Source organism: Hesperophylax consimilis, chromosome 15, assembly GCF_061612785.1.
Source record: "Hesperophylax consimilis isolate HC1 chromosome 15, BYU_Hcon_1.0, whole genome shotgun sequence".
In the NCBI taxonomy this organism is placed as follows: domain Eukaryota; kingdom Metazoa; phylum Arthropoda; class Insecta; order Trichoptera; family Limnephilidae; genus Hesperophylax; species Hesperophylax consimilis.
In genome coordinates this window covers 4,869,476-4,941,564 of record NC_142850.1, presented here as the reverse complement: position 1 = coordinate 4,941,564, position 72,089 = coordinate 4,869,476, and the positions used below count along the sequence as shown (strand labels likewise).

The 72,089-nt window shown below is 35.9% G+C and overlaps 1 protein-coding gene and 1 long non-coding RNA gene across 4 annotated transcripts; both read right to left on the bottom strand.

The window, feature by feature from the left end:
- Positions 1-7,079: 7,079 nt before the first annotated feature.
- LOC149417205 (defensin-A-like) lies at positions 7,080-8,972 on the bottom strand. Its single transcript, XM_089639943.1, has 2 exons — positions 8,764-8,972; positions 7,080-7,348 (listed from the first exon to the last, which is right to left on the bottom strand). Exons 1-2 carry the CDS (start codon positions 8,885-8,887, stop codon positions 7,218-7,220), a joined length of 255 nt encoding a protein of 84 aa, XP_089496069.1. The 5' UTR covers positions 8,888-8,972; the 3' UTR covers positions 7,080-7,217.
- Positions 8,973-41,748: 32,776 nt separating this feature from the next.
- LOC149417204 (uncharacterized) lies at positions 41,749-53,533 on the bottom strand. Of its 3 annotated transcripts, none has more exons than XR_016303234.1 (2): positions 53,323-53,533; positions 41,749-42,018 (listed from the first exon to the last, which is right to left on the bottom strand). It is a non-coding gene; the product is annotated as an uncharacterized LOC149417204 (long non-coding RNA). The 3 variants fall into 3 exon arrangements; XR_016303236.1 differs by lacking the exon at positions 53,323-53,533 and adding an exon at positions 42,367-42,567; XR_016303235.1 differs by lacking the exon at positions 41,749-42,018 and adding an exon at positions 52,664-52,972.
- Positions 53,534-72,089: the final 18,556 nt, after the last annotated feature.

Here is a 72,089-nt window from a genome sequence, read left to right as displayed (position 1 = left end):
CAGTGAACATGGGTCTTGAAGGGACTCATGTAGGTGGGAGGAAACAGAGAGACTGGCAAGTAGTCGAGCTGTTGAACTCAAGAGCGTGTCGTAGAAGCGACCCATTCTTAATAGTGACAAATGTCAACTGTTTACATATTTGGTGTGTTTCCTGACTATGCACTGACCGTTTCTGCACGAAGAGTCAAGGGGTTTTTTCAGGTATTTTGGGGCTCCAGACCAAAGGTGGCTGCCAAATTCAACAATAACATCTGAAAAACTGAAAATATAGCTAATTTTTTTGAATGTGTCCGTCATTTCCATGTTCAAATATCTAATATAAATTTTTAATCCGTTATCAACCCAGAAAACAAAATTATATTATTTTGATGGACGCTTCCTTCATCCTTCTATTTACATAAGTATTTTTTACGATGAGCCTCCATTAAAAACAATCATCACATTTTGTATGAAATTGCGTAACTCATGTGTCGCATTTCAAATACTTATCAGTTATTTTTTCAATTATTTGCTTGTGTCTTTACTTATGATCTGCTAATTATGGAAACGTTTAACAGTGTATTGCTGTCAAGTTTCAAAGATAACAACAATTATTTATTTGTTCACACAAAAATATCATAAAACGGTAACTGTGTATACAAGACATACCAACATAATTTATAAACACGGCATAAACTAAGGTAGATAATTTTTTTGAACGTGCTGCAAAATCTTATTAAAGGCAACAAGTAAAAACATAGTTATGTGTATCCTAGAAAGATGTCAAAGCGATGGAAATTGCATGATATGAAAGAAAAAAATTAAAGCTATCAATTTTTATAAAGTCTTCCTTGGTCGAGGGGTGAGTCTCTTAACTAACAAGACGGAGGTCTCAGGTTCAAATTCTGGCGTGCGCAAATCAATTTTATTTGATTAATTTGTGTTGTTACACAAATTATTAACTTAAAATGTTTTTTTAAATATTTTTTTAACTTTTAACTTTTTTTGGCGATTTTTAACTTTTTAGCGTCATTTTTGTCATGAGATTTGAATGACATTTTTTTTTTTTTTTTTTAAGAAAGAAAAACATTCCCAGGTTACGAATAACCCAACAATGTTTGAAAATCTCCTACTACCACCACAGAAAGCCTAAAATGTTGCTTGTGTTGTGATGGAGGACTTAGCCAGCCGAGGAATCGAACACGCGACGCTCGGGTGAGACCCAAGCGCTATGCCCACTCAACCACTGACCGGCATATTTAAACTATTTCGTTTTTGTCACTGAAAATATAATTTACATTGCAAAACCAGATTAGCCCAAAGCCATAATAATTTTATTGCCCCTAAAATGTACAACTCACTATTAATAACCTTTGAAGAGACCCTGTTGCGTCAAAACATTAACTATTGTAAAAAATATATCAAATCTTTGCTAATATTCACTGAAATAGTTTGTCTTAGCCCGTCGTCCCACGCGTCGATAAGTAATCGACATAAATCTATTGTTGCAAGATCCTGCACAGAAAATTGGGTTCGCTATAATAATAATTATGATTGGATTATTTGTATGGTGCCGTTTTCGTGAGAAAATCACCCCAAGGGCGCTTAACAACTTAGTTTGTACATTAAATGTATATTATAATTATAATTTATTACTAGTGGCTTATATATAAGATTAATGTCAAGTGATTTACAACTAGTAACTTAAAACTATACATATTTTTATGACCGAGTGGGTACATACTAAATACCGCTATAATATGACTTACAACTACCGCTTATAATACAGATTTACGGCTAGCATACATATTTACGTTTACAAATACAAATTGTTATAATTTCTGCCCGTTGTGTCAGTGGTAAGGTATAAAATATTACAAACATAGTTGGGTAATCAATAAGAAAAATTCCCGGGACTGAGCAAAGAAATACTACTGAAAAAATGGGGTCATTATTCTAATACGACAATTTGAAAAGGTGAGTCTTTAGTTTTGCTTTGCTCACATGAGATCTTTCGCAAATGTGAAGGGAGTTTGTTGCGAGCTGTTGGGCTTGCTACAACAAAAGCCCGGCTTCCAAAATTGGTATTGGGATTGCGCATAGGTACTGAGAGTCTACCCATGGCTGTCAAAGATGCTGATCGAATGGTTCCTCGCCTAATATTAACATCGCTTGGAATGCACAGTTTGAATATCACAAAAGAGTTTGAATTGGATTCTCTCAGGGCACTTAAGCCAATGAAGGTTCCGCAGATGTTGCGAGAGTGGCGGCTAATGACTTTTGAGTTGGTTCAGTTTGGTCGTGCAACGCACGGATTTCCTGAAAATCTTCATTAAAGAAATCCACAGACATAGGAATTAATAGACGAGAAGATAATGGCGAGGGGTAAAATCAACTGTTGAAGAACGAAGGGGGTTAAGCTGACTGTGATTCGTCAATAAATCAATCTGACAGTAAATAGGCATCTCGCATTATAATATCACCATTTAGTTCTTAAAAGTAAAATCTGCCTTTGAATAAATAGACATTTTTACATGGGAGCGCAAATTACTCGCCACGTTATGAACAAATTTGCGAAGTCCAAATTCGGCAAAAAAATTCGGTTCCATTTTCAGAGTCGAATATTTCGTTTAAGTATTTAGTTAAGACACTTTTATAAATGTTCATAATTTACTTCCCAGCAACCAACGTGCTTTGTGTTTCGCGTCCAGACGTTTCTCGATGTGATAGTAACAACTGATTCATATTATACGATGTGAATATGCTTAAAATAAAGTAAAATAATGCTTATATATGGAATGTAATACGACAATTGGGTTTATTCTCTTTTTCACATCTATTTTTACAAGTTTTCATAGTACAAGTCAACATTTTGCCGTGTTATTTCGTAAAATGAACCGATGATGCCTCGACCATAGTTCGCACAAGAATGATGACGTCACGTTTTCAAATTTCACTTGAGGCCATATGCGAGCCCAGCCGGCTCAATGGAACCGGTATGGGGAGTGGGGATAATACGCTTTTAATCACTTAGGGCAGGTCTACTAATATTCATATGTCTATGAAGAAATCGAATTTTCGGAAAAAAATAAAAAATCGTTTTCAGCTACGACATCAATAACCCTATTTTTTGTAATATTAGCACTCTAGTACACCCAAAAGTCACGAGCCGCCACTGGTTGTGAAATATGGGAATATTTGGAAACAACGGTTATAAGCCTTGATGCAGCATTGAAAACTGACAGAAGTCAGTGTACATTTTAGGAAAACTTGCATATATAGCATTACAGTAGTCGAGTCTCATCAGAACATCTTTGTGGCATTAGCCAGAATGTTTCCCGTCATATATCTGATTTGACAAAGGTGAAAGAAACCTGGGCTAACTGTTTTTTTAATTTGGGATTTGAGTGAAAGATCTTCATCAAGATGAACACTTAGGCGTTTAATGCCATTTTTAGGGATGATGTTGCAGCCAGAAGTAATGAGAGGACATTTGTTCAATATTGACTGGCGCTTTTTGTTGATGTCCAGAGAAATTCTGTTTTGGATGGATTTGGTCTTAGTTGGTTCGAAGACATCCTCTCTGTTATAGCAGAAATGCATTTGAGGCGTCGCGTCGTAACCAGCGGACGAGAAATCAAATTTCGTTAAAAGACGGTCTCGCAATCGGACGTTTTTTTAGAACGAGATAGAAATACCGAATTCATTCCACTGCAAGCGCGGCTGACGAAAACTACAGCATGGTTCCGATGAAAAAACAATTATTGTTGTTGAGTTCTCGGTTGTAGCTTTCTTCCTAATAAGTAGTTACATACATATTTGTAAATTATACGTCGGAGTGCGTAAACATAAATAAATACAAATGCAGTGCGTTGACATGGTAGATATAAATTATGTAGGTATATGAATATGCATTTAAAAAAAAATCAAATATTTGTAATTTGTTTTATTTTACAGGTTTTTCCAAAAGTGAGTAAATATCTTTTGTTATACATATTTATTCGAAATTTAAAAAAAAATATATTTAAAAAAATTGAAAATTAAAATTTTTGATTTATTTATTACTTTTATATTATAGAAACAAACATAAGACACATTGGACTCGGTGATAAAACAATATACTTGTATTAAATATTTCAATATAATTTGTTCCTTATGTATAATTAGTAATTATCGGGTGCCGTGTGTAGTAGTTTATGGGTGTATGTATGTATGTGTGGTTGTGTGTGAATATTTATGCGCATTGAACAGTTAATTATTTTATTGACATGATGCTACTTTTAAATTTGGACAGTGAATCCGAAAAATGTAGGTGTTTGAATTCATAAAAATATTATTTGATTTATGAATGTGAATTGTTTGAAAAAAAACACGTATAATCTGAACATATCCAACGTTTAAAAAACAAAATCAATAAACATATGTTCCATGCATGTTTTTTTCTGCAGTTCCTTTCTTCGCATGAATACCTTTTTTTATTTTCAGAAAAAATATGCTTATCGGTGTGGATATAAACGAAAAATCTTTTGCAAAGTAAATAATGATTATCATATAGAGTAAATAAATAGTAACTGTTTTGATGGCACGAGTAATTGTTTTTCAATTCGCACTATGCGAATCATGATAACAATTCTCCTAAGACTTTAATCTATTTACTTTATCTAGTTTTTATTTATACAATAATTAAATGTATTTTCAAACATTTTATAAATAATGTGGACAGAAAAAAGGTTTTATGAAATAAAATAAATTAAAACTGAAATTAAACAAAATACAACAGTAGGTAAAAAAGGCGGCAGTGAAAAACAAAAAAAGCAAAATATTACCAGGTACAGTTTTATATAATGATGTATTGTGAATTACGTATATATTATGAGACACTTTTGTGTATTACGTAAATATGTTTTATTTTTTTTTAAGTTTTTGCAATATTGCCTTTTTTGTTCTTTAACCAATCGTTTAATTTGATTTGTGTTTTGTTTCATTAATTTTTTGCACCGGCTGAAAATAGTATAATGTTTTTTGCCAGCTATTTGCGGTGTCTTTGTTCAAAGCTTGTGTTTATCGTCGAAGTTTTTATGTATTGTTGCACCCTGATCTTTGTTATTGCGGTCAAAAATGTAGTAAGGTATTTTTTTAATGTATATTTGGCTTGTATCTAGTGCGTCAAACATTTTGCATACTTATTCTGTTTCAGTCAATACATGTTTTTGTGTTGTTATTTTTTTGTTTCATGTGTTAAGTAAAACCTTTAAGATCTTTTTCTGTGCGATTTCCATATGACCGATATCTGAGTCTGTTGCTCCTCTCCAAACAATGGTTCCTTTATTTTTTTTAAATTTTTAGTTTGTGTCCGGTTATATCTTCCCCACAAGAAAAACTAAACCCGTCCACACACTTTTCCACAAATGATCATCTAGTTCAGTTCATCTCCATTATGTAAGTGAAGTATAAGCATAATAAATACAAAACAATACAAGAACAACACGTCAACTCACCAGATATCAAATGGGAAAATAATTCACCGACTCCAAATATTTTTATATCATAGGGTTCGGTTTGGTAGAACTCCTAACTGGACCAATAAATCCTACTGATCCCTAAATATATATATTTAAAAAATAAATGTGTTAAAATAAAATAAAAAAATAATATTTTATAATATTTATTATCAAATGTAAACCGAATAATGTGAAATAATATAATTTTTATTTTATTAAATGGGGACTGTCTAGTCTATTGTATAGTGAAGTAATTTGATTTTCAAACGATTTTCATAGTAAGCAACATATAGGCCAAATAAAAACTAAATTGACGCGACCGATATTTAAACGCTTGGCTAACCCCAGAAAGTATTTTTTTGCTGGTATGTAATATTGTAAATAACAAAGTTAGATTTAATTTCAATAATATCACCAAAATACGTTTTACAAAAAAACGTGATTGTCAAACAATAGTCTCTGATGTACAAGATGCGTTTGTAGTTGCGATATGGAGTTAAATTCATTTCGCTGAAATGGTGATACTTAATTTAATTAATTTATTTATAGAGTGGAGTCCGTTTACAAAATTCCCGTGAGCACTTAGGCCATAGGCCTATTGTGCTATCTCTCATTTTATCTCATTCCTTTAACAGTCACCCGGTTCCTTTTATAAAGTTCACCAGGGTTGTCATTGGATATGTGGCTATGTTTTCTGGTTCCACAATGTTTCTTCCCAGGTCTCATCTCTCCTCTCTAATCCCCCTTGGTTCCCTGAAAGCCCCACAAGGGAAGAGAGCCTCATCTCTACTCTCCATTCCCTTTTGGTTTCGTGAAGACTCCACAAGAGAAGAGTTAACGGAGGTGGCCTAATTTGTAATAAATGGTGATATTAATTTACTCAGTTTTAAAAACTTAATTAAGTGATCAAACAAGGCAGGTCTAAAAGTTGTTCCAATAGCTCAATAGGTTAGAGCCTCTGTCGGATGCCGGAAAATCCCGGCGATCAGATACTTATTTAGGAACGATTTTTGAATGTGTTTTATTTGATTCCCAACTCTTATAAGTCTTCTTCAACAAATCACTAACTTGGCTGACTATACTAACAAAAACTAAACTGGTCCTTTGGGCCTTCTAATAAACGTGTTTTAAATTTTACACAACTGATAAACAACTATTAAGCATACATTAATGATATTTTGTATAATTTAAAACAAATATGATTTAAGATTTTCACGGCCAAAAGTATTTTTGTTATTTGTTTTTGGGGTGTTATGCCGTTTTGCGCCAACTCCTTCTTTAGCCAACGTTTCAAACAGCATCGCAGTGTCCAATACAATTTCAGTGTCCAAATAACACATCTGCCCTGATGATGGACACTGCAATGCTGTCCGAAACGTTGGCTAAAGAAGGAGTTAGCGCAACACGGCATAACACCCCAAAAACAAATAACAAAAATTTAAAACAAGTTTATTAGTAAGGGGGATACTTGCTTGAACATTTTTGTTTGTGATTAGTTTTTTTGTAACTCAAGAAAGCCGAATAAGTCGAATACAAAAGATGATTTTTGAGAATATTTGTTATTTATTCACATGATAAATATACTAAAATTTTTTTTTTTTCAAAATACATATTTACCAAACTACAGTAAAAATATGGCTGGCACTTGACCAAATGTGTAAATAAGTTTTATAATCTCATTGAAATACTGTTTCGTAAATAATTAGAGAAAATCAAAATGCGACGCGTTGCAGGCCTCTAATAATTCTTGCACGTGCAGGTGCCTCCGCGGCAGAAGCCCGTGGAGAAGCCCTTGCTCCTGCAGTGGACCACGCACGCGCCGGGGAACCAAGGACACGTGGCACGCTTGCTACGCGAGAGAACCGAATCTGGAAAAAAAAGTCATTGATTAGGTATGTATTATTTTAATCCACTCATACATGGGTCTATGAATTTAACACGTCGCACACTTGGATGATACACCCTATGACTAAATGTTGTCATTCAGTGGTGAGAAATAGCAAGATAACAAGGTTCTGAAGAAAACAATTTTCTCTTGGATCCAATAAATGAATCTCTCAGAGGTTTTTTCAAGAGAAGGAGCTGTGTCTGTTCCTAGTCATTTCTAAATAATCTACGTAAAATATCAATTTCTTTTAATTTTATGATTACGAAGAAGCCATATTAACTACAGGGTTTTCCAATAAGAGGTGTTATTTTGATATTCAATCGTAAAAGATCAATGGTTTCGTTGCTTGTGTGGCACGTCGCGCCGTCTTGTTGAAATTAAACGTTGTCTAAATCAATACCATCCAATTCCGGCCATAAAAAATCATTAATTATCTCTCGATAGCGCAATCCATTCACCGTAACTGTTGCTCCAGCCTCATTTTCGAAAAAGTAAGGTCCAATGACTCCGCCGGACCATAGACCGCACCAAACAGTCACACGTTGAGGATAAAAAGGCTTTTCAACAATAAATCTTGGGTTTTCCGAGCCCCAGATGCGACAATTTTGCATGTTGACGAAGCCACCGAGGTGGAAATGGGCCTCATCACTCAAGGTGATTTGCATTTGATTAACTCAAGTGAATTTGAATAATTTTAATGCGTTGTTGAAGCGTGTATCGTTCCATTTTTATCAATGGCGTAGTTTTTACTTGTCAAATATTAAAAAAAATGACAGTTTCTAAAGTAACACCTACCGAAATAGTGGGCTATTCAAAATAACACCTATTATTAGAAAAACCTGTATATACATTTTTAAATCCTCATTTCGAACATGTAATGTATTTTTCTAATTCACACCAATAATCATGTACCATATTTTTTAAAATTGTAATTTTTACATATATGTATTCTCATTTTCCACAAGCAAATGCTTCCAATGGAACAGCACTATAAATCTTAAGATATAAAATAACCAATTTTTAAAAATACTTGAATTTTATGTACTTAAAAGTTTTATTAACAAATAATAAAATAAATAGCGTAAAATTTTGCATATTTACGGGAATCTACCAGAAATAAATTTATAATGTAAGGAAAAAAACTGTTATCAACTTTGCTATTATACTCTTCAGATAGGTTTATTTTGAATAAACACAAATACGAGTAGGTAAAAAAACGTCAACACATTTTGTTCGCGGAATAAGTCATACTAGGTCTTAGGTTTTAAGTATGTATTATTTAACGTCAGTCATTGCAAAAGTTGACCAATTGCGTTTAATGTAAAAGATCATCAACAGAATATCCACTACCATGAATTTTTTTTGAAAATTTGGATGAGAACTGTTTTTTTTTACCTCCTACAGCCAACTCGGCGCGCAACAGATGGTCCACAGACTCAACTTCTTCTACTGGAGAGGCAGTGCTCAGGAATTCCACGAAGAGAAAAGAAACGAAGAAGAACAAGAATAGGAACTTCATGATGAACAGATTTTTTTATTTACTTTTTTGCACAAAATTCTAGTAAGGAGAACTGAAGAGATATTTGTATTGAATGATAGCAGTCAATAGAGTTGTTCGACTATTTATAGGAACGTCTCTGTAAATATAATAAACCGTATCACGTATTCGTCATTTGTTTTGTTCATTCAATGATGTTAAATAGAAAAATTCCGCAGCTCCATATCGTCAATATTTATTAAGGGATTCTGAAAAACCCAGCGCCCACAATGGTGCAAAATTGTCAGTACATGGCCAAAAATTTTGAGTGAGCAATTTTTTTAATCACAGTGCTGTGAATAAAAAAAAAAAAAACGATTGTACTTTCTTTGGAATCTAAAACGAAAGCAATTTATTACATGATTTGCTTGTCAATAAAACAATTATTCATAGTACTTTAATTTTTAAAAAGTAAAGACCGATAAACGGCCTCAACCATCTCTGTCTTGGCACACACTTCTTGCCACATTCAAATTCACATACATTCTCTCATACATAATCTTCTATTATTCTGACTCTTGATCGTGCCATGTCTTCCTTGGGCGTCTCCGACTTCTGCTACCATTCGCATTTGCGTCATATATTCTCCAGAGAATTTGAAATATCCCATGAGTAAAAATAAATACTGCCGACTGGAATTGAACCCACACCTTCTGATTGCCGGTCAGGTGCTCTGAACCTCTAAGCTACGTCGGCTTATTACCAAAACGCCAAACAATTCAATATATTCTAATTTTACATAAAAAATATATTTCATATTTTTGTTTACAAGTGAAAAATGTAATAAGCAATAATTATTGAATGAAATAATAGTATATATTGAATTATATCCAACGTAGCTTAGTGGTTCAGAGAACTTGACCGGCAAGCCGAAGGTGCGGGTTAAATTCCCGTCAGCGGAATTTATTTTTACTCGGGAGATATTTTCGATTTGTTTGGTTATTTCATGCGAATAATGATTGCTTGTAATAACATTTATATTAGCTTTCATGTATCACTGCTATGATGATTTTCGTTGTTACCTTACTTTTTTCTGTTTCTATTTCCATTTAATATTGTTAAATTAATTTAAAAGGTAAATGAAAAAAATATGAAAAAAAAAATTACAATTTTTAACTCGATTTTAATAAAAGTCGGGCTAGTAGTCAAGGGTCATTTGTCGTTGTAGTGGGAAAAGATTGAGGTAAGCTGTCCTCGGCAAAAAAATTAAGGATGGAATAGCTGCATAGTAAAAATAAGACTTTTGGCCAAATAATGTGGATCTTGACTCAGTGTGCGACGTGTTACAAAAACACAATGATGTATCTAAGCTCGGTTAGAATGGGATGGCCTCTCCATTGTTGTAGGATATTAGGTATTTCATCGTATTATTACTGAAGATATAACCAGATAGAACTGTGCTGTGGGCGTGGCCGTGTGCCCAATATAAGCTAATTTTTTTCCAAAAAGTGCTCAATTTAAAATACTTACTTTTTTTTTTAAAAGTTGTTCAACATTTTTTTGGGTCAAGGTCATATGAATCGTCCAATTATTGGTACATAAGTTTTCTTTCAAATCGGTTTAGATTAGTATTCTATGAATTTTATGTCCAGTCGTGAAAGTGTCACGAAATTACAAATACAATGAAATTATCACCGATCGCGGAAAATAAATCATTAAAATAATTTTCCTGGAAACGCAGTTATTACTCAGGTGGTATTTTTAGGTGTATATTTCGAACATATTTTAGAACGTTTTATTAACTATCTTCAGGGTACAAATTATTACTGTAATAATTTGTACCCTGAAGACGCTTGAGATGCTTGAGAAAAGCGAAACCGGTCGGTTCTTAATTTGTTTTAAAACTCGTGGTTTTAAAACAAATAGTAATTTATATGACTAACCATGTTTTTAATAATTATTCATGTTTCACTCAAGGTCTCCTGTGTTAAGTTAATGTAAATAATGGGTTATATTTTGTTTATTTGACATTAATTTGTTTTTTTTTTTTCAATAGTAAATGATTTCATATTAAATTACATACTTTTAGTCTACTAGGTACATGATTACAATGATATGGCGATATGAGTCGAGTTGGTCTACTAGGTACATGGTTACAATGATTTTAATTCATGGTTGTTTAAGAGTCGAGTAAAATTTAAAACATGTTTAATTAGTAAGGTCCTTAATAATTCTTGTCGTGTTGTATTTTGTCATGTTTCTTTCGCTCTCCTTTCCTATCCCATGTTTTTTATAATCGAGCATTATCATTTTTCACCAATGTATTGGTGGGTTTATCTTACCTTAATTACCTACTTGTAAATTTCAACCTAGGGTTTGTGCTTATGTGTATATCCCTGTCTGTTTCTTTTTTTGTTTTTTTTTTACATAAACTTGCTTTTTCTATGTTTGTACTGTTCTGTTTATGAAACATATAATTTTGATTATTTTTCTATTTTTTCGTATATGAAACTTATAATTTTGATATTAAAATACCAATGTTAAATTATACCCATAACTCCCACGTATGTGTTGTAAGTTCGACCCGTCCTATAATGAGTTTTGCAACTCAGCGGGATTGCTCTAGAAAGAAATAAAAATAAAAATTACACAAAAAAAAAACAAAAAAAAAATATTGCGATATGAGTCGAGTTGGTCTACTAGACACCTGATGAGGTATATTTGTAGATTTGATACCGTGTTGCCATGAACTCCAATCCTCTAAGAGCTGGTATTGCAGTATAATTTCAAATGGTTTTCTGCTTTTAGTTTTAATGTAGCCGCCAATCACCGGATACCAAGAACTATTGAGCCCCGTTGTCTTTATTAATATTACTACGTCGTCTTTATTAGGATTTCTGTAAATTTCAACTGCCTCCAAATTAGGCGTGCTCTGTGCGTTTTGGGTCTTCTCAAGGTTTCTCTAACAAATCCAAAGAAATGTCCCGATTGAGGATTTGGATATTATTTATGTTCAGAGTTCACGAGTTTACTGACTCTAACGTATTGACGAAATGGGTTATCTAATGATGCTTTACATGGACAAAAGTTTAATGTGGTTTTTTAGGAAAAATTAAATGCATCTAACTATACTGCAACTTGGGACAGGATTTCACTCCTTGCGAAGGATTATTTCACGGACTCAAGTCCATGGCGGTAATTTTTCGAGTGCCCATGAGCTTGGCAACAAAAGCATTGCCCCAATCTTGTTTTATTTCGCAGGCTCTCCACCTGGATACTCAGATGGAAAATTGAGGTGAGTTCGTTGAAGATTTTTTGCTGTCTTCATTTTTGGTCAGATTGACCAGCATTAAAGGTATCAATTTGCCATACCGACCCGTTTTTAGTTTCAGGATAGCGCCGGATAGCTGCGGGCAAGTTCCATCTTGATCGAGTCAGTAAAATTGACTCGCTATTTATACAGAATTTTCGCCCATGAAAATAAAATATACTACTTAATATTTTTTCTTGTTGCTGTTTAATTTAATATGCGGACAAAATAAGTTCCCCCGTCCCCAACCAATCGTCATTATCTGTGGGAATTCTCGAAAACCCGACGTGCATGCAAAATTTAACTGATTGGTTTCAGCTGCAGCGTCACGCCATACTCGTATGAATGGTTAATCAGTTGTTTTATCTTCTTCAATAATTTAACGATACGCATAAAGCAATGTATGCAAGAAGGTAAAGTCTATAAAACTTAATAATAGTATCACGGTGACATTAAGAATAACAATGAATGCGGCTAAACGGGGAAAAACATAACATTTTTGGAGACAATACAATTTTCAATTTAGGAGGTGGGTGTGGGAACTATTTATTGGTTAACCAACAACTCTGCTATAGGTCACCCCGACTGGTTCGTTAGAGCCGGTGATTTAGCAGGGCTGAGTTCATCGCTTGAGGTGTATTCTGGATACGCTTGCTCACCAGCTGCGTGGCGTACCAGATCGGGAGAGGCCGATTTGGGGAGGCCTTTTGACTTCTCCAACTGAACACACTCCCCAATCCTCATACATTTTACCTTTCCTCTCCTTCTTTCCCTTAAAAAAAAACCCTCCACACAGCATCTCAAAAGGTGAAATAGGCTCTGAAGGAAATCATTTTCATTTCTTGATTGGGGTTAATATGAAATAATTATTATATAAGTATGTGTCGTGAAATATTCTCTTATTTACACATTGTATCCGTATACAAAACGAAATGTGTATATTATGTCTAAATATTTCATTACTGACCCAAGGAAATCAAATAATAAGTACACATATCTCATGTGAACACCCCACTGGAGTTCACATGAGATATCACCTCGCTTGAATACAACGAGCCTTAACCTTTAAACGCAGAAAGTATAATTAACTGGAGAAATAAAGAGATAAATTAAATAACAGATGAATACATAACCCTAATAAACAAACACATACATAATTACATAAATGATCTATTGTCCGCTCCATAGTATTTTCAATAAACCGAAATTGCAAAAAATAATTCAAGGTTTTGCAATTAAGTAAAGTTACCAAAGTGAGGTGAAACTAAAATTTTGATTCAAATAATTTTCTGAATCAATCGGTTTTTACACAAAATATTAATAAATCACTTGAAAAGTCATATAAAAAACAGGGAAAGGGTAAATAATATCGTAATAACTAAGTCGTCTCAATGTGGCATAACTACAGTTTGATCGCTGAAACAGCTGTCACAACAATAAAACCTAAAATACTGCAAGACTTAATAATAACATTATAAAATTTGATTTTATTTAAAATAAAATTTGATTTGATTAAATACAAAACTTCTTCAAATAATTGTAAAATAATTTGGTGACGTCATTTTTTCTATACGAAAATGGAAAGTATTTATGCCACTATTTTTACAAAAAATTATCGACATGTTTCGAAACCAATAGATTCTTTGTCGTGATAAACATAATATTATGAAAGTTAACAAATAAAAAAAATCTATCCTGACGAAGAAACTATTCGTTTCGAAAAGCGTTTCACTTTACAAAGCACAAAAATTAATATTAAAAACAATTTTATTTAAGCCATATACATATTCATCAGAACTTCTGTTTAAAACTTCAGAAAACTAAATACATTTTACTACTTCCATGCAACATTATAAATTTAAAAAGTTAATATTCTAACTAAAACTACACCATTTAAAAACAATGATTACTCAGAAAAATTTAAATTCTCCCAACTCTAAAATGAAAAAAAATGGATGAATTGAATAATTATAAATATCTTGGAAAATATTTTTTACCATTACTTATTACCAGAACACATCCGAAATGTAAATAACATTTTGTAATGTTTACGGCATACATTGCTAATAATGCTTTACCTTAACTTCTTCACGAGCAGTTAATTTTGGATTGTTTTTCGAGTCGGATCTTACATTTTTTGAAGAAGTAAAACATATCCATTGAAATAATATTCGGGGTTTATTATGTCTAATGGCAGAAGTATCAAAGTCAATGTTTAAATCGCTCTGGAATAAAGCATATTTGTTGATTTCCTAACACCGAAACAATATTTTGACATTTCAATCCAGAGCACAAGACATGTATTCATAGCATTCAAATACGCGATGTTTTTAAGTACTTTCTAGTATCTAAATCAAATTTCCAAAAACTTACATAGTCAATTCAAGGATTGTAGGTGAGCCTCTAAGCAAATGGAAAATAAAACATGTTGATTTTTTGGATAATTTTTATTTAATGATCTGTTGCAAGTCTCTAATGCTTCTTGCACGTGCAGGTACCTCCGACGCAGACGCCAGTGGAGAAACCCTTGCTCCTGCAGTGAACCACGCATAGGTCAAGGGACAAGGGACATGTAGCGCGCTTGCTGCGCGAGAAGACTGCAGTTTCTGAAAAATAATAATATAACGTTTTACTATACTAACGTTACTAAATACTTGGAGTCAATGTTAAAGGGCAGGGAACAGTAATTCGATGAAGAACACACGAAGAACCAATTTTATCAATCAGAGGTATCCGAGAAGTGCTAAGATGGCTCACAGCTTCCCAACGGCAGCTATTTATAGACTCGCAAAAACGTGGCAAATATTTTTGACATTTCGTTTGATAGGTTGATGAAGAAATATAATATTATCAAAAGAATTAACAGAAACGTTAAAATCGATTTTGAAATAAATATATTTATGGAAAATTGATTTAGATGCTTCAAAGTTTTATCTTCTACAGCCAACTCATCCTGTAGCAATTTAATAGACTCAACTTCTTGTATTGGAGAGGCAGTACTCAGGAATTCCACAAAGAGGAAAGAGACAAAGAAAAACAAGAAGAGGAACTTTATGATGGTTAAATTGTTGGTTCACTTATCACACAAAATACAAGACAGAAGAGCCTGGAGAACTGAACGCGGACAATTGCTCGTATCAAATGATAGCACTCAATAGAGTTGCAAACTATTGAAACGGTCGATTTTTTTAACAAAATAAACCGTTTATTCGACGAAGTGGAAGAAGTAGATTATAGCAAAGCTTTTGATTTAGTTATTCATGATATCTTGCTGAGAAAACTTTTACAAATCGGTGTACACGGAGACCTCCTCAGATGGCTCTCGTCCTATATTGAAAACCGTAGCCAAGCAGTAGTTATCGGTGGCTATAAATCGAACTGGGAAACCGTGCCGTCGGGAGTACCCCAGGGGTCATTATTGGGACCATTACTCTTTAATATATATATTAATGACATTGGGAAACGTTTTCACCACTCCAGAACTTTATTATACGCAGATGACATGAAAATATTCTCCCCTGTCACGTGTATCAATGAGTGTACCCGCGTGCAAGAAGATCTAAATCGCCTAAATATTTATTGTGCAGAACACAACCTGCAAATAAATGTAAAAAAATGTGGCACCATCAGCTTCACCCGAAATAAAAATCCCATTTCTTTTAATTACTCCCTTAACGGCACAATACTGAGCAAAATGACAGAGGCTAAGGATCTGGGAGTAGTGTTAGATTCAAAATTACTTTTTGAGCGCCATATCGAATCCATGGTTGCAAAAGCTTCCCAGGTACTTGGCTTTGTACTCAGAACTTGCAAAAATTTTAAAAAAGTAAATACCATGAAAATGCTGTACTTTGCGTATGTACGCAGTTCTCTGGAGTACGCCTCTCAAGTCTGGAATCCCAGGTATAAGTCACACATAGAAAGGATTGAGAAAGTGCAATATCGTTTTCTACGATACCTTGATTTTCGGGCCTATCGTCCTCATCTGAGTCACGAGGAGTCAGCAGCATTTTTCAGGATTTCGTCACTGGAAAGTCGTAGAAACTCCGCAGACGTACTATTTTTACAAAAAATTGCCACCTTTGTGATAGATTGCCCGGAATTACTAGAAAGAATTCAATTAAGAGTACCCATCAGACAAACCAGACAAAATCACACATTAAACATCCCTCAATGTAACACTAACTCAAAACAAAATGCTTTTATTCACCGTGCTTCATACAATTTTAATACTTCACACAGTAAATTAGACTTATTTAACTCAGCACCCCACAATTTCAAACCTAAAATCAATAAATAATTATATTATCATTATTATGTTTTTATTAATACACATACGTACATGTTACACATTACACAGACTAGATCCATCCCATCCCCCTCCCTTCCGCCATCCCATCCCTATAGGCTAATTGTAACTTTTTTTCTAACATAAATATTATATATGTTCACTAAATAATTAAAATACCTTAGTGAAAACCTATTATTGGTTAAATAATTTAACACTTACTACACCATACCTTGTAATGATTATAACTGTTGGTTTTCCAAATAAAATAAAATAAAATAAAATAAAAGAGAAATTCCCAGAGCAATCGACATTGCTTAATCTGTGGACTGAATCGAGAAGCGACAATACTCCAAAATTAAGACATAATCTTAACGACGTAAGTGCAGCAGTCGTGCACAAAATATGCGATGCGCGGCCCTGTTGGACGGCCTGGCGTAATGGATGGACCTGCGGTCGACTTTGCCCTGACAGGCATAGAAAATTAATCTTTCCGTGGGATTTATTTTAATTATTTCTGATGAACGTATTACTAAAATCTCAAATGTTTATTGACGGATCCCTCGGGAAGTTACTAATTAATAGTTACGAAAAAATAAAATCTGGTGCTTAACGCTGATTATATGGTTCACAAAATTTGAGATTTTACAAAAAATATTAATTTATATTATTATTATTTTTTAAGAATCTTAAATATAAATAAATTACATCCGTAGGGATTCCTCTAGAAAAATTAGAGATTTTGAGAATACGTTCATCAGAAATAATTATAATGTGAGCGTCGAACAAACCCCGGTAGATTCTTATGTCGCCTTAACTCGGTTTGAGCATGATAACCTTTTCATTAAAATCGGTGCATTAGAACTCTTAATATTTGTGGATAGGTCAAGATTTTGACAACTGTTTCAATCACTGTCTGTGTGATTGTCTTTATCAAACATAAGGTCAACGAGGCTGACAGCTTGAAAACGTTTTCTCTGTAATTATTATTATTCATTACTAATTACATGCACATAATTTGAATCTTATTTATAATATATTCACATACTCACCATTAGAGGAGTGAGTATGTGAATATATTATTAATGAATTTGGTACCCCCCCCCCCCGGGAACCATTCATTGGATTCATTATTATTTATTACTATTGTTTAATTAAAAATCAAAAATATTTTAATTTCTTAGAACTTCCTCTCCTTCCTTTCCCTAACAAAGACCCTCCAGACAGCATCCCAAAAGATGAAATAGGCCCTGAAGGAAATTATTTTCCTAATTTTTCTGTTATTTTGCAGGGTTACAGTAAAAAAACGCTGTGAAATGTACGTGCCTTTAATATATAATTAATTAATTCGATTTCTGATTCGAACTGCCCGAACGTAGTTTTTAGCGTGTTTTAACCGAACCGTTTACATTTAGTCTGACTGTAAATTTGTTTGTGCATTCCTTTTCTGTTTCGAGATAGTGGTCGTTTTAATGATTCAGTAAAACATGAGTTTATCAAAACTGAAATTGTCGTATTTATTTGGACTTTATTATTCGATTTTTTTCTGTCTCGTGATTCGTACTCGAGAATCTTAAGCATTCGATCCGGATGCAGACGATATTATGTATACTGTGATATATGGTAATAAGGTTAAGTATTTAAGCGATAGATGGCGCTAGTCATAAAGCTTACTCCAGAGTCCGTCAGATGTCGCTAGTACTTGTGAGATGATATTGACAGGGAACAAGCTTCTTGAACTAGAGAATTACCAACCCTCGGGTAATGAACAGTGTAGCTAAATCCAGACCTATTTATTGTAACGAAAATAAACACAATTATAAGTAAAACCTTTTACATTTTACAAAGAGTTCCCAATCATACGATTATTCTATATCGCCCGGAACGCACGTCTTTTTTGTCGCGCTAAAATTTTGTTTCTGTTTCCTATTATCAGCGCTTGATAATTAACCGAAATGGGTGACAGTAACGAAATTTTGATTGGGCTTCACCTACTAACGAAAACGATTGAAAGTTTGAGTGACAACATGTTGTTTTTTGAAAGGGAACAGAATTCCCTTAAAAATTTACTGACAACGTATGTCGGTAGTGTTAAAATGTGTACATGTACATGCAGTGTCTCTTCGTCGAACGCCGCAGGTCCGATCCCCCCGGACCCGCGCGTCTTGCCCGCCGCGCCTGCCGCCGCCGCACTAGCGGTCACTACTTTACTACGCTCGCCCCCCTCCGCCCCGCAGCTCCCAACGGGGCCCAGCGACGTACAGACAAACAGAGCGGCTAGCCCACCGCCTGCCACAACCCAAGCTGCCTTAGTCGGCTGCCCCAACGCTCGTAAGATTACCACGAGATCTGCTACAAAAAAGGGCAAATCGGAAGTAGACCCTCAACCTGCTACAACATATGCTTCAATGGCATCATCTGTTCCAGATCCATCGGTTCCGATGTTCGGCCCATCTAAACCGAAGAAGATGTCAACTCCCGTTGCCCAACCTACCGATACTATAACATCGAAGACTGCAGAAACCGATACAGCAGAATCCAAATCGGAAACAGAAGCCTATACCTCCACTTCGGCTAACCCCAATTGGCGCCGAGTCACGCATAGGAAAAAAAGACGACCAGTACTTCATGGTACCGCGACTGAGCATAAAGGCCTCATAGCCGTTGAAAGGCGCAAGTATATTCATGCCTGGCAATTCGATGTCAACACTACGGTCGAGGATATTGTAAATTTCCTTCTCAATATAAACAAAGAAATTGTTTACGATGTTGTCAAATTGACAGCCAAAGCTGACTACGCCTCATTCCGGATTGGAGTCCCGGAATCGAAGCTTTCATTTTATATGGACCCGAACATATGGCCAAATCATGTTGCATTCAATGAGTGGTTTTTTCGGAGAAATGTTGCAACCAATGATAAAACGAAACACTCTAAGAGTGAGAAGTAATTCTAACCTCTCTATCTATTATCAAAACGTTCGAGGGCTAAATACGAAATTAGCAGTATTTAAAAACAACCTATTTGCTCGAGATAGCTTAGATTTAATAGCAATCACTGAATCGTGGCTGAAACCAAGTGTGCATAATTCAGAGCTATTTCCAGAAAATTATGTTGTCTTTCGTCGTGACCGCCTCACACGAGCGGGGGGTGTCGTCCTGGCTGTTCGTGCTAATTCTGTAACCCATGCTGAGAGGATTTCTTCAATGGACCTCCCCGACAATGAATCCCTGTGGGTGAAGCTATCCTTGAAATCTTCAACTGTTTTCGTATGTGTGATATATGTGCCACCTCGTTCTTCAACTTCGTTATACTACAACATGTTCGAAAAAATAGAAAGTAATTATAATCTTCTCAGTGACAAAAATATCTTAATATTAGGTGATTTGAACCTCCCTTCCTGTAACTCCAATATTGTGAACATGTTTAACTATTTTAAATGTTTCTACGGTTTGCAAGAATATAACTTGATATGTAATGATTATAATAACACTCTGGACATAGTTTTATGTAATGCCAAGGATCTTATAAAGTGTGTTGAGAAATGTCATGACCCTATTACAAACGAGGACAAGCACCACCCTGCTTTGTCTATAAGTATTAGTGAAACTCACTCAGGTGTTGCAAATTCATGTCTAAACCCAAGTCCAATAGAAGTTCCCTCCTATCATGGAGCTAGAACCATAAACGCATGGAGATTCAACAAAGGAAATTTCCACTTATTATATGAATTGCTTTCTGAATGCTCATGGCAACCGGTCTGCCAAAGTTCAACAGATATAAATGCATTATGTTGTCATATAACAGATTTTAGGCGCAAAGATCCTACAGTTGCCAACTTGAGTAGCGGGAATTATCAGGTTAGTTGCTGGGTCAAACGTAACGCGCAAAAGATCCGCTACAGTTCCCCCCACCCCCGGCGACCGAGCTCCTCGTTCCTCCTTCTTACGCGCCGACCTCTGACCTAGCTGGACGTGTGTTCGTTTCGGCGCCCGCGTTCCAATTCGCACCGCTCGGTCGAGAAGCCAAATGTACGACAATGTCGCGCTTTGAACATCGACAGGCTGGCAACGTTTGTTTGAAACACGGCGCACCGTCCTGCAATCAACAGGATACCCCGACAACACCATGCTGTGAGTCTCTTACATTTCCTATTACCCTTGAATGTGTCCGCTAATAACCTAAATTCGTCCACGCTGCCTGTCGGTCTCTAGAGAGAGCTGTTAATTATTTCCCAGAGAGAGATTAGGGAACCCTTTGATGATAATTCTAGTTAGGATGTAACAACCTGTATTCTATTGTCATTCACCCATGTAATGTCCATTTTGCCGCTCAAATACAATGTTGATTTATAAAAACCTAACCTCTTTCATTTGGGGATAGCGGTTGTATGGGAGTGTTTTGTGTAGACGGTGGGATATGGATTCTTGAGCCTCGCGCTGACCCCGAACCCTGACTATGAGAGAGACGTCTCATGCCCCCGCATCTGAGCTGGCCGAGGGAAAGTCAGGGCCCCCCCCAGGTCCGACGCGCGACACTGGCGACCAACTTAGGGCAGAATTTTTTTTAAACATATCCTTCCCGACTGCACAAAATTGCCTTTACGATTGCCCCCAATTTGAAAACATGTACTATGCAATTTTGTTGCCAAGCGCATTTTCGCCGCGAGAACTTTTGTTTGTTGTCAAGCGCATTTTGCCGCGAAAAAATAACGGTAGGAATCCTCTCGAACGAATAAAAGAGACGCACGAAATTCCCGCCAAAACGCTGTGATAACGAAAGTTTGAACATAATGTTTCTTCAATAACATAGATTCTGTGTTCTTTGTTTAAACAAAACAAACCCACTGTTTTAATTTCGGCATAATTTGCACCGTAATAATAACAGTCAGGATTTAGAACTGTGAAGCCAATTTTTACACCGGAAGTGATTTTTTTTTTAAAAAAAGCACAATACACCCAACGGCCCATCGAAGCTGATTTCTAAAAGTATATCAGCTACAACCTGTAAAACACAAATAATTCTTTATCCCGATTAATTATATAGGTACGGTGTTTGTCCATTTTCTTGTTTTTTTCAGCATTGACTGTTATAAAAGTGATTTTAAGTGAGTTGTTTCAAATTAACTTCAGAAGTGCAGTGTTTTTTTGCAAAGAAGTGCTTTCTCGACGCAATAATAAGAACGTGTGTTCAATCTCACGATTTAGTGCCAGTAAATGAAGCAAATATAAAATCTTTCCATCAAAAGTGTTTTTTCGCTTCTAAAGTGCTGTTTTTTGTGCCTTTTTCGTGCCTTTCCTCGAGTGCAGTGAATATAAGTGCGAATAGTGCCCACAAAATTAAATAATGCAAATCCTAAAGTGTCCCCCTGGCCAAATTTTCTTCAAAAAGACTTAGAAAAATTTCGGAGTTTTTTTTCCTTTTTTAAACCATTTTTTAACAATGAATTCCAATCAAATGGCTACATCTTTGGACATGGGTGTCATTCCCAATGTACACAACTTATCCAAAGTACACCTACAAGCCGTCTTAAAAGACAGAGGAATATCACCACTAAACAAATCAAAGTCAGCATTGAAAGCATACGCTTTGTTATTTTTTATTTATTTATTTATTTAATACATGTTACATTGTTTCGAAATTTACATAAAGTAGATATAATGAATCACCATACTAGGCGGCTGCCTGTTTCATGGTGACCAATTGAGTGTAATTACTTTGTATGAAATATGAAATCTAGTGTAAACATATGAAATAAGTAACTATAGATGAAGCTAAAATTTTGTAAAAATTGTAATAAAAAGTAGAAGATAGAAATTAGAAAGGAGAAATAAGTAAATTAGCATTAGATTGTAAAAATGTACATAATTATATATATAATTTTTAATATGTGTGCATACAAGCACACATGTGTATATAGCAGCAGACATACCTATATACATATAACAACACATGTATACATACAACCATATGACGCATCCTCACGCATATAAACAATATAGTATACACCTCTATCTGAGTACTTGGAATAGGCTACTAACACTATAACAATCGCACATCAAAAAATTCCCGAGCGCTTTCCTGAAACTGTCGTATTTGGCTATTGATTTTATTTCTAACGTTAAATTATTGAATATTTTTGGAGCAAGAAAGTTAAATTGTCTTTGTGCCATTGAGGTTTTTATTGGGGGAATAGTATAATTGGATTTGTTGGAATATCTTGTATTATGGGTCGATTCAAAAATATTTTTTTTCGTATGTTTGAATTTATAGTAGGAGGATATGTTTTTGACGTATAAGGATTTTATGTTGAGTACTTTGAAGTCGTTAAATAAGTCCTTCGTGGGGTGAATATAGTGTACTTTGTAAATAGTCCGCATTATCAATTTTTGAGCTTTAATTAATGGATCTAATATCGTGTTAGAGCATCCTCCCCAGACTACTATACCGTAAGATATAATTGATTGGCATAAAGAAAAGTATACCGTTTTTAGTGTATTTTTATTTAGAATATTTCGTAATGACCTGAAGATATATGCCAGTTTCCGTATACGGTTTGTAACATTTATTACGTGATCTTCCCATCGTAGTTTATTGTCAATTATTACACCCAAATATTTAATGGAATCTACTCGTTCTAGTGGATTGCACAGACAACTAGAGTTATCTCTACAAGAATGTATTTTTAGTGTACGATTGATTGAAGGCTGACTCGGAATATTAAGACTAAACGTTATATATTTCGTTTTAGTAATGTTTAGGGTGAGTAGATTATCATCCAACCACTGTTTAATAATTTGCAATGTTAGATCCGCTCTATGAAATGTTTCTTCCCATGTCTTACTTTTTAGTACTAGGGCAGTGTCATCGGCGAAAGTGATTATATTGCCATCAATAATAGATAGTTTACATAAGTCATTGATATAAATGAGAAAAAGTGTGGGACCGAGTACACTGCCCTGGCACACCAAAGTTAATGCTAGTTGAGTGGGATGGTTTATGCGATGGTAGCTTAACACATTGCTTTCTGTCTGTGAGGTACGATTTGAACCAATCAAATGCCTTATTCTTTATTCCGATTTTTTTGAGCTTGGCTAGAAGGATTGGATGAGATACTGTATCAAATGCCTTAGCTAAATCCAGAAATACTGCCAAACATTTATCACCTTTGTCTAAGGCTTGTGTTATATGTGATGTTAGTTCTAAAATAGCTGAATCTGTATTTAGTCCTTCTCTAAAGCCATTATATTCAACAAGAAGTTCATCAGGAAAATAAACCTATCCGTTGCAAGTGAAGACAAGGCACCCAATACCCCAGTTTTGGAAATCCCCGTTTCTAACAAAGAAACCAGGACACATGTTACAGTAAAACAAGACAATGCACCCATCACGGCACAAGAAAAAACATACGATCTCACTCCTTGGAAGATCAAATATAACGGTGTTTCTGATGTACTGGATTTCATTGACCGAATCGAAGAAACGGCCTCAATTAAAAATGTTCCATTTGACGTGCTGCAGAAAAACTTTATAGAACTAATATCTCCAGAATTAATCCCGTGGCACCGAATACAAAAATCAAAATGCAAGGACTGGAATAAACTCAGATCAGCCCTGATCACTAGCTTCGGCAAATCAGAGGCCCAACACAGAATTAAATTATCGTTACTATCCATTAAACAATTAGTAAACGAAACGGTGGCAACATTCATAGAGAGGGCCGAATCCATCAACATCAAACTTTCCCACCCTGTCTCGGAAGCCGAATTACTACCAGTTATAACTGATGGCCTCCTACAAAGATATGAAAACATTATCACCTCACAGAAAATTGTGTCGTTGGCCCATTTAAACGAAGTTTGCCTCATTTTGGAATCCCACCAAGACAGGAAAAACAACAAAACCACCACGGACAATATCACTGTACCAAGCCGTCCTTCTGGATTAAAACCAGAATTTGACAACAAAAAAGTTTGCTCCTTTTGCAAAAAAGTAGGTCACCTAGCAACCACTTGTTTCAAGCAGGCCAAATTTCTGGAAGCTAAAGAACCCAGAACCTTAAAGAGACATCGCTCCAGGGATCGTTCTCCTCCACGCGACGAACTGCGTGAAATTTTCAAAAAATCAAGAAATAACATGGAAAGGTTGCAAGACCCTCACTTTGTTAAACCTCAAGTGGATTTCTCTAAACCCCCACCGAATTTTCATGCAAGAAAACCAAAAAACTAAATAATAACCTCTCAGGTATTCATTCTGTACCAAGGTCTAAGGAATGGACTGATTGGTTATCACACATTAAATATTTTAACCAGACCTTAAATGTTTCTTCGGTTTGTTGCAAACAAGCTAAAGATGGAAGACCTTATGCCCTTTTCTCCGTTAACAATGTCCCCTTCTCTGGACTACTAGATAGTGGTGCATCTGTTAGTTGCCTTGGCAACAATGCCCACCTGCCTTTTGTTAACAACGGTTTTAAAGTTTTTTCCAAACCTACACTCGTGACAACTGCGGACAATACTCCCCAGACAGTCATCGGTACTCTGCAATTACCAATTAAATGTAACAATAACACAGTTACAATTAACTTTCTAATAGTACCCTCTATATCCCAGAATTTCATCCTTGGCGTTGACTTCTGGAAGGCTTTTAACGTTGCTCCACAAGTATTTAATACTCTTGGCCAAAAACCTCCGGTCGCTCAAGTTGGTGAGATTCGCACTATAATTCCTCACGAAAACCTAAGCACTGACCAGGCTCTCCAATTAAAGGAAATGATCAACAAATTTGAATCAATATCTTTCGAAAAATGCGGACTGGGTTTAACTAATTTGGTAAAACACCACATCAAAACCAACGGCCCACCAATCAAGCAACGCTACTACAATTTAGCCCCCCAAAAATTGAAACTTTTAGAAAATGAACTTGATGAAATGTTGAAAATGGGAGTGGTAGTTCCCAGCAGAAGTGCTTGGACCAACCCAACCCTTTTGGTTTCAAAAAAAGACGGCTCTGCACGCTTTTGCCTCGACAGTAGACGATTGAACTCTTGCACTGAAGCCGACGCGTACCCACTGCCTTTCGTTCACGCAACTTTAGACAAATTACGCAATGCCAAATTCATTTCTTCCATTGATCTAAGCAAAGCTTTCTGGCAAATACCTTTAGATGCGGAATCCTGCGAAAAAACTGCTTTTGTTGTACCTGGTAGGGGAATGTTCCACTTTAAAAGGCTACCTTTTGGTCTAAAAAATAGCCCCGCCGAACTACAGAGGCTGATGGACAAACTATTCGGCCCTGAAGTTGACAACAACCTATTCTGCTACCTTGATGATCTCATCATCGTTAGTGACACCTTCGAAAAACACCTGTTAATGCTGGAAAAAGTTTTTCAACAACTTAAATTTGCTGGTTTAACCATCAATTTAAAGAAGTCTGAATTTTGTAAGTCTCGCCTGCGTTATTTGGGATTCATTGTCGACGAAAAAGGTCTGAGAACAGATCCTACTAAGGTGGAAGCAATGGCAAATTTCCCCCGACCCAAAAACGCGAAAGAAGTCAAAGGTTTCCTTGGACTTACAGGTTACTATAGGAGATTCATTAAAGACTTTTCCACTATTTCGGCCCCATTAAACAAAATTACTGGTATCCGTAAAGGTATCAGCAACTTTCGTTGGTCTACTGAAGCCGAAGAAGCTTTTACGACTTTAAAAAATGCTCTTCAAACAGCCCCTGTCCTGAATTGTCCTAATTTTGAACTACCTTTTACCCTCCACACGGATGCTTCTAACGTAGGGATCGGTGGAGTCCTAACTCAGGAATTCCCCGATGGCGAACACCCGGTAGCCTATTTTTCCCGCACCTTGAATAAACACGAGAAAAATTACGGAATCACCGAAAAAGAGTTACTGGCAGTATTGGATTCTGTTCACCATTTTCGCGGTTACATAGACGGTAGCAAATTTACTGTAGTCACAGACCATAGTAGTTTGAAATGGTTGATCTCTCTAAGTAATCCCTCCGGCAGACTCGCTCGCTGGGCTTCTCGCTTGTCCCAATACACTTTCGATGTCATCCACCGTAAAGGTGCGGACAATATTGTCCCAGATGCCCTGTCAAGAATTGAACTTGCCACATTAAACATCGATACAATTGCCTCTACCCCATCCACAAAAGATGAATGGTATCTCAAAATCTATGAAGGATGCAAAAACAATCAACAAAAGTTTCCCAATTTTATTATAAAAGAAGGACAACTATATCGCAATTGTAAGGCCCCACTGTCCATCCTTGAAGATTACTCTTGGAAACTCGTTGTGCCCCTCGAAAAGAGAAAACAAGTAATCATCAACAATCATAGTGCCCCCGACTCTATACACCCAGGAACCTTCAAGACGTATAAAAAGATTTCCTTGAAGTATTACTGGCCTGGTCTTTTCAAGCAAGTTCGCAACTACATCTCCAAATGTGAAACATGTAAAGCTTACAAACATAGTACGGCACCCCCTGCCGGCCTAATGGGAAAACCCAAACGTGCTGATAGACCCCTCCAATCGTTATCTATGGACCTCGTCGGACCTTTTCCCAGGAGTTATTCTGGACACATGCATATACTCAGCATTGTGGATATCTTTACCAAATTTTGTTGGATCTTCCCCTTAAAAAGAGCCAACGCCGCCGCCATTGTCAAACTTGTGGAAAAACACATTTTCATACCCTACGGAACACCCAAAACCGTAATAGTTGACAACGGAAAACAGTTTATAGCACAAGAATTTAAAGATTTCCTTGCTAAATACGGGATTAAAGATATTTATTATAATACCTTGTACACTCCCCAAAATAACACTGTCGAAAGGTATAACCAGACTATTAACACAGCTCTGGCCATTTTGGTTAACAAAGACCAACGTAATTGGTGTAAGAATTTAGATAAAATTCAAGCTGCCATGAATAACACTGTTAACCTATCCACTGGTTACACCCCCTTCTTTTTAAAACACGGTATGGAACAGGTGGTACATGGTTCATTGCACTGGAACACGAATTTCCCCACGTCAACCACCTCCACAAGCAATCCTGCCGTTGATTACGCTCATCGTTTGGAAGAACTTACTGCCATTTATAGTGAAGTTACTGATGCCCTATTGCTGGCCCACCAAAAAAGTGCGGACAGATATAACCTACGTAGGAAACACATCACTTTTAATGTAGGCGATGTTGTCTGGAGAAGGAATAACACCCTCTCTCAAGGAGCCCTGTACTTCTCTGCCAAGCTGGCACCCCGTTTTGTCAAGGCCAAGGTTGTAAGAAAAATATCGGACTTAGTTTACTACCTGTCCGACTCCTCTGGCAAACATACTGGTAATTACCATATTAAGGACATTGTAAAGTCTGGAAGTGAGGAGACAGTTGAAACTGCCCCACCACCCCAGCAACTTTAAACTAACCCATTGTGTATTATCACAAACTATTGTAAGCTTATGAAGTCTTACCATAATTAGGCGTGTAAAGTGTCAACTACATGTCAACCTATTCGTCAAAAACGAGTTTAACCTACCTTTGTAAATAAATGTATATTAACATATTATGACCATGAAGTATTATTCCTGTAATAACGTTCTTTCCCTCACGACAATCGTTTTCTCCCTTTTTACGTTTTATTTTCTCACCTGTTCTGAAACTGATCATTTTAGAATAGAGACACGTTTTCGAGTTACAATCGCCGGGAAGTCGCGAACCCGCTTTTGCTTCTCAACTTCTACACTATGCAATGTTTATGTCATGTCACCCCATTTTCGTTTCATTTTTGTTCCCTTCGTCGTGTTAGAAAGAACCACCCCACTTTTGTTTCTGTCCTTGTAAAATAACGATTGGTAATCACTCATAAGAGTGCCATCCAAAAGAGTTCGGATTTTGTAAATTCCAAAGTGTTAAATACCGACCCCTTTTTTTTAAAAAAAAAAGAAAACCTGTCAAGTACAGCCATTAATTCTTTCTTGTCCAATTCAACGTTACCTTGAGTATGTAAAACCCTATAGTGGTCTCAAAGGCAAGAACCAAGTAGCAATTAATCACATAATTGTCTTCTTTGTATGTATATAATTTTTTCATTTTTTTCAATTTTTTCCTTTCAAAAATTGATGGCGTCCTACCCAAGCTCACATTTACCAAAAATCGGATTTTGACACATCCATTTTGGGAAATTATATTTATAAAAGAAAACCAAATGTCGGTCCTATAAAACCACATACCATAACTGGATTCGCTTCAACTAAAAGTATGTAAAACCCATTAAGGTCTTTTATTGTATGACGAGATCTCGATTTCTTTTCTCTACTGTTACGTCACGTATGTCTCGTACCTCACGTTTCAACCCTACGGGACAGGTTAGTAAAACCTTACGGTTATCCTGATCTTCGAACGCAAATAATTATATCACAACGTAAATCAACAGGATTTTGTTCGATCATCGTTGCATAATATAAACATCCAACCTTTGTCTCACCATTTAACCAAGTGTTTGCAACCCAATTGCACGCTACAATGAACAGTATGTAAAGCCATTATGGGCCTGTTCTCACCCATCGCACGATGTAAGTAGAAATACCTCCTACCATCATCTTGCACCTTGTAACAAATGAAGTAACATTGAAATTGTTTATCTTCTCTATTGTTCCATCGTACGCCTCTCCAGGCTACGGAGTTAGTCAATCTAACAAATCTTTGCAAACAGTATCAAATGATACTGCTAGCTTTTGTTGAATTATATTTAAATGTAAAATTTGTCACGCGATAGGAGAGATCCTTACAAAATCCACCACTACACGAGAAGTTCGTTACAATTACTTAATACTTATAACCATGTGTTATAATTTGGTCGTGTGACATTAATTTGCCATGAGTACCGCCTTTGTGTATAATTTGGTCGTGTGACATTAATTTGCCATGAGTACCGCCTTTGTGTATAATTTGGTCGTGTGACATTAACTTGCCATGAGTACCGCCTTTGTGTATAATCTGGTCGTGTGTCATTAACATGTCATGAGAACCGCTTTTGTGTATAATTGTGTACAACCCTGTACACGAGACGTGGAGACGTAATAATAATACTTACCGTGATTCGTGTGAACGACATAATATCGACATCGTCATCTCCTTTAAGGAACTGTTTTTACACTCTTTGACTTCTGTCTATAATTGAGTTGTACCTTGCATATACTGCATACTCGTACACTATACGTGAAGACGTTACAATACTCACCATGAATCGTGCGAACGAAATAATATCAAACCTTTATATGTGAACTACGTAAGTATTTCACAGAAACCTCTTTGTTCAACGCCAATGCCCGTGGACTTCCTGTTTTTGCTGCTTTCCAAAAAGAAAAGAAGCCCAGGAATATCTACTATCCCAAAAGGACTAGTTTTCAGCTTCACTGTCAATTATGGGGCATAGTGCCGCAGGAGTTAATCGATGGGCACAAAACCACTAAACTCGTCGTCTGGGAAACGAATAAAAAGAATCCCAGGTTTGTGAAATTGGAACTAGGGTCTGTCTTTTCTCACAATCATGTAGAAGTTTAAAACGACCCCTAATCTTTTGCCAAATACACGCAAAAGATTAGCCTCTTTAGTACAATGTGTATTCAAATACTGTTTAAAATTAATCCACTTTATTAAAATGTAAAGAGTCAGGAAATCTGCTGGTTGAATATGTTTCACTCTCACATAGAGGTTGAATTGGAAATTAGTCCAGTCTCTAGCAAATTTCGTAACTCAATTCCCGTCCTTTTTCCTCCCACTCCCTACCCCCATGCCCTCAGGCATATGTATGAAGTGGAAAATCTGTTGTCGACCATATTTCGCCCTCACTTCGAGTTCGAATCGGTAATTGTTCCGGTCACCAACAGGCTTCCTACCTCACCTTTCACGTATGTTGTCATTTTTTTTCTCTCCTCAACGAAACACATTCATGAATTTTGAATATGTATGATACGCACTTGGCGTATCGTCTGTCTTTTCTGACAACCTTTATTCATGAATTAGTTTCCCTGCTGTTGCCGTGACTCGTTCACGAATTTTTTTGTCTTGTTCTTTGAAATCCTACGAAAATGTTACCACCTGTATGTTAACATAGGCCAAAGAAGGCCGGTTGTTTTTTCAACCAAGACAGTTTGTCATTCGGCAAACGCCAAGTCATCCTAATAAAGGATAATGTTTATGTAATCAAAACTAGTTAGGAATCTCTCTACCTCTCTCTCACACTCTTCGTCACTCTCTGGACCGGCAGTTAAACCTCGTTTGTTTATTTTTTCTGGACACATTTTGTTTCTCTCCAAACTTTTCTTCATTGGTCCCTAGGCAGGTAAACTTCAAGAAATTTGCTTTAATAATAATTCCCCCCGGATTTAAAAAGAAGCCCAGGCGGATGCCATCTCCAGCAGCCAAGCTGAGCCTCACCTCCTAGCAGCCTGCGCTGTGGTTACAAAGGCCCCTCGACTACTACTCGCTACACACTTGTTCCATCTTGTTCCTGAAACCACAGACCATACCACTCATATGTATGACGTTTGTCGCACCACTGCAAGCCGAGTTGTCCCACTATACTTTATGACACTCTGAACTACCTTTCGGACACGCTAGTCCCGGAGTTCAAATTTCTTGCCCTCAATGCCAATGCCAGTTATACCGTCTCTTGCTCTGTCATGCAGTGACACATACCAGGTCATGGGTGAAACATAATTACCCTTTGCCCCTCCAGTAAACACAAACTGCGCATCTCTAAAAAGTTATCCTGAGCTACATTATGCTCCGATAACCAACACATACGATCCGTGCCCACCATAATAGCACATAGGACTCGTACTGGCATAACTACGGAACCTGGACTACTCTCTCCAATGACCACTGTAACCATAGCCGCAGCCCCGCAAACCACAGCCCCACTTCGCAAACATCAACGCCCACAACGAAGCAAAGTGTTCTTTCCAAGGCCTAAGTGTACTCCTGAGTGTTATCTCAATGGGTCAGATTACAGTGATAATGTAATCTTTTAGAGTCAGTGAAATCTCGTTTCCTTCGCAACTCTTCGAAACCAAAAAACCAACGCAACGCAAACTTAGCTTCCAGACCAATGAAACCCTAGAATCACACCTTAACATTCCGTCTTTTGTTTTTTTCAATTGTATAATGTTGTCTATTGTTTTTCAATTGCATAACCATGCCCTTTTGTTTTTCAATTGTATAATGTTGTCTATTGTTTTTTTCAATTGCATAACCATGCCCTTTTGTCTTTCAATTGCATAATTTTGTCTTTTGTCTTTCAATTGCATAACCATGTCTATTGTTTTCTAATTGCATAATTGTACTTGTTGTTTCCACACCTGCTCTCTCCCCAAAATTATTTGCTCCAAACATGCTATGTACCCTTCCTCATTTCTCCCCACAAATATTGTTACCTAGCCTATGGCATAAGCTAGTCATTATGTTTTAGCTAGGCATCTCTCTGGCCATCCAAGTCTCTCAAACTAAGGACAACTCTTGTTTTGTCAAAAAACCCCAAGGGAGGCACATAGAGGATCTTTTAACCCTGATGCTCCATTACCACGTCGCCCTTTTTACGAGCGCGGGGGGAGGTGTCATATAACAGATTTTAGGCGCAAAGATCCTACAGTTGCCAACTTGAGTAGCGGGAATTATCAGGTTAGTTGCTGGGTCAAACGTAACGCGCAAAAGATCCGCTACAGTTCCCCCCACCCCCGGCGACCGAGCTCCTCGTTCCTCCTTCTTACGCGCCGACCTCTGACCTAGCTGGACGTGTGTTCGTTTCGGCGCCCGCGTTCCAATTCGCACCGCTCGGTCGAGAAGCCAAATGTACGACAATGTCGCGCTTTGAACATCGACAGGCTGGCACCGTTTGTTTGAAACACGGCGCACCGTCCTGCAATCAACAGGATACCCCGACAACACCATGCTGTGAGTCTCTTACATTTCCTATTACCCTTGAATGTGTCCGCTAATAACCTAAATTCGTCCACGCTGCCTGTCGGTCTCTAGAGAGAGCTGTTAATTATTTCCCAGAGAGAGATTAGGGAACCCTTTGATGATAATTCTAGTTAGGATGTAACAACCTGTATTCTATTGTCATTCACCCATGTAATGTCCATTTTGCCGCTCAAATACAATGTTGATTTATAAAAACCTAACCTCTTTCATTTGGGGATAGCGGTTGTATGGGAGTGTTTTGTGTAGACGGTGGGATATGGATTCTTGAGCCTCGCGCTGACCCCGAACCCTGACTATGAGAGAGACGTCTCATGCCCCCGCATCTGAGCTGGCCGAGGGAAAGTCAGGGCCCCCCCCAGGTCCGACGCGCGACAATGTACAAATTTTTACAATTCAATTTACAATATATTCGACAAGTGTATACCCATTTCCACACCTCGCACTACGGCACACAGAGTATATCCTAAGTGGTACACCAATAGTATTATTTCAAATATTAAAATTAAACATATTTTTCATAAGCGATGGAAAAAAACACGTCACAACTTGGACTATGCTAGTTTTTCAGCCTATCGCTCCATCGTAAAACATGAAATCAGTGAAGCTTTTAAAAATCATTTAACTTCAATGGAAGAAAAATTATCTATCGATCCCAAACAGTTTTGGAAGTACATTAAGGATCTAAAAAAATCCAACAACTCATTTAAGTCTATGATTCTTGACGGAGAGGAATTGACTACTGATGATAAAATCGCAAATAGTTTTGCGACCTTTTTTTCATCTGTTTACAAAAATGTCCAACCAACTCTCAATATTGACTCTACCCTTCACACTGTACAGATTGGGCCCTCATTCGACCTGGTCAGTATTTCAGAAAAAGATGTTAAGGAGGCACTCTCAAATTTAAAGAAACCTCACTCCATCGGTCCTGACAATATTCCAACATTTATACTAAAGGGTTGTTCCGACCTTTTAATACCACCATTATGTCATCTCTTCAATGTTTGCCTAAAAAACGGGATTCTCCCAGACATCTGGAGATTAACTAAAATAACCCCTATCTACAAGAAGGGAGATAAACGCGATATCCGGAATTATCGACCAGTTGCCGTTCTATGTTCCATCATGAAAATATTCGAGAAAATTCTACATAAATATATACTTAATCACGTTAATCCAATTCTTGATGACCGTCAATATGGTTTTAGACCCCAGATGTCAGTAACATCAAACCTCTTATGCATCTCAGATTTCTTATCACAAACTCTCGACAATCGGGGACAGGTGGATGTTGCTTATTTCGACCTGGAAAAAGCATTCGACAAGGTTGACATCGACATTCTTCTAAATAAGCTAGCTTCATTTGGTTTTTCCAAAAGACTACTCTGTTTTTTTGCTTCATATTTTCGAAATCGTAGACAGTTTGTTTATTATAAGGGTTCCAGTTCTTTGGAATTCACAGTTTTTTCTGGAGTTCCTCAGGGGTCTATCCTTGGACCACTTCTGTTTCTGATTTTTATCAACGATATTGGTTCAGTCATCACACATTCGCTGTATTTACTATTTGCAGATGACTTGAAACTATATCGTTCAATAAAAAACCATCTTGACTGTATTCTCCTTCAACGTGACATTGACTGCGTCTCAAACTGGGCCAAAATAAATGGCTTAAACTTCAGTACACCCAAGTGCAATATCGTCTCGTATACAAGATCAAAGAAACCGCATGTATTTGAATATACAATCAATGAAATTATTCTCCAACACCTAAATCAAATCAAAGATCTAGGAGTTATTTACGACAGCAAACTAACCTTTCACCAACACATCGATGATTTAATAAGCAGAGGATACAGGCTTCTCGGCTTCGTAATTAGAAACTCATATCCGTTTCGTAACACAAAAACACTGACTTTATTATATAACACACTAGTCCTAAGTGTACTTGAATCAAACTCGATCATCTGGGCTCCACATGAATTAACATACACTTTACGCATTGAAAGAGTCCATAAAAATTTCTTAAGGTTTTTATTCTCGCGGCTCTATGGACGTTACCCTTGGCTTTACCCATCGATTTATATATTAGGCATGACCAATTACCACTCCCTAGAGACACGTAGAGGTATTGCTTTGCTTAAATATTTTTTCCAACTAATAAACGGTCACTTATCTAATAATGAGATACTGGCCCAATTAAATTTTTTTGTACCAGAGTCTCACTCTCGAGGACGTCATCACAATCTTCTATATAGTAGAGCAAGCCGCACTAATTTATTAATGAACTCACCTGTGGGGAGAGCTACGTGCTTTTTGAATGCGGTAGATAAGAAATTAGATTTATTTTTTGTGTCCTATAGCGCATTTACGAGATTTTTGGCATTGCATATACACTGCATAAATGGTATAATTATAACGTCTTAGGCTTTATTACCTGTAATTGTTATAAATAAATGTACAAATTATATATATAAATAAATAAAAATAAATAAATACCAAAACCTGCAAAGTAAGGCAGATATAACATATACAAACAACCTTTTACACACTACTATGAATGTTTTGGAAAGTACCTGACTATTCAAATCTGATCACAAAATTTTAATATTTCTATTTTTGAGACCGATAATTCGTGGTGGAATTCCATTATAATATATTATAATAAAACAAATAAAAAACTTTATTCCACTTAATTTTATTTTGACCGTAACCGGTTTCAGCTCGTCAAAGCCATCTTCAGACTGGTCAGATATCGCAACATTTTAATGTTGAATGTTTATTTATTTATTTCACGCCTATTAAAGATTTTACATACATATATATAAAAAATATTTACGAAATTATACATGAAAATAGTGTAGGATACGACTATTTAAAACAATTGCAGAAAAATAAATATAAAGTCAAAATATCACTGAACTTGATCTACACAGCATGCAGGCACAAAACATGAAAAATCCAAAATATTTTTTCTGTTTCAGTTGACAAAATTATTATATGTTAGTCAAATCAAATTAAATACCTTTATTAAAATATTCCACTACTTGATGAAAAAAACTTCAATAGGGTATGCTTATATATTGAAATTGATGTACTAAATATATCAACAACATCGTAGTATTTGTTTCCTAGCTGTTGAATCCGTCGCATAGGAGTGTGATATTGGGACGTTGAAAAAGTGTGATGGACCACGGTCCTTCCCGAGGTAAATGATATAAACCGTCATAGTAGAGCCATCTATCGGAACAGACACATATGAATTACAGGGAACTGCATGCAAAGGTGGGAGGTTTCCTTTAGGGTTGCGACGAAAGGGTTGGATTGCCCAATCATGGTCACATAAAAAAAGGGGGGCGCGACTTTCTGACAGCACAAAGGAAATTACAGATAGGGGGTGTGTTTAGGCTTTGATTTATATGGCATCGACCTTGGAAATATTCCCAGCAAATGATTAGGTGAACGAACGGAATTAGATTCAAGGATGAATCACTTGACATTTTAGGGGTTCAAAACCTTTTTTTGAGGCGTAGCATCACTCGGACAAAGCGAGATTTGGTGGCAACAGGTCTGTTACTCGAGGTTAAAAGAAGTAAAAAGGTTGTCGATTTCTGCCACTCGAAAGTGTTGATTTTGGGAAATAATTTGAACATGGTTTTGCATCATTTAGACAGTAATAATCGTTATCGATAGTACTAAATTTTACACGTGGCTTATGGAAGACGAGAATACATTAAAATTTATAGATAAACGATTAGCAGAGGAATTATGACCAAGTACATACGGGTTTGTTATGAAGGGGACTTGAACCCTCTGATTAATGTGAGGTGAGAGGAGAGACAAAGACAAAAGATAGGCGTATTGCAGAATCATTAGGGTCAACACCCATAATTGCAGAGAGGAATCGTGAAAATCCAGTAATAACTCTTGGAATAAAACTGGCCGAAGAAATAAACAGGTTATCAAACCAATGCGATCTCGGACGGAAGGCAAAAGATAAGCGACATGATGTGTACTGGGACACTTCAACTAGAACGAGTACCGAAAAGGCCTTAGGAGGTTGGAATAATCGGTGAAAAGTGTGATAGTTATACTAAACCACGGAAAAGAAAGGTGAATAAATGTGCAATGTAAGAGACGACCTTACGCAAGGGATTTATCATACGGAGGAATGGGAATGGTTATCAGAAGTGATCGATTTGGAAGGTAAAGGGAGGGACGGACGTGTACACCATTTAATTCGACAAAAGGCGAGTTGCGAGTTCTATTTTCACACGGAAGAAAGAAGACTGAAGGTAGGCTGTAGGAAATATCCACGAAAACGGAAAGTTAAAAGGAAATTTTTGACTAGTTACGCGTAAGAGGATGTCTTAGCGCACTATAGGAAAGGTCATCAGAACACACATCACGGACAAAATAGGAACGTGAAAAAATTTAAATTAGAAAAACAGGTCAATTCTGACGGATTAGAAGGCACCTACCAGGTGAGGCGAACTTGAGAATTTCACCAGTACGGGCCTGTGTTGTGAAACGGCAAATGCCCGTTTTTTCTGAGAAACGCAGAAGTATAGACCTGATAAGTTTTAAGTGACACAGAGGATATTGGGCGAGAAAGATGGGGCCGTAGCGCTTCTATAAAGGTGGGATTGCAATGACAAACGTAATTAATTACTGTTATAAAACGTCGTGCGGGGGCACAAATGGGATAGTTCGTCACAGGTCGCCGAGGACCTTTTTAAGTAAGTATACGCGCCGCGCTACGAGGAATTACCACTTGGTAATTTATTCTGGACTTTCTGGTCAAAACATACAGTTCAATTCAGTGTTTGAAGAAATTAGACTCAGTGTCCTTGACGTAATAATAAATTCAGGTTGAAAAGTTTAATTGGTTTAAATTCAGTAATTAAAATAAATAAGCCTTAAACTTCCTTCTCGAATAAAGAAGAACGCGATTGCTATGATTTAAATAAAGTCACGGATTATAAGTGAATCGTAATTAAAATTAATAAACGCTAAAATTTCCTTCTCGAATAAAGAAGAACGCGATTGCTATGATTTAAATAAATTCACGGATTATAAATGAATCGTAATTAAAATTAGTAAACGTTAAAATTCCTTCTCGAATAAAATAGAACGCAAGTGTTAAAATCTCTCGTTGGGGCTTCGATAAAGCCTCGGACTAAAGTCAAATTATAACTGAAAGTCTATATACCTAAGTATCTTGCTATCGCGTGTTGGGCTCGATTGAAGCCGTGTTACAACGAAAATTTTTCAATAACTACTAGGTTAGGGAGGGAAGATCGAAGTACACTCATTACGGCAAATAACGAGGGTAACACAATCAAATTAGGAAAATAAGATTGGGGATATCTCAGGTGAAGAAAAAAATATTAGGTATAAACTTAGGGTAAATCTAGTGGTATTACGTGGGAATAAGTCCGCAGCGCTATCACATTATCCAATGGTGTCGACCGGGATGCTGATGTAAGGCAACTGGAACGCTCCCTTGGCGGAATTACAGCAGCTTCTTTGAGGTGAACTGTAGGTCTGACAGCACGTGGGAGATTGAGCTTCATCAGGCAAAACCTACACGACACACTTTTCGCGTTAGTATCATGATATGGGATGCAATTACCTTCCCCATCTAGACTCAGTAAAGTAGTTCGTCCGGAGGAATGGGCGTTGGAGCGATTTCGGAAATGGCGTGATGACTTAATTCGCTTTCTCTTGGACGTGAACGGATCCGATAGGTCAGGGTACCTTTATGAAATCGGTTGCCAGCTATGGGGTATAGTCTAGCCACGTCGGAGTCAGCGTTTGATTTCTGATCACCATCCACCGTTCTCGTATTTGGTCAGTGGAGGAGCCAATGGAATTTGAAAAAAAAATATTTCGATCATAAAGTTTACCCTTTCTCTCCCCCCCTCTCGTCCCTTCCCTATAAAAGATTGAGTGTCGAGTAACAAAATTAATATATGTTAAAATAGATGGAGGCGACCCCGGAGCTGAGATACCGAAAGCCGACGCTCTATGCATGTCAATACTGTACTATACTAATTTGTGCAGTAACGAAACTATTTCATGTTCTCGGATTTATTTAGGGTCAAGAAGAAAAAATGCAAGCGATTACCACTGTATTAGAGTTAGGCGTACTGCAGGGGACAGAAGTAGGCTAAACACGCGGTCTTATAAGAAAGTTTTAAAAAATTTCAATGGTAAGGGGATCATTCACTCTAATTTAAACGAACCAAGATTACCACAAATATATGCATTAATAGCCCGTTCATATCTCATATGAATTTCAAAACCAAAAAGGAAACACAACGCTGAAAAAGGGGCATTATTGCGAATTAAATCTTAAGATCTTTGCCGTATGTTCCATACGGGGATCGAAAGGCTTAGCTAGGGTTTCCTCTTAAGGTAGTCCTTTTAAAGGGCGCCACCAACAGCTTAGGAAAATCGAAGGAAAATGACCAGGATGTTACAACATTTTGCAGATCAGACAGGAGAAATAAACATTATTTTAATGTAGGTATAAATGTAGCAGGACGGAAACATTACAAAAGTTAGTCAGTCTTTTACCAGGGAAATACTTACTGTGTCTTCATCTACGAATAGTCGGGGACACTTATGGAGGTCAAAGAGGGATGCTGAGATATTTCAGCCAGTCGTCGGCATCGGAAGTCACTTGGTTCAGAACAGACATACCATAGAAGAACTGATTAAGGTAAAATTCTTCTACGATGAGTTCTGTTGTTTGAATATAAAATTCAAAAATTCAAAAAAATATTTATTGCACAAAAATACAGAGTACAAAGGGTATATCATATAGGTTACATACTATTTCTTCCAGCTTACCCAACAAATACACATTATATTACATAACCCAACAATTACATGTTAACAAATGTATGTAAATAAAAAATAAATAAAACAAACGTATTTACTTTATTTAAGGTATTCATTTAAGGTGTAGTGACATTTGTTTAAAATAAATGTTTTTAGTGATGATTTAAATTTAAGAATGTTGGTTATTTGTTTGATGCTACGTGGAAGGTTGTAATATACTTTAATGGGCATATAGTGTGGTCGTTTTTGAAATATAGTTTTGTTTGCTTTTGGGATTAATAAGTTTTCTGTGAAGCTTGTAGCGTGTTTATGTGTTGAGTTTTTTGGTGGGAACTTTTCTGGAGATGATCGAACTAACCGGTATAACTCCATTATATATATGTCCGTCAATGTCTGAAGTTTGAGATTTTTAAAAATTGGTTTACATGAAACAATAATGATGATAAAAACATCTTTGGCGTTTACTGAGTTTCCCCAAAAAACTATTCCGTATTTTATCATTGAGTATACGTATCCATAGTATGCGGTAATTACTGACTCGATGTTTAAGATATTTTTAAGAGTGCCTAGAACAAAAGAAAAACTACTGATTTTTGCTACAACTTTAGATACATGTTCTTTTATATCCGCATTCATGCAATTCAGAAATTTTTTGACTTCATGTACGCAGCTTATGGGGTCTTTAGACTTCACCAAATTTAGGGAGGTACAAGTCTTCCGATGAAAAGAGAACCATGACAGTGTAATAATTGGATCTACAACAAGCAGCTTGTTTTTAGTCTGCAACTGAGCACGTCACGACTCTTCGGGGGAGTTTTGTGATAGAAGAAAAGTCCAAATAGTCACTGTTGGATATGGGGCGGTTGGTCAGTAGCTTTGTGTTAGATTATTACCAAGATATATTTTTTGTGACACCTCCTTGTAGCAAAATATTTATTAATGCGGGTCTTTAAGAGGCCCGGATTATATAAAAGAGTAAAAATAGATGTCGGTTACTCGTTCACAAAAAAGGAATCGAGGAAGCGGCCCGTTCTCGCTTAGTAAAAGGTTTTATTAAAAAAAAAAGTATTAAGCATAGGCAGCTATTCCAAATATATACCAAAATACCTTCGTTTATAATTGCAAAATCATTTGGTGGAGTCATTTTTAACACACGAAAATGAAATTCTTAGTATACACCACTATCTTATCAAAAAGAATCGTCATAATTCGAAAGCAATAGTCTCTTCGTCGTGATAAACATAATATAATGAAGATTAACAACAACAAAAAACATTATATTATGTTTCATATTTCACATTATTTATAAATTCCTGAGTGTCAACTGAAATCTTAAGTCGCTTCTGTTCCTCGATCACGGCACAATCATTTTAAAGATTACAACTATGTGCAATGAGCTGTTTACTGCCGGCATGTTTATCAGCTGATATAGACGCATCTGTCATCATTACTATAATGGGGCATCTCCGTGTGCCGGCCGTGCCTGCTGTCCAATTGATGCTGACAACCTAGAGGCCGGCCAATTCTTCCTGACTATCTACTGAATTGGCCATTGATGCTGAAAACCTGGAGGCTGACCAATTTTTCCTGGCTACCGACTGAATCAGCCAATGATGCTGATCACCTAAAGACTGGCTAGCAAATTGAACTGACCACTGTTGCAGCAGTCACCTATGCCATTTGCTGTATCGTATGATGCGATTATGCACAATGTGCTCCAATCTGAAATTATCGCTGAAAGAATTCCGATTGTCTCAGTTTTCTATCTGTGTATTGAAACCCAGTTGTATTGAAATACATATAACTATTTCTTGTGAATTAGGTTGGCTGTAAAAAATAGGAAGTACTTATAAGCTACACCCTTTTGTACGTTCAGTATACCAGTACAATACTTGTAATTAAAATGTGAATCTTGATTTGGATCGTCTTTCTTTTATGATGGTAAGGATAGAACATCTCACGGTGTTTTACTTAAATCATTACCCAGGTTGAGGGCTGATGTGTGCCGGTCTTATTATTAACAGTCTTTTCTTGTGCAGGCAAACACGTCCCGTACACAGAGTACTTTATTTTCATAAAAAAATAAAAATTCTTAAGGTTCTTTGGCGCCAGTTGATGTCAAGATATTAAAGATATATTAATGTTTAGTGCTACATTGTTATGTATTACATTGCTCACAATGCTTTAATTTAACTTGTTCAAGAACACTTTATTTTGTGTGTTAAGTCTAATGCTAATATTCGGGGTGTGTTAAGTCTAATGCTAGAAGTGCCAACGTCATTTTTTGAAATCGCTCTAAAATAAATATTGTTTATCGATTTCTTGACACTGAAAAAATATTTTGACTTCTACATTAGATAAATAAAACATATGATGTAGGATTGTAGGAGAAACCAAAGGTTACATCGAAAATAAAAGTTGTTGATTTTTTAAACCATTTTTATTTAATAACACATTTTGCTTCTTCTAACATTGTAAACATAATAAACAGAACAGTTTTTATACTATGAAACATTGTGTCAGTTGGTAGGTAATTAATTAGGAACTTTATTAATGGTCTTACTACTTTTGAACAACTTTTTAGTGATTGACTGAATGGTTCTTGCACGTGCAGGTAGCTCCAACGCAGACACCCGTGGAGTATCCCTTGCTCCTGCAGTGAACCACGCACAGGTCGGGGAACCAGGGGCATGTAGCTCGCCTGGTGCGCGAGAGGACTGCAGTTTCTGAAAAATGAGATGAAAAATGAAGTCGGTGTTAAAAAACAGGGAACTGCACTTTAAGGAATAACATACGAAGAACAAATCTTATCAATCAGCCGTGCCCGTATCCGAGAAGTACTAAGATGGCTCACAGCTCACACGGCAGCTATTTATAGGCTGGCAAAAACGTGGCAGCGCATAACGGAGAACCCAATAAAGAGAGAAAATATTTTTGACATTGCGTTTGACAGGTTGATGAAGAAATATAATATTATTTTTAAAGAATTAACAGAAACGTAAAAATCGATTTTGACAGTAAATCATAAATAATAAAAACAAATTATTTTGAAAACTGATTTAAATTTGTTTTACCTCCTACAGCCAACTTATCCTGTATCAATTGATTAACACCCTCAACTTCTTGTACTGGAGAGGCGGTACTCAGAAATTCCACAAAGAGGAAAGACACGAAAAAAAACAAGAAGAGGAAATTCATGATGGTTGAATTGTAGGTTCACTTGTCTCACAAAATACAAGACACGAGAGTCTGGAGAACTGAACACGGATAATCGCTTGTATCGAATGATAGCACTCAATAGAGTTGCAAACTATTTATACGAACGATTTTTTATCATAATTAACCGTAACATTAATCGTCTTTGTTATTGTTTATTCGACGAAGTGGATAAGAGAAGTTCCCCTGTCCCAAAGCAAACGTCATTATTAAATCTGAGAGGTTTTGGAAATACCCGGCGAAGGTCCGGACTTGGATTAAATCAAGAAGCGACAATGCTCTGAAATAAAGCCAGAATTTTAACGACTTAAGTGAAGCAGTCGTGCACAAAATATGCGAAGCGTGGACCTGGTGTTTTGGACATACCTGCGCTTGAATTCGCTCTGTCAAATCTCTAAAATAAAGTGGGAATCTTAACGACATAAGTGACGAAGTCGTGTAAAACAATATTCGGCGCGCGACTCGGAGTAATGGACGGACCTATAGTCGACTTTTCCCTGAAAGGCCTAGAAAATCGATCTTTCCGTGGGGTTTATTTTAATAATTTTTTATGAAAGTATTGCTAAAATCTCAATTTTTTATATATGGATCCCTCGGGAAGTTACTAATTCATCATAGACAAAAATAAAATTTGAGATTTTGAATAAAATATTTAAATGTTTTTAAGAATCTCAAATATAAATATATTACATCCGTAGGGATTCCTATAGAAACATTTGAGATTTTAGTAAAACGTTCATCAGAAATAATTACAATGTGAGCGTCGAACAAACCCCTTTAGAGTCTTATGTCGTCTTAACTCGGTTTGAGCATGATAACCTCTGCATTAAAAGTGGTGCATTAGAACTCATAATATTTGTGGGAGGTCAAGATTTTGACAACTGTCTCAATCACTGTCTGTGTGAATATAGGGAGGGTTGATATACCTATCAAACTTAAGGTCAACGAGGCTGACAGCTTGATAACGTTTTCTTTGTAATATTATTCATTACTTCCTGGAAATAATTTGTATTGTTTACCCATCAGAGGAGTGAGTATTTGAATATATTATAGATGATAGTCAGTTTATAGTACCTACTCTTGCTTCAGAAAATGTGGATTTCTGAAATTAAATGGTTTAATAGGATTTAAAAATCATAATTAAGAAAAAAATAAAGTTTGTTTTACCAAAATAAATCTATTTTTAAGTTTCGACCTAGTTGAGAAATATCTTTGGTTTTACTGAGGATTGAACCTAATCCCGATTAGGTGGAATCGATATTTATTTAAAATATTAACCGGTGTAATATCATCTTATTTCAGATACAAACTTATATTTTCAATTTGGAAGGCGGGTATGGGTACCGCCGCCCCGGGTGCCATTCATTGGATTACCAACACCTCCTACCTGGATTCCTACCCACCTCTTATATTTTTTTCTTCCCAGATCTTCCTCTCTATCCTCTCCTTCTTTTCCTTTAAAACAACCCTAATTTGACTTCTAGGTAATGTCGGAAAGTGGGGTATTTTCCGCTTCCATGATTTATGATAGATAGATTTCATTGACGTAAACAAAAAGAAAATTCAATTAGACGTATTTGAAAAAATTTAAAATTGTTATGGATTTATTATGTTCATATGATTCTCAAATATTGTCAGGTTACTCGTAACCCGGGAATTTTTGTCTTTCTTTATTAAAAAAAAAATTTAGTTTAATAAAAATATCAAGGAACATAGAGATAAAATTTTAGAGGGTTTTCTGTTTCCTCGTGCTCCATGACTCTGAAAGAGGTTTAATTTTATTGGCAAATGAAAAATTCAATAAATATTTGAAGAAACTCTACCTAACAACTGTATATGTTGCTCAAAATAAGAATGTCAGGTTTGCTCCTGGACACACTTGTGCTCATATATTACAATGTTTTTGTGCATTTTTTTCTAAATTTAATTAATTTACCAATATAAGAAAATAAAAAAAACCATAAATGGTCGTCCAAAATAGGATACTTTCGTACTAAACAAAAGGCATCCATTTGGTGGGGAGCAAGGCTCTCATTCAAGGCAATCATTCCGGGGGTCGCGGGTTCAAATCCCGGCATGCGCAAGTGAATTTTGTTTAATTAATTTTGTGTTATTTCACAATTTAAAACAATAAACACAATTTTTGCGTAGAAGATACTCTCAGTATAGATCTGTTGTAAGACCACCATTTAAAAAGAAAGATTGTTTGAAATGTCTTTGGTGACAAGAACTGATGTGCTTTTCCCATCTTCATCTTCTTCATCTTCTTCATCTTCTTCATCTTCTTCATCTTCTTCATCTTCTTCATCTTCTTCATCTTCTTCATCTTCTTCATCTTCTTCATCTTTTTCATCTTCTTCATCTTCTTCATCTTTTTCATCTTCTTCATCTTCTTCATTTTCTTCGTCTTCTTCATCTTCTTCATCTTCTTCTTCATCTTCTTCATCTTCTTCATCTTCTTCATCTTCTTCATCTTCTTCATCTTCTTCATCTTCTTCATCTTCTTCATCTTCTTCATCTTCTTCATCTTCTCCATCTTCTTCATCTTCTTCATCTTCTACCCTCCTCACTACATTCAGCCCCATAACATACTAAAATTTGGGATTTCATGGTCTCACTGGCTTCAGACGGTTGGGAGCAGTTGGGACTTTTGTGCTGTGTTTACATAAAAAAAAAAAATCTGCCTAACTACAGCATTTAATTGTAGTTTGCTGTATGATTATGATTTACACCAACGAAACAGTGTGGTCATAGATGTGTTGACTATTGTTATATTGCTTGTTGAACCCTAGAGACAAATAATAAATTCACTGATTTATTTCATTTTAATAATTGTTATTTATTTACAGATTTCATTATTTAAGCAATGATTATTTTTCCATATATATAATAACATCACTTTACTACGACATTTTACTCTAATGCTTGACCAACGCGTAGTTAGTTACACATAAAGAGTAATTGTTTCCTCATTGAAATACTTTATTGTAATTAGGTGCTTCAAACATATTGTCCGTTGCAGGCCTCTAATGGTTCTTGCACGTGCAGGTACCTCCGACGCAGATGCCTGTGGAGAAACCCTTGCTCCTGCAGTGGACCACGCACCCGCTGCGGAACCACGTGGCTCGCTTGTTGCGCGAGAGAACTAGGTTTCTGAAAATAAAATGTTTGATGACTTAGAAAAAAAATGGATACATTAAAGTAAATGTCGAACATAAGACTTCATAAAAAAAGGAACGTTTAATCTAAATCGACGTAGGTACTGTGCAGTAGGTAGGCGTCCATGGTCGAAGGGTAAGGCCCTCGACTAGCAAACTGGAGGTCTCAGGTAAAAATCCTGTAAATTTTATTTTATTAAATTGTGTTATTTCACAAATTACTACTTTATAATAATATGAAGTATATTTTCGGCACGCTCCAGAGTGGAAAATACTCTCATAATTGCCCTTGTCTAAGAACACCATTTATAATTGGAAGGGTGCTTGAAATGGCTTTGGCCGTATTTGGTGACTAGATCTGAATAGTTAGTTACTTCCCCACCTTCCACTTCCCAATTTCCTCCCACCCACACGCTGCCTTTAGCCTCAAAACTAACCCCAATCGGGGATGCCATAGTCTCACTGACTCCAGATGGTTGAGAGCAGTTGGGACTCGTGTGCGGTTCCACATAAAAAAAATCAATAACTCAAAAATAAGAATAAAAAAAAATTGACAATTGAATGAAATGTTACATGTTTACCTCCAACAGCCAACTCATCACGTAGTTGATCCATAGGTTGAACTTCTTGTACCGGAGAGGCGGTGTTCAAAAATTCCACAAAGAGGAAAGAGACGAAGAAAAATAAGAAAAGAACTTCATGGTGAATAAATTAGTTTACTTTGCCGCACAAAACACAAGACCCTGGAAAAGTGTATCGAATGATATCGGTCAACGGAATCGTCAGACTATTTATAAATACAGAAGATATTTTTGTAACAAAATATCGCACATTTATATTTGTTTGTTTACAATATGAAGCGGTAAAGAGGGATTCCACAGTCCCAGAGAAATTGTTATTAAGTTCAGGGGATTTTAAAATACCGAACGCGCTTGCTGAATTGCAAAGCGTTATCTCTGTCCTTTTAGCATTCGATAACATTAAAATTATTAATTTAGCTAGTGGCACAATATTTCAATGAATTACAAGTAAATTAAAAATATTTATTTTTGTCGTTTTCGCAATATATTAAACTGTCTATTTTTGTAAATTTCTGTGGCAGCCTTTTTAGCCAGGTAAAGACAATAATTATTGCCAACATTGTACTGCGAATATCGAATTAAATTCAACTCTTTCAGATTGTATTATTATTGTATGGATTATTGTCACGTTTTCAATTTGGGATGCAGGTTTCAGTACTGCCGCCCGGACACCATTAATTAGATAATCAACACCTCTAGATCACACCAAGTGTTCCGCTACGTTTGGTGATTTGGCAGGGGTGCCCGGGTTCATCGGTTGAGATGTGTTCAATATGCGCCTGCCCATCAGTTGCGTGGCGTGCCAGATCGAGAGAGGCTGGTTTGGGGAGACCCTTTGACCACTTCAGCTGGTCTCTCGACCCATCGACTTGCACCGCAGTGGGAGCGATTTTTTATTTAGTTATAAGAAAATATATTTTTATATCTAGTATGAACCATTTAACAACTCATTTCTATGAAATTAAGGAAAATATACAATAACATCTAAAACTAAATCTTTATAATATTTTACCTTCCCAGAACTTCCTCTACTTTCTTTCCTTAACAAAGACCCTTCAAACAGCATCCCAAAAGATGAAATAGGCCCTGAAGGAAATTATTTTCTTCGGGGCCTCTTGTGCAGGTCTAAAGTAAAATAAAATGTGCGTGCGTTTAATATAAAATTAATTAATTCTATTTCTGATTTGAACTGTCCGAGCGTAGTGAAGTTGTGTTTTAACTGAACCGTTTGCATTTAGTCTGAATGTAAATTTGTTTGTGCGTTCCTTTTCTGTTTCAGGATGGTGGTCGTTTTAATGGTTCAGTACAGATTGTTTTTTCAAATGTGAAATCGTCGTATTCATTTGGACATTATATTTCGATTTTTTACTATCACTTGAGCACGACGTATTTCGTGTTTCTTTGTCGAGAATGTTAAACATTCGATCAGGATGCAGTCGATATGTATACAAAAAAACTTTTACACACCATTAAATTAATAATAGGCAAGTTCCTGACTACTCAGATCTGTTGACAAAATTTTGATATTTTCTAAAATGCTGAATGTTAGTCTTTTAACAGGGAAATACTTATGGTGCCTTCATCTTAGAATAGTCGGGGATAGAAGTAGAGGTCAAAGTGGAAAGCTGAGATATTTCAGCCAGTCGACTGCATCGGGAGTCACTTGGTTCAGAACAGATGTGTCATAGAGGAACTTTGAATATATCCACATTAATGTCATTAAGGACCCTTGAGACCCCAGTTTGTATGTTTTGTATGGAGTTTATATGCACAACGGTTCTGACTGCAGATGATATGGTTAAGGGAGGTACACGTCTTCCGATGGAGAGAGAACCCTAACAGTGTATTAGTTGAATCCACAACAAGGTGCTTGTTTTGTTTTTGTTCGTTCGAAGTGTGCAACTGACCACGTCATGACTCTTCGGGGGAATGTGATAGAAGAAAAGTTCAGAAGGGAAATGGGGATGTGGAGCGGCTGGTTGCTTTGATTGGGTTATTATTATCCAGTTATGATAATTTCAAGAGTTTTTCATAGTTTTTTTATGTGAAACCTCCCTGTGGGAAGGGATTTCAAATTCCTTGGTTGTGCGTACTTGGAATTTGTCTAGGGTGAGCTGATGTATAGGGTTATATGACGGAATTTGTACAGTCTGACAGAGATAGCATGTCGGTGTTAACCGAATGGTTGCGACTTCAGCTGAAAGCTCTTTTCTCAGAGTCTATGACCCCGAATAGGCTGAAATTTAAGTAACACACGAGAATGTATAGTATAAAGTTGAATAAAAAAGAATCTCATTAAAAGGACGATTGGGGAAAATATATCATTCTCACGGTCACAAATGCAAGATTCGGGTTCGAACTTTGAAAGCAGTTTTCTCAGGATCTATAAAGCCCAACGGACTGAAATTTTAGAAACATATTAGAATAAAAGGTCTTATGTTGAATTGAAGTTGTATCAATAAAAAATCGCAGTGAAAGGATATTAAATGAATAATCACCATTCTCACGGACACACATTTTGGACGTGGGTTTGAACTTTGGAATACTTTACCGCCGAACGGAATGAAATTTAGGATTCATACTAAAAAATATAGTCGAGGATAGAATCATCATTAAAATCTTAATAGGAGCAATTTTGGAAAAATCACAGATTTTACAGGCATAAATAAAATACTTGGGTTCGAACTATTTAGCCGTTTTCTCGAAAACTAAGCCGCTGAACGGATGAAATTATCGATTCATACTAAGAATTATGGTCTGAGGTAGAAACAACACGTAAATCTCAATATAGTGGCGTTTATGGAAACTTCTTAGATTTTACGGACATAAATGTAAGACTTGGGTTCGAACTTTGGAAGCTGATTTCTCGGGAACTAAGCCACCGAACGGAATAAAATTTTGGATTCGTACCTAAAATAGTGGTTTGAAGTAAAATCACAATTAAAATCTGAATAAAGTGACATTTGAGGAAAGAAATCAGATTTAACGGGCATAAATGTAAGACTTGGGTTCGAACTTTGGAAGCTGATTTCTCGGGAACTAAGCCACCGAACGGAATAAAATTTTGGATTCGTACCTAAAATAGTGGTTTGAAGTAAAATCACAATTAAAATCTGAATAAAGTGACATTTGAGGAAAGAAATCAGATTTAACGGGCATAAATGTAAGACTTGGGTTCGAACTTTGGAAGCAGTTTTCTCGGGATCTAATAGACCGAAAGAAATGAAATTTTGTATTCGTACTAAGAATCGTGGTCTGAGATAGTATCAACAAATTAAAATTAATCAAATCTCAATATAGTGGCGCTTATGAAAAATTCTCAGATTTTACGGGCACTGTAAGACTTGGGTTCGAACTTTGGAAGCAGTTTTCTCGGGAAATATGATGTCGAACGGAATAATTTTTTGGCTAAGTACTGAGAATAGTGGTCTGAAGTAGAATCACAATTAAAATCTCAATAAAGTGAAATTTGTGGAAAAAAATCATATTTTACGTATTTATGCACGTAAAATATGATTTTTTTAACACTTGTAACACTTGGGTTCGAACTTTGGAAAAAGTGTTCTCGGGAACTATGCAGCCGAATGGAATGAAATATTGGATTCGTACTTTGAATAGTGGTCTGAAGAAGAATCATAATAAAAATCTCAATTAAGTGACATTTGTGGAAAAAATTCTTAGTTTATGGGCATAAATGTAAGACTTGGGTTCGAACTTAGAAAATTGTTATCTCGGTAACTAAGCCGCAGTACGGAGTGATATTTTGGATTTGTACTAAGAATCATGGTCTGTTTCGTAGTTTTTACGGGCATAAATGTAAGACTTGGATTTGAACTTCTCGGGAAGCAAGCCGCCAAACGGAGTGTTATTATGGATTCGTACTAAGAATCAGGGTCTGAGATAGTATCAACAATTAAATCTCACTATAGTGGCGTTTATGAAAAATTCTAAGATTTTACGGGCATTGGAAGACTTGGGTTCGATCTTTAGGAGCATTTTTCTCGGGAACTAATAAACCGAATGAAATGAAATTTTGGATTCGTACTAAGAATAGTGGTCTGAAGTAAAATCTCAATAAAGTGGCATTTCTGGAAAAATCACAGATTTTACGTGCATAAACGAAGGACTTGTGTTCGATATTCTGAAGCTGTTTTCTCGAGAACTATTCCGCCGAACGGAGTGAAATTTCGGATTCGTACTAAAAATTTTGGTCTAAAGAGAAATCATTATTAAAATTTAAAAAAAAGTGTCATTTTTTGATTGATTTGGATAATTAACTTAATTACCAATGGCGGAGGGTTTTATTCATCCACATTTTTTCCACTCAAAGTGTTAATTACCATCCATCTGAAGTCAGACTGAATTTCTATATATGTTATTATATAGGTTTCTAGTTCATTCAAGAGTTTCTAATTCATTGAAGTCAGACCGGATTTTATACAAATAATAACATAGGTTTCTATCATCATTTACAAATTTTAATAATTGTTCATCTTTTTATATTAGTGTTGTGTTTCCACAAACAGTTCTCCAACTCGTCGTGGAAGGAGATTATTAAGAAAAGGTTTTTTGTGTAAATCAGGGATTTATTAATACTTCGCGTATTACAATAGTTTTTGTCTAGGAGCATTCTCACTGGTCCTGGCGACTTTTGGTTACTAGCTGTTATCTTGCGGACTTCCAATGTAGTTCTATGCACTGCACTCTATGAGTGCATTTGTGAAGATCTTACTTCCCAACATCAACAACACGAGGACAACATGTGTGGACAACATAATATTAGAATAAAAGAACACCTTCGCTGCCTGAATAATAATGACTTTTCAGAACTCGCTAATCATGTGATTGATAACGTTCATACTTTCTGTCATAGTTCCGGCGCTAATATCTTACATAAGAGTGGGCAGTGTATCAGATTAAATAATCTTGGTCTCTTGAAAAAAGCCGGAAAAACCATAAGTCTTATACTTAATAATCAATTAGACGTATCCACTATCTCAATATTAGGTCTGTTTCCAATAAACCCTCGTTTCCCAGTTCCCCGAGTCAGTTGATGCCATGTCTCTTCCAATAGATTATTTTATCCCATTAGTATACTTAATGGTCTGTTGGTTTTTCTCTATTTTCTTTGTATTATTAATATTAATTTATTTGTTTTCATTGTTTTGTTATTTTAATCTTGTTGTCTCCCTCAACTTTTGTCTTTTTAATATAAGCACACACTTTGTATTTCTTGTTTGGTATTAATTTGCACCCTGATGATGTTTGAAACGAAACGGTCTGTCATTAAATAAATAAAAAAATCATGGTTTAAAACAAAATAACTGTTTTTTTTTTTTATTTAATATGTAAAACCACAAAGTGAATGCTTTCTAGAATTGAATTTCTTTGGAATATAGAAAAAAAACGAACTAAATGCCAACATATAACGCATCCCCCATAAACACATTGCTTTACTATGATTGTTTTTCTTGGGTGATAGGTAAGCGAGAAATTACGCTGTACGCATCATGACTTAGCCTATTTCAGAATACGCTCGCCATACACTAACACTGGGAATGTACGGCTAGCGATATGCTGAAATCGGCCAAGCCACGAAAATATGGCGCACTTATAGCGCGGTCTGTCACAAGCTTAAAAATAGGTGAAATAATTTAAATAGTATCTGTAATTATATTTAAAATTATTATTTTTTTGTTTATTTATATTTTTTTTTTAAATTATAAGAAAAAGTCGTTCCTTTTTGATTCACTAGTAGTGTATACAACATTTTTGATTTCCTTAAAATTAAAAACAAATAAGTTTCTTAAGTTATTTTTTTAATGATAAACTAATGTTTATAAGACAAGGTTTTTTGTATATCATCAAGTATTCCCGTTGGCGGCATTTATTTTTACTCGGCAGATATTTTAAATTTGTATTGATATTTCGGCGACTAATTATTTGTTGAGTTTCTTAAGATTCTATGGAGCCGGTTGAAGCCAAGATGTACAATATAAATTAATGTTTAGTGCATACATTGTTATGTATTACAACATTGCTCGCAATGGTTTAATTTAACTTCTTAAAGAACAGTTTATTTGGATTGTTTTTTGAGTCGGAATTTACGTATGTTTTTTTTAAAGTAAACGTAACCCTTGGAATAATATTCGGGGTTTGTTAAGTCTAATGCTAGAAGTGCCAACGTCATTTTTTTAAATCGTTCTGAAATAAATATTGTTTATCGGTTTGTTGACACTGAAAAAATATTTTGACTTCTACATTAGAATGATCAAAATTCAATCTAGAGCACCTGACATTGGTATTCATTACATACAAATGAGCGATGTTTTTGTGTTCTATCTGGTACCTAAATCAAAACACTCACCTACAATATCACATCGAAAATAAAACTTGTTGATTTTTTTAACCATTTTTATTTAATAACACATTTTGCTTCTTCTAACATTATAAACATAATAACAAGAACAGTTGTAATATGATGAAACATTGTGTCATTTAGTAGGTAATTAATTAGGAACTTTATTAATGGTCTTACTACTTTTGAACTAATTTTTTACGATTGATCAAAATATGATCTGTTGCAAGCCTCTAATGGTTCGTGCACGTGCAGGTACCTCCAACGCAGACGCCCGTGGTGTATCCCTTGCTCCTGCAGTGAACCACGCACAGGTCCGGGAACCAGGGGCATGTAGCGCGCTTGCTGCGCGAGAGGACAGCAGTTCCTGAAAAATTAGATGAAAAATGAAGTCGGTGTTAAAAAACAGGGAATTGCACTTTGAGGAAGAACATACGAAGAACAAATCTTATCAATAAGCCGTGCCCGTATCCGAGAAGTACTAAGATGGCTTACAGCTTCCCTAACGGCAGCTATTTATAGGCTGGTTAAAACGTGGCAGCGCTGAGCGAAGAATCCAATAAAGTGAGAAAAAAAATTTTAACATAGTGTTTGATAGGTTGATGAAGAAATATAATATTATTAAAAAAATTAACAGAAACGTAAAAATCGATTTTGACAGTAAATCATAAATAATAAAAACAATTTATTTTGAAAATTGATTTAAATGTGTTTTACCTCCTACAGCCAACTCATCGTGTATCAATTGATTGACACCCTCTACTTCTTGTACTGGAGAGGCGGTACTCAGAAATTCCACAAAGAGGAAAGAGACGAAGAAAAACAAGAAGAGGAACTTCATGATGGTTGAATTGTTGGTTCACTTGTCGCACAAAATATAAGACACAAGAGTCTGGATAACTGAACTGTCTCTGTCGACAATCGCTCGTATCGAATGATGGCACTCAATAGAGTTGCAAACTATTTATACTGACAGTTTTTTTAACATAATACGCAAAATTACGTATTCTTCATTGTTATTGTTTATTCGAAGAAGTAGATAAGAGAAGTTCCCTCGTCCCAGAGCAATCGTCATCATTTAATCTGGGGGGTTTTGGAAATACCCGACGTATATCCAGATTTGGACTGAATCAATACGAGACAAAATTAAATAAATAAAGCCAGAATCTTAACGACGTAAATGAAGCATCCGTGCACAAATATATGTGATGCGCGGCCCTTTGTATTGTACACACCTATAGTTTAATTTGTCCTATTAAATCGAAAAACAATATTCGGAACGCGGCCCGGCGTAATGGACCGACCCATGGTCGATTTTGCCCTGGCAAGCATATAAAATCTATCTTTCCGTTCGGTTTAATAATTATTATTTATTTACAGTTTTAATTATTTAAGCAATTATTATTTATTCAAATACGTAATATCAGAAACTCTTACATCACTACGACTTTTACCACGTATTTTTATGTTGGTAGTTTGTTATACTACGCATACTTACACATACTACGCAACAATAATTTTTGGCGCGTCGAAATGTATTTTTTTAATTTACGTTTATCAAACATATTGTCCCTGTGTTATGGCGGGTGAATTTTACAGTTTGCGGACATTGAATCTATACATTACTATAATATAAAATAGAGAAATAAAAAAAATGATGTATAGCTAGTTTGGGTTGCAAGAAGAGGATGGAGAATTTTAAAATAATAAAAAGATGAAGAATTTGATAAATTATTAGTAAATAGATCATACTAATTAATTATGTACATACTATACCGATAAATTAGGGAATAAGGATATATTATGAAATTATTGTCTGAAAGGTGATTAAATTGATGTGAGTGTAGAATGAATGGGCTATTTTAAAAATTACTAATTTATTTCAGAATGTCAGTATCGCCCTGGTGTAAGACCGCTATTCAGAATAGAAACATTGCTTGAAATGGTTTTCGCAGTATTTAGTGGCTAGATCTGAATAGCCAGGTACTTCCCTACCTTCTAATTCCCTTCTTCTCTTTCCCCATCGCTACTTTCAGCCTCAAAACATACCCCAACCAAGGATGCTATAGTCTCACTGGCTCCTGACTTTTTGGTGTACTAGACACCAGAGTGCTAATATTACAAGAAATAAAATTATGGATGCTGCCACAGGCTGAAAAGAATAACGTATTTTTTTTTAGAAAAAAAGGTTTTTTGTATGAAGATTTTCCGGAAATCCATGTGGCGGCCAAACTGAAATTTCCTGAAAATCTTCATACAAAAAATCGAATTTTCGAAAAATTAAAAAAAAATTCGGTTTGGACTAAAAAACTTCAATAATCTCGAATTTTTAAAATTTAGAACTCTATTACACTGAAAAGCCACGATCCGCCACTGGTTGAGAATCATGTGCAGTCTCAAATAAAAAAAAATATATTAGAAATTGATTTATCAAAAAAAAATTTATTAGCTTGCAAACTTTTGTCAATAAGCTTTGTGCTTTAGGTGTTCATATTTTATTTTATTCATCGCGTATCTCTCCACCTTTTGGTCGCCTAGATGTTGTCAGTATCAACACTCCACAAGTATAACTAATAATTAAAATAATATTAAAGAAATCATTTTTATATTCATCTGAACTCACGTTCAAAGAATTTAAAGTCAGAAAATTAAATACTCTTTTCCTGTATCACGCAACCTTACAAGTTTAAAAAGATGATATCCTAAACAAAACCGTACAATTCAAAAACACAGCAAATTTCAGGCAAAAATACATGTTACCAATTCCGATTTGTAAAAAAACTTTGGGTCAGCAAAACTACAAATACTTAGGAACAAATTTCTTCAATAAATTGCCAGAAAATATAAGATCACTAAATGATAGTTTCAAAGAATTCAAAATACAATAAAAAAAATATACTAAAAACCTAAACTAAATAAAAAAAAAACGTAAATAAATAATAGAAACACAAAAACAAAAATTCAAAAAATAAAATAAAAATCTAAGAAACTAAACAAATATTACCTCATCCCATACACACAAGCAATTGCTTATTATGGGAGAACATTGAAAAATAATAAATATTAATCATTTCATAATATCTTTTATCTTATTACAAGTGAAATATATATATGTATATCACACATTGTAATTTTTTTTATTGAATAAATATAATTAAAAAAAAAAATAACGTGTCTTGTATTTTTATATTGTCATACTTTCGTCTTTTATTTTAATACACCATGATTTTTCATTCATAATTATTTATTATGGCAACCCATAAAATGAAAAACATTTTTTACAAATTTTATTCTCATTGATAAAATGTTCTTCTAGTGTGAGCAGTAATGGTGTGCTTGTACAATAATTTTGATTTTTTCGCTGTCAGTGTACCGAGTGCAATATTTCCTTTACTTCAACTGCATACATTTCAACCACAAAAAAAACAATTTTCAGAGAAAAATAGAAACTTTGTTCGCTTTTTACCATTCGTTTATTTTTCGAGAAGGTTCACCCGCAATCAAAAATGTCTATTTACAAAATGTCCCTTGGCTTTTTAATAAGCAGAGCTTATTGCAAACTCTTTTGGGAACATTGTTCACAGAGAACATCCGTGCTGGATTTACATGGAAAATTCCATACAAATGAGTGATTCATAAAACATTATTTGGTGGAATACGAGACGTTTTGTTCGCTGTGCTTTGTGAAGTCTAGCCACAATAAACAAAGTATTAAGCAACATACAACTAGTGAACAAAGTCACAACAAACCCAGTCATAAAAACGCTCGCATTCTAATTTTACCATTCGGGATTTTTACAAGACGTGAAACAATTTTTTTTGTTAAGCACATGATTTTTTATTTATTGCGGGTGATTTTAGTACACACAATATTTGATTTTAATACAATAAGTTACGAATTACGGGCATGTTTTTTTTAAATAATTGTGTTCACTTAATTTTAATATAACTAAGCATAAATATATCAGATAGTGGTCAGTTTCAGTGATGTATGGCAGTGAGGCATGGAACTAACAGAGGAAGGATAACTAACTAACTAACTAACCATCACGCCGTTTCCCCGCAGGGGTAGGCAGAGAGGACGGACCGCCAAACAACTCGGTCTTGGCACACACTCCTTGCCTCATTCACATTCATACATCGTCTCATACATACTCTTCCATTATTCTGACTCTTGACATGGCCCGACTCGAGTATCTGATTCACTTGATCGTGCCATGTCTTCCTCGGGCGTCCCCGACTTCTGCTACCATTCACATTTGCATCATATATCCTCCTTACACTCCTATCTTCGCTCATTCGCTCTACATGCCCAAACCATCTAAGCGTCCCTTTCTTAATCTTACTCATTACGCTTACATCAGCCTTGCACTCTTTGCGGATCTCCACATTCCTCACACGATCAAACATGGTTTTACCACACATACGCCTCAGGGATCTCATTTCAACAGCATTTAATCTACTTTCATCCTTTCTTTGCCAGTTCCATGCCTCACTTCCATACATCAAGGTAGGTACCAGCACTCCGTTGTGGACTGCTAACTTCGCTTCTTTGGACAATTTTTTGTTAGCGCCTACGGCGTTTAGTCCTCCATTAACGGAATTACCTGCATTTACCCTTCTTTCGATATCTCTGTCAGCCTTCCCATCTCTCGTAAACATACTTCCTAAATACACAAACTCATCCACCTGCTCCAAGTATTCCCCATTCACAATTATATTGCACACTGTTTTCGTACTCTCTCTTTCAAACACCATTACTTTAGACTTACTTACATTCATCATTAACTCATTCTTCATGCATACTTCGTTCATCCTAGACACGAGAGACTGTAGATCATCTATACTATTAGCAATCAGCACCGCATCATCAGCATACAACAGGCAACATACTTTCAAATTATTCAAATTCGCGCCCAATCCCACCTCTTTCAATTCTTGCATACAATTATCCATGTATAGATTGAATAACCACGGTGACATTACGCAGCCTTGTTTAACACCTTTTGTGATATTAAACCACCCCGTAAAACCACCGTTTACCCTAACACATGCAACGCTTCCCTCATACAGAGACGCAATTGCCTGAATCAGATTCGTATTCACTCCATACTTGGACAACACCTTCCATAGCTTTTTCCTGTCGACTCGGTCGTATGCTTTTTGTAAATCTACAAAGGCACAGAAAAGTTTCTGGTTTTTTGCCAGAAACTTCTCAGTGAGCATACGCAATGAGAAGATCTGGTCCATGCACCCCCTTCCACTCATAAAAGCACCTTGCACATCCCATATTTTATCCTTTGTTTCCTTTCTTACTCTTTCAATCAAAATTCTACCATACAGCTTGCCAACTGAACTAAGCAGGCTAATAGCCCTATGATTCCCACATTCCATACGTGACCCTTTACCTTTGTATAATGGCATGATCACAGCCCTTCTCCAATCTAAAGGCGTGTAACCTTCCTTTAAACATTGGTTAAAAAGATTGCACAACCATGTGAGAATTACACGGCTACCTCCTTTAAAATATTCAGCAGCAACATTGTCAAACCCAACAGCCTTACCATTCTTCATACATTTAATCGAGCTTTCTATCTCATCCATGCTAATTTCGGTAACATTCACTCCATCGTCATTCATATCTGATTCGCCACTGGAATCACTGTCACTCACTTCGCTTTCGAAGACTTCCTCGAAATAATTCATCCATCTCTCTTTTATTTTTCCTCATTCGTCAACATTTTTCCATCTTTTGATTTTATCACTTTCATGCTTCCGTTTTCTGGGCCACTCCGGGACCTTTTGACTTCTTTCCAAAACAACTTAATGTTTTCTTGGAAATGGTTTGTCATTTTCATTCCTTCTTCCTCTTCCAGGCGTTTCTTTCGTTCTTTCACTCCAACTCTTACTTTTTTCTTACATTCCTTATATACTTCTTTCGCTCGATACTTCTCTTCGCTGGAAGCACTGCCAGCCGCAATCAGACACAACCATGCTTTCTTCTTTTCTGAGACCAGTGCTTTAATCTCATCATCCCACCATGCATCACCTTTCTTCCTACCTTGCGTACTTATTCCACAAACCTCCCTAGCAGATTCACAAAGACACACTTTTATGTGGTTCCATGTTTCGTCTATGCTTAGACCATCCATTTCCTTCGCATTCAATCTTATCTCTGCACAATTCACATACTTACTTCTCACATTATCGTTTTGCAGTTTTTCTATTTTGACTCTTGTCGGAGTTGGTACCGTTTTCACTTTAGAGCGCCAACCGCGAAAGAGGTTTACTCTCGACACTACAAGAAAGTGGTCAGTTTCGACCTCAGCCCCTCTGAAAACTCTTGTGTCCTCGGTAACAGCTCTCAACCTAGAGTCAATTACTACAAAATCAATAATTGACCTCTCATTTCCTCTTTCCCACGTATATTGGTGGATACCTTTATGATCGAAGAAAGTATTCGACACAAACAGGTTCCACTCTAAACATACTTCAAGCATTCTGTTCCCGTTGTCATTCGTTCTTTTATCCCCAAACATACCTAAGACCGAATCAAATCCGTCACGTCTAATTCCCACCCACCCATTCAAATCGCCTGCCATTATAATCCTTTCGTTCATATTTTTTAGTCTCATTACAACATTCACACCAGTCCAAAAATCATCTTTCACTTCATCGCTTTCAGAATTAACAGGGGCGTAGCAAATAACAAGAAACACCCTTGTCAAACCGATTTTAAATCTGATCCACATTATTCTCGGACTTACACATTCATACTGCAACATACATTCAATCATTCTGGGAGACAGTAGCGCTGCAACACCTTGACAAGCCCTCTCCGTATCTGGTCTCCCAGACCAAATGACGAGCCTATCATTATGCTGCATTGTACCGCTACCTTTTTTCATACTCTCTGTTATACAAAGTACGTCCAAACATTTGCTCACCATAGTATCACACAGTTCGTTCATCTTTCTTTCCATTCCTCCTCTAATGTTCCATGTACCAATTCGACATTGATCACGTTCCGTCCTCCTCTTTGCGCCACCGAAGGGTTGGCGATGTGATGGATAGCGAACCTCATCGACATCTTTGTCGGCCATTCCCTTCCAAGTACTACTTAAACATCTTAATTATACAACTTATCATATCGTTACACACATAAAACAAATAATACATATTTATACGCTTAATATAACATTTAACTTAACAAATAAACTACCACTAAAAATAGTTATTTTATCACTATATAATTGTTTTAAAACACTCCATGTAGACAGCAAACCAAAGAGCGCGGGTTCATTCCGATTTCATCCTTCATTTCCGATGTCATTATTCCACGCGCGGAAGGGCACGAGCGGTGGGGAGCGGAGGTTGCGGCAGGGGTTGCATGAGTCGCCAAATGACTCTTTTCTTGTGCGGGTTCAGGGCAGATTCCGAGAAACGATGATTCTGTGGCCTAAGCAATGTCATATGGCCCACATTCTATAACGGCACTGAATAAGCACTGTATGCGTCGGACAGCGGGGTTTGCAGTATTGGTGCGGGTGGACGAGGGGCAAGGGGCAAGGGCCGAAGGGACGATCACATCTGGTGAATGTTCAAAGCACTGATCTCGTATTATAGGCACAGGAATTCTCACATCTTAGGATTAACAATATTATTTGTCACCTTTTCTTAAAGTCGTTATACGTCCACACTGGTCACAGTAAAATTAGTTTTTAGTACACTTAAGCAACTTAAATACAGTAAGGAACATTTATTGACACTTTTAAGGGCGGAATATATGAAATTTCCCTTGTAGAGGAAGGATTATATTAGATATATCAGATAGTGGTCAGTTTTAGTGGTGTATGGCAGTGAGGCATGGAACTAACAAAGGAAGGATGATATTAGATATATTAGATATATCAGATAGTGGTCAGTTTCAGTGATGTATGGCAGTGAGGCATGGAACTAACAAAGGAAGGATGATATTAGATATATTAGATATATCAGATACTGCTCAGTTTCAGTGATGTATGGCAGTGAGGCATGGAACTAGAAGAGGAAGGATAATATTAGATATATCAGATAGTGGTCAGTTTCAGTGATGTTTGGCAGTGAGACGTGGAGCAAGCAGAGGAAGGATGAAATTATACTGAGTGCTATTGAAATGAGATCCCTGAGGAGTATGTGTAGTAAAACCATGTTTGGAATGTGGAGATCCGCTAAAAATGCAAGGCTTATATATGTAGACGCTCATATGGTCTGTGAATGTAGAGCGAATGGATGCAGAAAGGAGTGTGAGAAGAATATATGACAAGTTGGGCCATGTCAAGAGTGAGAATACTAGAAGAGTATGTATGAGACGATGCATGAATGTGAATGAGGCAAAGAGTGTGCGCCAATACCGAGTTGTTTGGCGGTCCGTCCTCTCTGCCTACCCCTGCGGGGAAACGGTGTGATGGTCAGTTAATAGCAATGTTGAATTAAATATTCTCAATTCCCATTTTTTCGGAAGGCATAGATTTAAATATATTCACCGGAATATATTTAAAAATAATATCACCTATTTTAGCCTTCTGACCCAAATGTGTCCATAATAATATTTGTTAAATAAGATGGAGTGTGATGAATTAGAAATTTTCGTAGATTATTTATACAGTTAACTAAAAAGGAACCAAAATCTAACAAAATAAATGAAAACACTTGTACATTTGTGAAACTTTGGTCATACTTTCACCTTGGCAGTATAAATACAGAGTCCGCCAAAAAGAAGATTGAAAAAATACACCTTTAAAAACTAACTTGAATGCATGTTTATTTATATTTCATTGGCGCTGAATCGAATGAAACCATTTCCAAGTTCATAGCATCAATAGATGAGACAAGTTATGAGATGATATGAAGTATCAATCGAATTAACCAACAGGTGCTTCCCAAGAACAAAATGCGTAGTGTTTCATTCACTCTGCCTACCCACAGGGTTAAAATGATGTGATCATCAACTTTAAATGCAGTAAACTGTCTAAAATTTCAACCAACAAATCATTATTTTAACAGTTTTAGTTTGAAGGAAATGACCCAGGAGGCAAGTATCTACCGACTCACAAAATAAGTGTTTTTTTTTCTAGTAATAATAATAATAATAAACTATACTAACAGACCGAACCATTAGTCATAATAGACCCGATATAGTTTTACATGACAAAATTAAAAAAAAAAACTTATATCATTGATATCGCTATTCCAAATTCCTGTAATATTCAAAAATTTGTTGATGAAAAAATAAGAAAATACACAGATTTAGGAAATGAGATTAAAAGAATTTGGCATTCTCAGACTAAAAAATATTACCATTCGTTATTTAGGCTACTGGCATTATACCTAGCTCTCTCATTAAAAATTTAGGCGTATTAGATCTATAAAAAAATTATATATAAAGATGCAAAAGTCGGTCATTTTGAATAAATGTAGGATAACGAAAGATTATTTAAATATTTATGTTGAGGGATCAGTAGGATTTAAGGGCCCTGTTAGGAGTTCTACCGAGCCGAACCCTCTGATATGAAAATATCTGGAGTCGGTGAATTATTTTCTCATTTGATCTCTGGTGGGTTGACGTCTTGTTCTTGTATTGTTTTGTATTTATTTTGCTTATATAATGCACTTGCATAATGTTGATTGACTAGATGATCATTTCTGGAAAAGTGTGTGGAAGGGTTTAGTTTTTCCTATGGGGAAGATTTAACCCGGACAAAGTCGGAAAAATAAAAATATTTGGATAATTTTTATAGCGCCGTTTTTGTGCAAAATCACCTCAAGGGCGCTGTACAAGTATATAAAAGGTATAATTTTTTGATTCATTTTAATTTATGTATCTTTTGTCTGGAAGTGATTTGATTCTCCTCCCGAGAATTCAATCTTCAACTAAAATCAGTGATTACATTAATATAGGTACTGAAAATAATATTACAAAGTTTGAATTCAGTAATTACTATTAATAACACAATGTTTGTGTTCCAAGTTGTAATTTGGCAAATAAAGCACACTTCCACTGAGTACATACACATCGGTTGCATGCTTGATGTTCTCTTTGTTATTTTAGAGTTCAGACGGAACAGCCGAAAGTATCGAGTTTGCCAAATAATAAAAACCTTCGCTAAAATAAACTTTCAATGAACGTATCACGTCCTCCCAACTTTCCGGGGGTGGGGGTAGATAATCCGATGGGGGGGTTGTATCATTAAAAGTTTGCATCAAAAGCAAGGCTCCGTTTATTAAGCTGGCTGTTTACGTGACTCGGGGGGATGGGAGACAGAGACGTACTGGAGATCAAATCACTCAATTCTAAATAAACACCGAGTTTGTGTTATCTTTAGGCGTGCTGTGTGGAGAGTCTTTTTAGGGAATGGAAGAGGAGGAAAATCTGGGAAGAAAAAAAGTATAAGGGGTGGGTAGGAATCTGGGGTCAGTGTGTCCATTCATCCCTCCCACTGCTTTAGAGGTCAAAAATTCTCCATCAACCACAACATAGCAGGTGGGCAGACGCATCCGGCGCCAAGAACTAGGCAAAAATCTCCCCATGAACCCGGGAACCCCTGCTAAGTCACCCAACGTAGCGAACCACTTGGGGTTACCTATGTGAGTTAAACTTGATAATATAATTACTAAACTTTTATGGGGTTGTTATAACGGTTAAAACCTCGCCGATTGACATTATCCGCAGTAGAACGAATCATTTCAATGCCCGAATTTCCTGTTTCTTTCTTTCTACAACATGCCTTCTCGTAGGTTTCTTCAAGACCCGTTCAGTTTTTTCGGTCTCTCATTAAAAATAATCTTTACACAGCGGCCTCAAAGCAGATAAAGGCTCTGAAGCTTAAGGCATAACTACATGTTGAAGTTCACACAAAAAAACAGTGAATAAAATGTTTGCAGAAAATTATTGGTTTGGGGCCTTCAAGTCTTACCGTGATTTCACATATGCATTTGCCGTGTCGTATTTTCTCCTCCTTCTCTTAACTTTTCAGACAGTTTTCCGGTGTCTATTATCAGGGCAGATGGCATAATACCTCAAAAATCAATCACTACAATGTGAGTTTGCGAGAACTGGAAATGATGTCTTTTTGGCGACGCACAGTGGCGTGACGTCAGACTGATCCAACCCTGTCGAAGGCACCGTGATGGGGTGTACTGGCTCCCGGAGGCACCGTGAGCGAATAGGTTGGAGGGTTGCTAGGTTGGTTGGTTGGTTGGCTCCGGGCCGTGATGCTTCATCCCTCCCACTGCCTCCTGTCGCCTCCCACCGCCACACACCCCTTACCACCGCCACCCGCTCCTCCCACCGCGGTGGAGCGCCACTTTATCTCGCAGTTTTGAAAAGCTTAGAAAACTGTCTTAAAGTGTAATTAATGTGTGATTCGCGGCGATGGCGGTCGGTGAATTGATACGTGATCGAAACTTTCCTGCAATTAAGGGAGCAGTCATCTTTTACACATGCCACTACTTTCGTATGGTTTTAGTAATGTTTTTCAAATGTGAGTACCACGCGAGACTCCCAAATATTCCACATTATCCGGAATCAGGTAAGACTATGGTATTTCTACTTGTGGTATGTCGTGAAATAATGAATTGGGGAAGAGGAATGAGTTAGGGAAGATGAAGGTTGAGTAGTTTCTGGTTATTCAGATTTGTCACCAAAGACGACTAAAGCCATTTCAGGCAGTATTTTGATTAAGAATATTGTTTTCACCGAGGCGTATACGGGGAGTATCTGCCACTCTGTTAGTATTATTACAAGCAAAAGTAACACAAGCGGCATCTTTAGCGTAGCTTTTTAAGGCTATGATTTTGAGATTGAGTTCGCAAGGTTCCGCATTCGATTATGCAAACAAAATATGCTTGGTATAGAGTTTTCCTAAAACAATTAGCAAGCCTTAGATTAAATTGTTTCGATTTCGATTTCCACCGCAGGCAAAATTTTTATTTCATTAATTGAAATTCAGAAGAAATTTTTTTGATCGTGTGTTTTCATATAAAATTGTTAATTATCTGTTGAATCCCTGACATTTTTTTTTGTTTTATTTTTTTTTTTTAAAAAGAAAGACAAACATTCCCGGGTTACGAATAACCTGACAATATTTGAAAATCTCCTACTACCACCAAAGTAAGCTGAAAATGTTGCTTGTGTTGTGATGGATGACTTAGCCAGCCGAGGAATTGAACACGCTACGCCTGGGTGGGTCCCAAACGCGATGTCAATTCGGCCACCGACCGGTCAAACTTTATGAAAGTGAATTAACATATTGATTTTAGTTCACTTTCATAAAGTCAAAGTTTCCTAGCATGTATTATTGTAACAATCTTACTACGTTTTCAGGCTACAATTTTGTTTTAAATATACTACATACTTTTCGTAACTCGTATGCTATGTTAGCTGATGTTTTAAATAATCCTCTATTGAAATACAAATCTTTACTTAGCTGCGCCAAATGTGATGAATGGAGTATTGTAGCGGTTGAAGGTCGTACACAATAATGATACTCTTAGGTGATTTATGTACTGATATTTATTGGGGAGCTGCTTGTAACAAAAGCGCCACGATCCTAGTATGCATCACCTTTTATAGCATCTTGCAAGCATACTATCTCGCCTGCACTTACACACATTCATACAGACATTACAGTACTGATTAATTATTTTAGCAGTGCCTTAACGAGATCATTAAATAATAGCTTTTTGTTATTGTTTCTTCTTCATTTCTTTTACTAGCTTTGAAAAAATGTGCATTAATTTTTCTTGTTAATTTATACGTTTTTTCCCTTTAATTCCACATTGTACTATGTCTATCAATAACTTTCAGGTATGTTTATTCTAAATAAATAAATAACCATCACCGTTTTTTGTTAAGTCATTCCTAAGGCAAAATGGACGCTGCCAGTTCAGGTAGTGTTCAATGTGATAAACCTTCAAACGGTGATTTTTCCTCTTTTCCGCAAAAATGGTTAAGGAATAGATACTAGGGGGTTTTAATGCAATCAATTTGGAGAAGCAAGTTGTATTGATCGAGACTGCTATTATTCTGTTGATCTATGCTGCAAATAGGTCATGTAGGAAAAATATAATTTAGTAGATTTATTTTAGCGCTTAAAAAAAGACGAGCGAAAATCACTTTTATAAGGAAGACTGCGCCCTTAATGGGCACTTAAGGTGTGATTTATTTGAAGATAACAAAGATAACGATTTCGAAAACTGAAATTTATCAGTTAACCATTTATATTCATGTACACTTATCAAAATAAACATTGAAAATAGTGAAAGTCATCAAATAGTATTGCAAATTATATTTAAAATAACAAACATTGTTTAAATCACCATTTTTAATATAAAATTTCAACTTATTTCATAACAAAAGGTTTATTTATCGAAACAAAGTATTTTATTTTATTTATATATAATAGTTTTACAAATGTTAATTCACATTCAAGCTTAAAAATATCTAATTTATAATATGTTTATTATTTATTGCATTTGCTTACGATCAATCTACAACCCAGATTGAATCTATCAATTGGTGCAGACCATGGTTTTCGACAGCGCTTTTAATATTTCATTCATTCATATAGTAAACTGTTTTGAGCATTGGCTTTTTCCTTTTTCGGTAGCCTAATTTCATTACTCGTTCTTGTGTTATATCTTTGAATACCCTTGTTGTGTATAATTTTGTTTTGAGATTTTTTTTGGTAATAGGTTGTTTATTATTATATGTATAAATATCATCGCATTCAAGGTCAGCATTTGTTTCACTGTTAGCCACTGGAGCTAAGCTCAATAGTTCTGGGTCTCTGGTAATTGACGGCTACACCAAAGCTAAACGCAGAAAACCATTTTAAATTTTAGTGTAAAACTGGCATTTTAAATTTTACTGTAAAGCTGGCAAAACGGTATCGCACAGACTTACTTGAGCACACATTTCACCACTATCAATTAAACATCCGCCCTGATGATGGACACTATAACGTTTTCCGAAACGTTGGCTAATGAAATAGTTAGCGCAACACGGCATAACACCTCAAAAAAAATAACAAAAATACTTTTGGCCATGAAAATCTCAAATCATATTTGAAGATATTATTAAATACTAGCAGTTAAAAACCCGCTCCGCGGGTTTTTTGTTGCTAGGCCCTGCGGGCGGCACTTGGTTGGGCTTCGCCCGGTTTAAGTAATACTAACAACAGTTACATTTAATAAGTAGATGTTGGGTCATTCACAGAGAAAGGGTGAGTATATATTGTAAATTAGATTATTACAATATAGCGCCCCTCAGGTGATATCTCACAAAAGCGGCGCTATACAAATTGTCCAATAAATAAATAAATATAATGTTTACATTTTATTGCGTACATATGCATGAATATACAACGGAAATAGATAAAATAATTTAATCTTATTAAACTTTATTTCATTAAAACACAAATAACTTTGTTTACATCACTTTATTATATTCAACCACTACATGTTTCATGAACGAAGTTTACCTCATCAGGAGTAAGTATACATCGAAGTCAAAAATTAAATATAGATTACATAGATTTGGAAAGAAGAAGTGGAAGGAGGGGGGAGGGGTTATAGTGGGCGGGGTTTATCAGAAGTAGGAATTACAATATCGTTAGACGGGAAAGACCAGTTGAGTGGGAAAATATTTAAAAGAGGGTTTATAATTTTTTTTGCTTATTAATTATATCTGATTTTATATTGACATGTTTTCTTATTTCTAAAATTTCTAAATTATTTATTAGCGATGCATTATATCCTGTGTGAAGTTTTTTAAGACCTGAAAAAACAAATAGCATATAACCATAAAACAATATATTTATAAAACAAATAGCATTTAATAACGGTTATTCTAATAAATTAATAGTTGAAATACTGATTCAAATGGTATATTTACCTGATTTCTAAAGACAGAAATAAACAATGGCTTGGAATTCTATTTGTGGATAACGATACTTCAAAAAATTATAAATTAAAACATTCCTGGTACTATTCAAGCGGCGTTTTACAGTAATAACAAAACGAAGAAATATATTCTTAATAATAAAGATAGCGATCATCCAACAAAAAAATCGGGAGTTTATAAACTCATTTGGAATGATTGCAATTTCTTTTACAAAGGTAGAATCAATAGAAACTCAGAAAAGTCAGAAATAAAGAACATCTCGGAGCTCTAAATGGAAATAGTAAATCTGAGTTTGATCATCTTTTGAATAATGATCACACTTTCGATAAAATTCAGGTCTTAAAATACTTCACACAGGATATAAAACATAGCAAATAAATAATTTTGAAATTATAAAAATAAGAAAACATGTCAATATAAAATAAAAACATATAAAACGACCGGTCGGTGGCCGAGTTGACATCGCGCTTGGGTCCCACTCAGGCGAAGTGTGTTCAATTCCTCGGCCGGCTAAGTCCTCCATCACAACACAAGCAACATTTTCAGCTTTCTGTGGTGGTAGTAGGAGATTTTCAAATATTGTCAGGTTATTCGTAACCCGGGAATGTTTGTCTTTCTTTAAAAAAAAAAAAATCAGACATAATCAATAAGCAAAAAAAATTATAAACCCTTTTTTTTAAATATTTTCCCACTCAACTGGTCTTTCCCGTCTAACGATATTGTAATTCTTAATTTTTTAAATTTTTTTTATTTATTCTTAAACATATTTGTATTACAAACAAATAAATTTGTATTCCCCCCTCCTTCCACTTCTTCTTTCCAATTGTAATCTATATTTTTGACTTCAATGTATACTTACCTACTCCTGATAAGGTGAACTTCGTTCGTGAAATATGTAGAGGTTGTATGTAATTAACTGATGTAAACAAAGTTATTTATATTTTAATAAAATAAATAATGCCATCACAAAGTGATAAGCTTCCAGAAGAAATCTTCTTATTAAACGCTTGTTATGGCCAAGTTATTTTGCGTAACTATGCGTATTGCTAGCTGCATATTTAAATATTCGCGCCAGTCATTTGATTCGTTCTTATACCTCCAGAGGGGTAGAGTGGTCGAATTTTGCCTGCAGACCCCCTATTCGGGTTTTCCCCGAAACATACGATTTGATTCCGCCAATCAGAGGGCCTAGATCGTCCAGACGGCCTAGTAGAAATATTATTGCCCCTTGATTTAGGAAGGGTCAAAAGTGAAGATATGTTGATCAATAGATAATCTCATTATAAACAATAAAAAATATATATACACATAGTTGCAAAACACTCTAACATTAAAGTCCATACAAGGCAAAAATACATATTTATCACCTCTGAACACAATTGTCTATTTTTTATTAATCTATACTTTTGATTATTTTCTAATCTCTAGATTATGAACTTATACCCTTATATTATTTTTTAAATGCTCTACGGGAAAATATCTCAGTAGGATTAAAAAATGAACCAAGGAAATGGAAATATGGTGACACTACGGTGATTATAATTTTTAAGGTACGATTATACGACAAATATTTTGTTTCAATTTCAATTAAATTGTTTTGTAGTTTTATTTTATCCGTTTTACTTTAACTAGTGTTATCTTAAAAATAAATTAATCACAACGAAACAGGACTTTCTCAGTTTTACCGTCAGATTTTGATTTTTAGAAGTATTTCACAATGATTCCGACCCCCAATTCTCATCCTCCTCTTAAACCCACAAATTTATAGAGCACTATATAACAGAGCAACACCGAATTTATAGCATGCATCGTGAAACTAGACTGAACATTTTATATTCTCCAAACATTGTTAAAGCGTAATACATTTTTACGGAATATATTACAGAATGCAAAAGTATAAAACGGATAATCTGTCTGGGCATATTGTTGCTCGAATCGTACAACAGTGAGACAGCTGTCACAGACTCCACGACAAGTCATTGTTCTCTCTCCCATACAGCATCACAACTCGTCCCGGGGCTAGTACGTGGGCTGCAGTCTGAGACCTCTGGGGGGACCGTGACTCGGGCAGTACTTTGGGATACGGTTAAGAAATGTTTATTCCTTGCAATTTTCGTATTTTTCTTGAGATTCGATGGTTAGCCGCTTCTCATGAATTGAGAAGGAAAAAAGCATTGGATGTCTCAGAGAGAATGAAATCATTATTACATCATAATTATGTAGATAAGATAGCAAAAAATCGATTAGATTAATGTCTTACCCTTTTGGGGAATATTGTGAGATTAAAAACATGAATAATTTTCTTGCAGGGTGGAAAGATATTGTTTGAGAAGCATCCCTATTCAAATCTAGACGCAGTTTAGGTACACACATAATGCTCTTGAAAATATTCTAATGGTAATGTATACTATTTGTATCCAGTCCCAAACATCATCTCTCTGTAGCATCACGAAGACCTATCTTCACTGTAATTTAAATGTTGATGTGTACTTGTAATGGTTACCATTACAAGTAATGTACATCACTACAAGTCTTGTCTCCGCCCGCTTGGCGTCGATTTACCGACTTCATCGCAAAGAGCGCACTCCACCACCGTTTATCTCCGCTTCTACGGTTTTCAACATCGTCCTGGTGAAGTTGTCAACAATCATCTCTTATTATTATTTCTTATCCAAAAATATAACTAAATTGCTGACAGCCCTGAATTATCAAATCCAAATTACGATACCTGCCCAGCTATTCCTAATTTTGAAAGTGACAATGAACTCACTACTAATTACTGTATTATAATATTAGAATTTATATTATATTAATTACTATCTATCATCATAAACACCTCATACCACGATTTATGTCAGGTCTTATACAAACCTAGTATTCATTCAACTATTATTACACTAGTAGATATTTCTTTTGATTATGTATTGTCTCATTGCAATTCTATTAACAACTGTATCACTTGCTATAATATTTTTATGTACACATTACTTGTTCTGTAATTTATTAGTAATATTCTCTTGTGTACCACTGTATGCTTATAATCCGATGTATCATTCTATTGTAAAAGCCATTTTATGGCGTTTAATTGAATAAATAAATCTCCACCACAGTGTCGAGCATCTACGTAATACAGTCACTGAAATACTAAAAACTCTTTTATTCGTCTTTGCCTACCGTCACCCATTCTTACAAATAAAAACGCCGCAATTTTAATAATCGTTCTTCGCCTTCAATCTGAGTTAATTTTTCCCAATCAAACAACCCTACGTAAATAACACAAAATTAAGAAAAAAATTGAGTTTTCCGTTAGATCCAAAACGTTTGGGGACCGTACTTACAACGTAAATGCATCTATGGGAACGTATAATATTATGCACCATCGTACGGAGTATGAGAGAAACAATAATTCTTTCGTGACGGGCACTCATCGGAGACGTAACCTTTTATTCCAGCTATATACGCCGTACATTACTGTGCCATTAGGAGAATTACTAAAATGATATGTCAAGAAATAGAACGAGGAGAGATAAATCAGATTTTGGGAGGGACGTTTACAAGATTTGGCCTACTCAAGTTATGCCATGTTTGCTATGTGACGTGGATAGGAAATAATAGATCCTGTTAGAATAAAGGATACGCGTTAAAAATAAACGTTTTTTCGGGATGGTCTTTCCCAAGCATTCGAACGCATTGCGAAACTTAGATATTATTGTTACGGGCTTAAATCTATTGTACCAGAATATTTGTTGCAATATGATTGCTTAAAAATTAATAAATTGCGTTAATTATTAGCTTTCCTTGATATTTATTTCTCATGATTTTTTTTCAGTGGTTGATAATATGAGAAAATGTAGATTAATCATATCGATCCTTACCCGTATCTATCTAATGCTCAACTGCTAGTAGCTGTGTGCTTAAGTGGTTCGTTACATTCGGTGACTTTGCAGGGGTGCCCGGGTTCAGTTCAGGGTGTGAAGTTTGCCTAGGTCTTGGCGGATGTATCTGTCTACCTATTGCCTAGCGCGCCCGATCGGGAGAGACTGGTTGAGAGTGACCTTAGACCTCTCCAGCCGGACACTCTCGACTCATTGCCTTGCACCGCAGTGGAAGGAATGGATTCATACGTCCAATACTCCTTGAGACACTGACCCTAGATTCTCCTCATACCTTTTTCCTTCACAGAACTTCCTCTTCTTAAAAATACCCTCCAAAAAGGATTCCCAAAGATGTCACAGGCCCTGAGGAAAATTATTTTTTCAGAGATCTCCAGTACGGAGTTAATGTAAAAAAGCCTATCAAAGGATGAAGAATTTTCTACAATAATATTGTTTTTGGCCCCATATTATCAATTACAAGGGTTCCATGACAACTTAAGACACCAGAAGTTCAACACATTAAATGGTCAATTAACCTAAACTATTGTTACCTATTTACCCTAGTTTTTTCAACAGTTTTCATGACATCATATCACTTTTCAAGAGTGTGTTGGATTGCTATAATCTTGTAACCATTACAAGATAACATTAATATTTCGCCCTGT

What these genes read in the sequence shown, in the direction of transcription:
- LOC149417205 (XM_089639943.1), bottom strand. Translation starts at nt 8,887, where the DNA reads ATGAAGTTCCTATTCTTGTTCTTCTTCGTTTCTTTTCTCTTCGTGGAA. An exon ending in CGCCGAGTTGGCTGTAGGAG is followed by an intron (nt 7,349 to 8,763) that starts GTAAAAAAAAAC and finishes TTTTTTTTCCAG; the next exon opens with ATTCGGTTCTCTCGCGTAGC.